A 72,089-nucleotide genomic window follows, 5' to 3' on the forward strand; every position below is an offset into this window, starting at 1 on the left:
GTGGTCAATAGTGATGTTACCAACTAATATAGGAAAACCACAAGAATGGACCAGTTTTGGGGTGGAAGGAAGATAAAAAAAATCCATTTCAGAAAATTCATTTGGAGAACCCAACTGTCAAGAGTGAAGACATTGTAAATCATTGATATTAGGATAAAGACACTGGAAGGACTGAAATCACTAAGCAGAGATTATTGGAAGAAATGAGAGGAAGGAAAATACCAAGAAAGATTAATGCGTGTGATGTTAGCAAAGGAAAACGGTTCAAGAAGAAAGGATGTTCAACAGCACCACATGATACTAAGAAATGACATGAGATGACATTTGAGAGGCAGTTAGATTTTCCAGTTTGGCAGTTATTGGCAGTAACTTCAAAAAAAGAAAAGAGAAGAAAAGAGAAAGAAAGAAAGGAAAGAAAGAAAGAAAAGAGAAAGAAAGAAAGAAAGAAAGAAAGAAAGAAAGAAAGAAAGAAAGAAAGAAAGAAAGAAAGAGAGAAAGATGTTCATTTGGTTGTGGGGACTGTTCGTTATTGTAAATCAAGAAGCAAATTGGTGGTTAAAGACTTGAGACAGATTTTGTAAACTGCTCCTGCAAGATACCAGAAGAAGATGAGAAGGAAAAAAGTAAAGCTTTTGGGGTGGACAGAACCAACGTAGGAGTCTGTTTTTCTTTGTTTGTTTATTTCCTTCTACTTTTCTTGCTTAGGTATAGTTTGAGGTTTTGTAAAAAATAAGAAACTACCAAAGAGAAAATTACAAATTTAACAAAGAAATGGGATCATAATGTTGGGAGAGAAAAAAAACAAAAAACAAAAACAACAAAAAAAGCGTATGATTTTAGAAAAAATAATATTCTTTTGTTTTCTGGAAAGGGAAAGGATAGGAAAGACTTGGTGGATAAGTTTTAGAAGGCGTCTCAGCTTTGGTTACCCCCAAAGGAGGCCTTAAGGAAGAATTTAGCTGAAGAAAACATAAGTGAGGCATGGGGAGGTAAACCCAGAATGGGAAAAGAGACAATAAAGGATGTATTTACAATCATGCTACAGGGTTCAACCCTCAGAGCACACTAAGAAATCATATAAATCACCCTCAGAATTGCTTCATCACAGGTGGAATATGGGGCGGTTAGCCATCAAATTCTGTCTTGCATTGGCTGAGAGTTGACCTCAAAATTAAATACCTCCCTCCCCCGGCTAGTTTCTGGCTGTCTGAAGCTGGGCTGAGGAAGCTTCCCTGGCTTCTGAGAAAGCCTCCAGGCAGAGAGTGCCTGGAATGGAAGCTGTCACTTCCTTTCAGAATGGTCTTCTGCAGCAGCAGGTAAGCTGAGAGTTGGATGGAGCAGATTTGGTGCCGGACATCAAGGCTTCTACTGCAGATGGAGAGGGAGATGCTTTTCTTTCCGACAACTCAAGTGCATTACTACATGTACCCTAGATTCCAGTAGAATGATAGTGCCCTTCAGCAAATACGCCCCATGTGCAATAAGTTCCCAAGAATCTCTTCCCTTCTACTCTGCCAAGGAATCCTCTACCACTGCTCATTCATTCAAGGGGATCAGGAAGCATGTCCTCCCCCTGCCTCCCACTGTCCATGTCATACACACTTCCCAAGGCCTTTTATTTCTTCCCTTCCAGTGGAGAGATCTTACTAACCTAAGTAAAATAATAACAAAGACTTTATTCCCATAATAGCACACTTGAGTTATGCTTTGAAAGGTGATCAGTAATAGGCAAGAGAAAATTTTATTGACCTTTTGGGATGTTCCATCCTGGAGAACTGGAAAAATTTAAGGCCCCCTTAGGATAAAGGCTGGGCACAAGTATGTGATGTCCCTGTCCTTCCATTATAGAGGAGGGTACTGGAGAGAGAAGAGACCAGGGGATCTGATAGAAAAGGAGGAAGGGATTCTGGAGTGTGAAGGAATCTCCTGGATGCTTATCTGAGATGGACTCTATATGACTACTGGGCACTTGGCATGGGAGTGAAGGTTCCATTTTGCAGCTCACTGGATACTGTGTGCATGAATTACTGACTAGAAGATCATCCCTCCTCACTTTCCTAGACATTATGGGCACAAGAATGGGTTAAAATCAGTTATTAGTACTAATTTTATATAGTGCATGTCCTATGTGCCAGGTGCTACATTGTACGCTAGGACACCCCGCCCTCGTGTCATTTATAGTCAAAAACATTTAGGGGACACCCAGTCTGTGATTCTTTTTCCTGCTTGTCATAGTTCACATCAGTCTTGTTTGCCTCTTAAATCATCTTTTACATCTTGCCTTATAACTACTCGTGAGCACACCTGGCCTCACTTCAGAGATTAAGAGCTCCCTGAGGGCAGAGACTGTTTCTTCTCATACATAACTACTCGCTGACTGACGGCCTAAAGGCATCAGAGATGACTGAATGGGGATCTCATTTGAAGTGTGCAGTAGAAGTCTAGATCTACAGTGTGTCAGACCAATCTGCTCAGCTACATCCAGAACTGTGGGAGAAGTTCTTTGCCCAAAAGAGTTATCCTTCTTCTTCATATCTTCAAAGCAACATATTTAATGATCAAAGCCTTATCTGTTCCACTTTCTCTGGGAACAACACTAAAGGATGAGCTTTAAAAATGATGGGGGAAGTTAATCTTTACATAACTGCCTCTAAGTTTGTGGGATGAATATTCAAAGGGACATTCTTAGCAGAGCATTTCTAACTTTCTGAAACTGTATGATTCCACAAACAGTTATAATATTAAGGAGTAACTTAGGGACTAAAGCAGAGTAGAATGGTGAAAAACACAAGGCTTTGAGCTCAGAACACTATTATGTATTAACTGTATGAATTTGAACAAGTTAATCTATCTGGGCCTCAGTTTCATCTTTAAATTGGGGACTATAATACCTCTTTCAAAAATCTCTAAGGATGGAGATAATTCATGTAGAATACTTCATATACTCTAACAACTGTTGTCATAAATAATCCCTACAATTTATCTTGATCGGAGATACGACAAATATTTGCCAAATGTCCCTGCTTAAACTTATGACCAATTAGGTAATGGAACTTCTCTGAAAAACTAACCTTTTAGAGGAATTGCAAAACTAAATAATTATAGACATAGCAAAGAAACATACATGATAATAGAGAAAAGGACAAAACACAGTTAAAATATTGTTTTACCTGAGGAATAAAGAGGTCAATATGTTTATGAGAAAATGCCAAATTTTAATTAAGATCAATGGAAAAGGCTTAAAAATAAAAACTTAAAACTTTCAAAATGTCTTTGAGGAAGAAAAAGAGTTAACCAAATGAGAGAAATTAATCCATGGAGAATTCCTATAAAATAGTAAGCATATAACTTCTTCCAAGCTCCTCTTGAAAGAAACCAGAAAAAGCAGCATACTAATTTTTCCTCCCTCTGATTCATCATAAAATCAATCAAACCATATTTCTTACTAGATGCATGGGTTTTCAGAGCAAGCAGAAACAAATCAATTCCAGTGTAGTGTTGGGAAGTATCAAGCATACCTTAGAAAAGTTACAGAATTGGTACCTGTAAGTCCAGACATGCATGCATCTACTCAAAAATTACAAAATGAATATGTCAGGATGCTACCAAATGGAAACACACACACATGCTTTTAAGCTTTCATAGTACTTTGCAACCCTCTGATGACACTCATTACAGAAAACATTATATTTCAATCAAGCATGCAATTTTTTGTCTCCCTTTAGACTACACGCTACTTGAAAAACAAGACTGTGCTTTGCTCATTTTTTCACTGTTGTATTTCTTGATATGCTAACACCAGTACCCAGTACCTTGCACAACTCAAGAAAATGTTTAAAAAAATCAGTTTTGTCCCAGACACTAAGCTTGGAGTTTCTTAGAGAATGTCTACTTAAGTACGTTTATTGAATTCAATGTTTCGAAGTGATATACATATCTTTGGCTTCTTACAAAAGTTAAGACGATGCCCTTTCAGCTTTACCTGTGCCAAAGCAAAAGCTTCTTCATAGGCTACAGTTATTGCAGAGCACTAGTTTCAATATACGGCGGGTGGTGGCATAATTCCATGTTCTCCCAAGTCAAGTCTGAACTACAGACCAACTCAGGAGTGAAAATATTCCTTCCAATTAAAGAAGCTTCTTTCCTAAGTTACAAAGCAGAACATTTAACATAAAGGAAATGTCTATGAAATCAATCTCATTAAAATAATGAGTCTATAAGTGTCATCATGTGTCAGCTACCAAATATTGTTTTCCTTTCTAACTCACATGTTATGCGTGATTCTGAAAAAGTAACTGGTGCAATCCTTCGAAATAGTAAGAAAATAAAATTGAAATTAAAGCCTTATAAATGTGCAAAAGTGTCATATAATCCACAAATAAAATGCGGACTCCTCTCTGTTCTTCCCCTTCCAAAGATAATAACAATTAATCAAAAAAATATTCCATTTGTATAAGCCTCACTGAAGTACCTGCCTCATATATTTGCAAATGTATGAGAAACAGTGTTTTTTTATGTTTTTTTTAAAGATTTTTTAAATTTATTTATTTGATAGAGGCACAGCTAGAGAGGGAACACAAGCAGGGGGAGTGGGAGAGGGAGAAGCAGGCTTCCTGCATAGCAGGGAGCCTGATGTGGGGCTTGATCCCAGGACCCTGGGATCATGGCCTGAGCCGAAGGCAGGCACTTAACGACTGAGCCACCCAGGTGCCCTGAGAAATGGTTTTTATTTATTTATTTTTTTAAAGATTTTATTTATTTATTTGACAGAGAGAGACACAGCAAGAGAGGGAATACAAGCAGGGGGAATAGGAGAGGGAGAAGCAGGCTTCCCGCGGAGCAGGGAGCCCGATGCGGGGCTCGATCCCAGGACCCTGGGATCATGACCTGAGCCAAAGGCAGACGCTTAATGACTGAGCCACCCAGGCGCCCCCTGAGAAATGGTTTTTAAAGGAGTCAGAAAATCTCTTTTGTAATCTTACCCATGGTCTCAAAAGGTGAAAAAGTGGTTTCACTTCTATTCAGAGTTGACTCACATGTGATAAACGGAAATTGGAAGGACAAAATCGACACTGGGAAAGGAAAAGTTAAATGCAGGATTCTGAGTTCTGTTCAAATTGGAGAACACGAATGGGGAGACTAAAGCTCTCTCTTTACTGAAGCAGCAGTTTGAAGTACTCTTGTGTAGTATAATAGAATAATTGACCCAATTAGGGTCCTATTCATCAGAAATTAGATTTCTGCAGGTGCCAAGCACAAAGGCTTTTAAGGGCCTTCTCAGCTTCTCACTAGCAACATTGGGAAATTGCAGGCACAACAAAACTGCAAAATCTGCAATTTAATATGTTTCCTCAAGGTATCTGCTGAACCTCACTTTAATTTTAAAGACAGATGAAAAGGACACAGCTTAGGATCTGTTCCCTTGCCAAGACAGCCCCTTTCCTGTAAGCCTATGGCAACTCATCCTCTAACCCAGCTTTAAAGAAACACATTCAAAAGCAACAACTGTAACCTCTGATTGAATATTCACTTTTCACCCAGCATCTCATTCCAAAGTCTGTCCAATTCAGGTCATCTTTTTGGAGACTAATACTGTATTCACCATTTAAGGTTGAAGGACCCAGAATGGCCTCAACCAATTCCTTTATATTTTATTCCTTCAGATGCAATTCATATTACATAAAGATTTTTTTTTAAAAATTGGGCCTGAGATTTGTAAAAGAAGCACTGATAGTACTTTACGTTTTCCTGTGAGTATCGGATAGGAAAGAGGGAAGGAAAAAAAAACCTTCCCTGAAGATCAAGGGATTATTGAATGAATTTCAACCCTTTAGTTTTTTCGAAAATAATATTCCCTTTCACTGACATGATATGAAGGAATTCACTCCCCTGACCTCCCTATCTTTTCCACTTCGAATAGGAACACAAAATCACTCTACTTTTTTATTCTTCCCAATTTTCTTCCTAGCAGTATTATCTGAATTATATGTAGATGTATGTATTTACTTACACTGATTTCTGTATCTCCCATTCAATGCATGTTCTAAGGGAATAAAGATATTGTCTTGCTTATTTAGTGCTGTATTCCCCATTTCTAGTGCCTAGAAAAGTACACAGCATGGCATGGAATCTCAATATATGTTTCTTGAATGAATGAATAAAAGAAATATAAAATCAGCACATTGAAGGTGCACTGATACTAAAGGAACCAACACCCTGGCCTGCTTCACGGGTTTATAAGAAATATTTCAGATCCCATAACTGAACAGTATAGGGTTGGGTTTAGTTTCAAGCAAGATTGTGGCTTCTCCCTATTTCTCAAGTCACTTCCTCAGCACTGTTCCATTTCCAGGATGAACATGGTCACAATATGGCAGAAGCAGCTTCAGTCTACTCTGATTCACACTGACCTAGAAGGTGAAATATGTTTTAATCTTATAGTAAAAACAAAAACAAAGGCCAGGAAATTTTATCCTATTGGCTCTGTTTAGCCTAACTTGTGTTATATGCCTTCCCTAAACTGATCTCAATGACTAGGAGGCTAGAATGTGTTGTTGGCTTCGTTTCGGTCGCGTGTTTCACCTCCACTGCTAGGGTAGAGACAGCTTTACCCAACGCACATGAACTGTAGTGGAGAAGTCAAGGTCCAGTTTCCCTGAAACAAAATCTGAGTACTAATGCTGCAAAGGAGAAGTGAGGCCAGAAGGAAAACTTAAAATGCCAATTACTACCCCTGAACTCAAAATCAGTGGGCATCTTTTAGTTACCTTAATCAAACTCTCTGAAGCATATGCAAAAGTTTATCATTTCTCCCATTTTGCAACTCTTTTTTTGGCTTTCACCTGACTCTTACAACTACTCCATATTTCTGATGGTTGATATTTGGTTTACATATTCAGCTATTTTTACACCACCTTCCCTTTAAATGCTGACATGCTCCAGGGTTTGTTCCTCACACCTTTCTGTCCTTATTCTATACACTAACTCACAGTGATTTAATCTACACACAGAACATTAACTAGGGATGGAAATGCTGATGACCTCTAACTCTTCATCTCCACGTCCAACCCTTCTCTAATGCTACAGGGGCTATAGACCAAAATGTCTACTAGACCTCACCACAACTGAAAGGAAGTATATCCTAAAATAAATATCATATCCTCCCCCCTCCTCCAGGTATACTCTAGTTACAATCCAATTTCTCCCTCTATGTTGGGTACACTTAAATGGACCCAGCAGAGCCAAAAACCTACCTCAACTTCAAACTCTCCATCTGACATACAGACACCAAACCCTACCAGTTCCATTTCTTAAATATCTCCACAATAAATCTATCATTTCTTCTCCATCCACACCATTATTACTACTGTCTTAGAGCAAATCTTTTTTTTTTTTTTTCTTTTTTTTGCTTACTTAGGCAATGGGGAGAATCTAATAACTGGTCTCCTTCACTCTTCCTTTTTCCCTCCCAACCATCTTCCACATTTTTATTCAGAATATTTTTTAAAGGTATAAATTTTATCACATGCCTTCAGTAATTCCTATTGCCTATGCAATACGGTATAAAATTCTTGGTAGAGCATAAAGAACTGTTTGTTCCATTACCTTGCCTGTTTTTCAGCCTCATCTCTTGCTGCTCCCTGTAGACATTCTGTTACCTTCCATTTACCTCTGCTTTTTGGCTATTCATTTAACTCTAATAGTAATGCCCTTCCCTCTCCCGGCTCCTCATCCACGAGGCAAGTCCTGCTTATCCTTAGGACTCAGCTTAAGAGGCAGCTGACTTCTCTTGGGACAGATTTTGGTACGTGGGGAGAAGAAAGTACTCCATGTGCTCTGGTTCAATATCATCTTCTGCCAACTTCTCAAATGCCATTTATCTACTATTGCAAGTGTTTGTGCATTTTCTCTCTCACACTAAGGTGAGACCTCTCTAAAAGCAAATGCTATGTCTTACTCATTTTTGTGTCCTACAACCCGGGAGAGGGCATTGTACAGAGCATAGGCATGGTTATAGAATGAATAATAGAAAGACATCTTCTTACCACATGTCAGTTTCCTTTTCATGATCAGCAAAAGAATCTCTCTGAACTCAAGGAAGGTTCTAGACCCTCTCTTAAAGGACTCATCTAGTTAGGTCAGGCTCACCCAGTATAATAATCTCTCTTTTGATTCACTCAAAATCCACTGATTATGAACCTTAATTATATCTGCAAAAATCCTGTCACATTTGCTATGTAATATAACATAATCGTGAGAGTAGAACCTCATTATATTCACAGATTCCATGAACACTCAAGGAGAGTGGATTATTCAAGGGCATGGGTTATTAGGGGTCATTTTAGAATTCTGTCTACCACAGTTGGGCACTTCTAGACTAACTAATGCTTCTCAGTTCTCAACTCACCTCACTGGGGTAATATCAGAAATTTCAAAACCAAGCTGAAATTGGAGGGAGCAAGTCAAACGAACTCAAGAATCTAGGGTTTTACTAGGCTTATTAGCTGACAAATAGTTTATTATGTTAATTATTTTTTATTTTTTAAAGATTTTTATTCTCTAACTCCTGACTTTTTGTCAAGCCTGTACAAGATGGCTTGAAAACTAGAGATACAAGTTATCTTGTATTTTAAAACCTAACTAACTATGCCTTAAACAAATTGGAGTTTACTTATGTCACATAAATCTTGAGCAAAAATTCTCAAAGTATGCTCCCCAGAACCTCAGCAGTTAGAGATACTCTTTATCTGAAAATATTTTTCTCTTTTTCACAGCTTTGTTAAGATGAACTGACAAATAAAAACTATATATATTTTATATATATATGTATATATATATACATGCACACACATTGTGAAATTATTATCCCAATAAAGTTACCATTACCTCAAAAAATATATTTTTATTTATTTATTTGAGAGGGAGAGAGAGGAAGAGCATGAGCAGGGAGGAGGGGCAAGGAGAGAGGGAGAAGCAGATTCCCTGCTGAGCAGGGAGCCTGACATGGGACTCGATCCCAGGACTCTGGGATCATGACCTGAGCCGAAGGCAAACACTTAACTGACTGAGCCACCCAGGCACCCCTGCTAATTATTTTTTACTTATACTTATATAAAATACTTTTTAAGTCCATGTATGCATGGTCAGGTAAATTATACATGTGCAAGGAAATGTCATTTTTTAAATAAGTAACATATTTTTTTTTTTCCATTTTCAACATGCTTATATCTTTGTACCTATAGTCCTAGCTACAATGCAAACCCTGTGAGGACAGTAAGAATAGCATATTCACTTTTATATTCCAAGTACCTAGATCTCAATATTTAACTAAAACTGACACAAGTAAACAGTTCTTTCCAATTCTGCTTAACTTAAGTCCTTTGCCTTGTTTGACCTTTGGATTGTCTGTCCCTTAAGAGAGAGAAAAATGAGAAGGGCTTTTGATGTATGCCGAAGATATTGTCCAGATGTCTACATATTCCGATCCCTACTCCTTTCTGGCAAGAATGTTCTAGCTCTCTGGGCAACAAAAAGGAAAACATATGTAGGCTTCAGTTCTGACGAACTCAAAAATGTCTTGGAAGCCACTGTTCCTTCAAAACCAGTTGAAGTCAGGGATATCACAGTTATTCCTGAGGATTTCTTTTTCTTCAGCAAAATCAGGCAGGTCAAGGCCTAAGAATTAACACTGGCCTTCGACCATGGAGAAAGCGGGACTGATTCCTGTGTGTGCCGGGGCTTTGCATTCCTTTGGGCAGTAGAGGCAGCCTAACTTTCAAACCTCCCACAGAACATCCCCTGCTGGCGCAGGTACCATGTCAAAGGGAACAGAAAAGTGAAAGCAGAGAACGGACATGACACTGAAGACACACCAGTGCCCTGAGTCTCCATACGCAGTGGCTTCAATAATGAACTCGTGCAGTCTTCAGTGACGCACGAAGGAAAAACAGGGACGTACAAAAGAAACTCACAGATATCCCCAGATTCCTGTACAGTAGAAAGGCAGCTGGTGATGATTGGGGTCACATTTTTGTCATTTGAAGCCAGCTTCATATTAGAGAAGCACTTTTTGCAGTTCAAGGACTAAAGCATGTGGAGTGCTTCAGAGAGTCCGAGAAGCCCTAGACGTTACAGGGGAAAAGTCTCGCCAGTACATGCATGTAGCATCAGTGTTAGTGCGGACCTGCCCTGCCCTTAGAGGCTAGGAAACTTATACCCAAGCTCCAAATTCAGGGCTTGGGGCACTGATAAGTCCCCTCACCCTGTGTGTTGCCTTACTTGTGCTTCTTTCTATTTGATCTGGAATCCTTTGGATCAGGGGTAAAGCTCTGCCCCTCTCACTTGCCTCCATGAGACACACCTACCAGTGACATCAAATGTATCATGAGTGTTATGGACGTAGTATAATTTGTGAAGCCACAAACCAGCAGCTCATAAGATTTCCTGGATTTGATTTGCATCCTTCTTTGCTCTCACAGTTAATATCCATACATTTTGACTTCTCCATAGCTGTGTTTATCACACAGGTCTCTCCTTGTCCTATAAAGATCCCTGGGAAATAGGATCCAGGCCCTACTTCCCTATAGGGCCCTTCCAAAATCATATGCCTTCCTCAGTTCTGCACTTTTGGAAAATAAATATTTTCTATCTGTATTTTTGTCTATGAGTCCTTTCTCCCTCCAAGGAAAGTGAAAAGCTTTCATCCTTTTCAACAAGAGTCCATGATCCAAAATGAGTAAGAACTACTGCTTAGAGCTTATTGCCATAGAGGAAATGTTTAGAAGTCACATTTCATTGTCAAGAAAGATGAATAATATAACACACAAGAGCCCCTGGTAAAAACAGTGTTCTCTCTGTACCCTATAAGCAGTAAGCTCTGACTACAGGTTCTCTTCTCTCCAAAGCAAGGTGACTCTGCACTTTATATCACTAATCAGCATCTTACTCATCTGCCACTTCCTTGCCTTTTCCCATTGCTCCTTGACCCTGTTCAGCATGCCCTCTGGACTCTCCAAATCCATGCTCTATTATTTACTAGTTCCATGAATTTGGGCAACTTCATTTATCATCCATAAATTAGGGTAACAATAGTATTCACTCACAGGGTATTGTGGAGGTTAAATAAGTAAATATATGTAGGGAACTTAGAACACAGCAAGTCTTCAGTGTTCACTCTCCTCTTTATCATTATTACATGTCATTCATCATCATCAACCAGTTCTACCTGAAGGATCTACCATGGAGAAACCACTTCTCATGCAGGCCTCTCTAGGGAAGTCTCTCATCTCCCACAACCAAAAGTGTGGGCAAAAAAAATAGCAGAATGCCAACTCATCAGCACATTTCTACATTCATGTAAATGGCCAATCCAAACCACAATATGGGAAATGGTTAGGATTTATTCTTTGCAATCTTAAAGAGAAAGATGAAGTTTAATAGGTTGATCTTATAGGAATGAGGGTTTAACTGACATTGAAAAGTACTTTATATTATTAAGAACTGCCCAGGAATGAAATGTTATTTGAGGAGTTATCAGGATCCCTGTCCTGGACACATTAATATGAATTGTGTGTCTCCTTTTCCTGGTATTATAAGGATTCCTGCCAGACAAGAGACCTTGGACTTAATTTCAAAAATCCTTTTCTGATCTAAAATCCTTGTATCCTGAGATTCCATGGAATTTGTTCATATTCCAGGGAAAACACATGAAAAACTAGTAATTTTATATACATAACACAGTTGTCATTAATTGGGGTAGAAGAGCACAGCATTATTTGTTAGCAGACATATCCTCTATGCTTGGCTCTGTAACTCATTTGTGTGAAGAGGTCCCTTAATCTCTAACAGTGAAGGGGAAGTAAGAGGTTGCATCCATGGCTTTCAAACACTTTTAAACTGTAAAATTCTTTCTGCTAATGAAAGCCAGTGGATACGTTCAATATGTAACAAATAAATTTCCAGCTGGAAAGATTTCAACAGGAAAGAGAGACCTAACCAATTCCTTGTCTTGGCTCCCCACAACCCCATGTTTCCAGGGTCAGCCCTTTATGTGGCTTCATGGAACTTCAAAGGTTGTTCTGAGTCACCTTGTCAAAACCAACCAGCCTGTACGAATGGCTTCTAGGCTCTTTTCACCTTTACCTGAGATTTGTATGCTATAACAATATCAGTATCAGTATCTATCTATATATATACATATATATATATCTGAAATATATATTTGAAATTAACCATGTTTTATCCCTGTTCAAAAATTTTGTTTGATATTAACAGTCACTTCAGATCAAAGGATTTTAGCATTGAAATGGCATTGTTTTGTGCCTTATTTTTATATTATTCAGGAAGACATGATGAAATAAATTGCTCTCTTGGTCTTTTGCTTCCCTATTTACATTTTAATTAAGTGGATATAAGATATTTTTTGTTATAGTTTTGAAATGTAGCTACTATGCTCTTTGCCATATGAATGTCTGCATTTTCAGATATAGTGTACATTTCATACATAATTGACAGAATGTTATATGTAAGTAGTAGTATATATAGAGAGAGACCATGTCTAAAAAGAATTTAATAGGTGAAATTTGGCTGATTTCAACCTCATTTAAAGATAACATCAGTTTTCAAGTAGTAATATAAGGTGAATATGCAAATAATACTGTGAAAAGGGAAAAGCATATTTTGACTGTGATGAACTTCTAGCATTTAAAGAGACTCCAATATGGGTATCACATATCTCAAAATACAGTTGAGTTGGGAAGAGTTAGGTTCATGAACAAGGATAAAATCTCCAGGTGAAATATTTAAGGGGCTCTGTTAGAAGAAAAGATTTTCCATTTTTTTTTTCTTAGCTGGAAATAAAATTGTAAAACTTAACTTATAACTCAGTAAAAGAAAAGTTAAACTAAAAGAGTCACTAATATAAGTAGAAATAATAAGATGCAGATGAAAACAAGCAATAACAAGAAATAATACGATACTGATGAAAACAAGTAATTACACAATGCTCATCATTTTCCATGCAAAATTGATATTTCTTAAATGTTATCATCATATGTCCATCGACAGAGGAATGGATAAAGAAGATGTGGTATATATATACAATGGAATATTATGCAGCCATCAAAAGGAATGAGATCTTGCCATTTGCAATGACATGGATGGAACTGGAGGGTATTATGCTGAGCGAAATAAGTCAAACAGAGAAAGACATGTATCATATGACCTCACTGATATGAGGAAATCTTAATCTCAGGAAACAAACTGAGGGTTGCTGGAGTGGGGGGTGGGGTGGGAGGGATAGGGTGACTGGGTGATAGACACGTGCTCTGGTAAGCGTTGTGAATTGTGCAAGACTGTTGAATCTCAGATCTGTACCTCTGAAACAAATAATGCAGTATATGTTAAAAAAAAAAAAAGAAGAAGAAGAGATGAGAGACGATGGACTCTGAAAAACAAACAGGGTTCTAGAGGGGAGGGGGGTGGAAAGATGGGTTAGCCTGGTGATGGGTATTAAAGAGGGCACGTTCTGCATGGAGCACTGGGTGTTATGCACAAACAATGAATCATGGAACACTACATCTAAAACTAATGATGTAATGTATGGGGATTAACATAACAATAAAAAAATTTTTTAAATAAATAAAAAATAAAAAACAAAACAAAAAACAAAAAACAAAAAAAAATGTTATTATCATAATGTACTTACCACTAGTCAAGAGTTTATTAAAGTACTCAATCTTGTTTAGGGTGAACAAATCAAGTTATCTACGGGACTATAAAGAAAGCCCTGAAGAAAGTTAGAAATATCTACTACTAGCAAACTAGAATATATCTTAAGACATAGCAGCTACAGGATCTTCCCTCATTTGACCAGATGACCATTATGGTGTTAACATCTGTAAAGCCATAGCATTAAATTCTTGAAAGATCAATCCTAAGAGGAAGTGTAAATATGCAGTATCACTGATGCCGATATTGAGGCATGTGCTACTTTAATAGAAAAGAGTAAACATGGGCTTTCACAGTTATCAAAATCTCCCCTAAAAAATAACCTCAGGCAAGAAGAAAGTAACTCCTCTTCTGTTCCTGTGTCCTTCATTTACCAATGTTTTACAAGAGTGGTTTGCACTCTGCCTGCACTTCCTTAACACCCGTGAATGCCTTAGGTTTCTGTAAACTGGAGTTTTCCTTCATCATTCAACTAAAAAGTCTTCACTTCAAATTACAAATGGTCTTCCAGTGGCAAATTCAATGGGCACTTTTAAATCATAACTTGATCTTGTTCCAGCATTTGGACATAATTTGATTAGATGCATTTTTTTTATGATTTTATTCTCTTCTGGTTCAATTTTTAACCTTCTGGGTATTATTTTTACCATTTTGACTGATTTCCCTTTTGCTATTTGCCTCTTAAGATTAGTGTGCCTGCCCCAAAGTTCCATACTAGGCCCTTATCTTCTCTCTGTGTGTCTATTCTTACCAGGCAAACTTCTCTAGTCTTGTGCTTTCAGCTATCATCCTTATCACAAATACCTCAGACAGCCCTGTGTCCAGCCTTGGTTGTCCATCTTCCTTCCCATCGTGCTTTTCCAACTACCTAAATGATATTTCTCCACTTGGATATTCCAAAGGCAGCCAAAATTCAGAATGTCTAAAATGTAACTCACATTTCAAAATCCTCTTAGTTATTTTTATCCAAGCTTTCACTAGATGCCTCAGGAACTTTAAATCTTTCTCAAGTCTTCCAGCTACCTTGCCCTTTATTTCCCACACTCAGTGGATTACTACACTCTCCTGATCTTCCCAAATTAATGTTTCTACAATTATTCCCTCTGCCCATCTCCCTTACTTTCTTCAGTTGTTTTTGCTCTAAGTCTTACTTTCTCTAATTCATTCTCCCACTGTTAGCTAAAATGATCTTTTAAAAATATAAATAAAATATCTTTGATCTTTTAACTAAAAATACTAATGATCTCCCTATGGCATGCAGGATATAATTCAACTTCTTAACTATGGAATACCAGGGCACTCCAAATTCTTACTACAGTCCTTTCCCCATCCTACCTATATATAGCACACATAACCTGTTTTGCTTCTTCAGGTATTTCCCATTCTCTTTTGCATTTTCAATGTCTCTTTAACAGCTCTTCTCATCAGCATAGATACATGTTTATCATAATGCTTTAAAATTAAAAATGCATATATTTCCTCCATCTCTGTGCCTCTCTCTAGCTATTAGTTCTTCTACATTTTCTCTTCTATTTAATTCTGCAACCAGCTATGTTAAACAATGTTCTTCTAATGAAGAAATTCAGTTGGCATTATTTAGTCTTTATCTTTTATGAATATTAAGCAGGATTTGATACTGCTGGCCACCTTCTCTTTAAACAACTCCATCCCAAAGAGAACCTTTATACATTATTGGTGGGAATGTAAATCGGTCCAACCAGCATGAAAAACAATATGAATGTACCTAAAAAAATTAAAAATAGATCTACTATGCAATCCAATAATTCCATTTCTGGGTATATGCCCAAAATAACTAAAAACAGGATTTTGATGAGATATATGCACTCTCATGTTTATTGCAGCATTATTCACAATAGCCAAAACATGGAAATAACCCAAATGCCCATCAGTGGATGAAAAGATGAAAAAGATGTGGCACACATACACAATGGAATATTATTCAGCCACGAGAAAGGAAGGTATCTTCCCGTTTGTGACAACATGGATGCCCTTGAACACATTGTGCTAAGAGAGATGTCAGACAGAAAAAGGCAAGTACTGCATGATATTACTTATATGTGGAATCTAAAAATGTTAAACCTATAAAAAACAGAATAGAATGGTGGTTACCAGGGGATGGGATGAGGAGTGGGAAAGTGATGGTGTTTAAGGGCAAAAACTTATAAGGAGTAGTAAATAATCTATAGAGATCTAATACACATTATCATAAATATAGATAATAATATGTACTATTAAAAAAAAAAAACAAACTCCACCCCCTTGACTTTCATTCTATGACTCTCCTTGCTCTCTTATTTTGGGAGGAGGAGGGTTCCTTTCTGCATCTGCCTTTTATTTTTTTTATTATTATTTTTTTTCTGGTGAAGGAAAGACTCCATTTTTATTTTATTTTTTAAAGACTTGAACATATGTTTCTTATTTCTTGGTTCCTTCATTTTCTTTCTTTTTTTTTTTAATTTTATTATGTTATGTTAATCACCATACATTACATCATTAGTTTTTGATGTAGTGAATGGAGCACTGGATGTTACATGCAAACAATGAATCATGGAACACTGAATCTGCCTTTTAAATGATCAAATTACTTGGGATTCTTAATAAGCACAAATCTACATACTAGTTCTGGGTGAATTCAATCACCTTTTTGGCTCTAATTCTCAAATTGAGAATTAGTTTAGTTTTTTTCTTTCTAAATTACTAACTTAAATCCATATAAATTACTTGCTGGACATCTCTACCTGATAAATACTCTACCTCACAAATACCTCAAATTTAGTATGTCCACAAATTTACTCATTAACCCAAATTAACTCAAATCTAGATAAGGTAATGCCAAAAACTGAAGGTAGACAAAACTGAAGGTAGGCAAAACTGAAACCCGGGAACCATCCTAAATTAATCCCACTCTCTCTCCATCACCACCACCACAGAAAATACATTACCAAGGTCTGTCAATGTTGTCTCCCAAATATCATCACATTTCCCATCTGCACCATCTCCTCTGTCTTTATCCAAATCTCATGATTCTTTTACCTAGATCAATGTACAGTCTAATTCTAAATTCTAAATTTAATTTCTAAATACTAAATTCTCAGCCACAGTTCTCATGAACTACATAAGATAGAAAATGAGAACAGAGTGTAAATGAACAATTAAGTTTGTAAAATAAAGGGTACATCTATTTATTTATGTATATCATAATTTTAGAGCTGAAAAGAAATTTAGATATAAATCAAAGTTCTCAAACAAATGGAAATGGAGAAAGAACTAAAAGAATGTTCTGGCAAGAAAAAACAATAAATAAAAATTAAAGTATATTCTTTGCTTTCTGTTTACAAATTCTTTTTTTTTTTTTTTTTTTTTGGTATGGATAAAGGAAATTCTGAGCCAGAGAAAGTTCTATTGAAAATACTATTACCCATGTAGCCAAAATTGAAAATAGAGAGGGAAAATGCACGATGCACGATGGAGCATCATTAATCTTAGGCCTCAAATGAAAATCCACTCTTGTGGATTGGGCTTGTTCCAAGATGAGTTGAGCTGAGAACCTCTGTTAACGTTTTGTGTACCGGAAGATTGTGCTACGGACTAAACATTTGTGTCCTCCCAAAATTCGTATTTTGAGACTCTAATCTCTATGATGACATTTGGATGTGAGGGCTTTGGGAATAATGATGTCATATGGGTGGAGCCCTTATGCTGAGATTGATGCCCTTATAAAAAGATAAAGAAACACCAGAACTAACTCTAACTCTCCCTCCCTCCCTCTCTCTCTCCCTCTCTGCCATGTGAGGATATAGCAAGAAGGATATAGCAAATGCAAGCCTCTCAACAGAAACTGAATTGGCCAGCACTTCAATCTTGGTCAGTCTCCAGAATTGTAAAAAGTAAATTTCTCTTGTTAAGGCATCTAGTTTGTGGTATGTTGTTATAGCAGCCTGAACTGACTAAGACAACCATTTTATCCAACTTTGGACAGCCAAGAGCTGGTAAGATGTTACAAAGTCAATCCAGCTTTTGTTAATACCTTGTTTGTTTTGTCTCTAGAAGAAAAATCCTGGCAAATAAAACAAACATTTGGCAGTGGGCATTATTTGCAATTCTTTTGTGGCTATCTAAATTCAATATGCAATTTATTTACTTTTCAGATCCAAAAAAGCTTACATGAATTTTTATTTCTCTATACTGAGCCAATACACACAATATTTTTGTTCATTTTTTTTAAAAACAATCTGCTAATTTGCGTGTCCTTTTATTGAAAGGCAATGACTAATTATATTAGTTAAAATTAATTTCAGGTGAAATAAAAGATGACAACAGAGAGTAGATAAAGAAAATAAGAAATCTATAAGTAGGCATTGATTCAGCAACTCAGTAACATCAAAGCCAGTATCTCTGAATATCTCTGGTTGAAAAATAACTGCTAGAGCTCATGGTTGGGTCTAAATCCATGCAGGAAGGAACATGCTGTATCTGTCCCCTTTACCAGGAAAGGGAAAATTTTCCCATAAACTTCCTGAAGAGACTTTTCTTATATACCATTAATCAGAACTATTATCACTTCACCATTCACAGTGTGGAGACTGTAAGAGCAAGTATGTAGCTTTTCCAGCCCTTATAGTAGAAGGAAGAAAAAAAAGAAGGGGATTGAAAAGAGGTTTGGGAATAATCTACTAACACCATCTGCTACTCCAATTATCTACCAATTTATCCAGATTTTTTTTTTTAACAAAGAAGCTAAGCAGATTTATAAAATGCAATTATCAGAACCATAATATTTAAAATTTCCCTTCATAGAGAGAGGTTCTTTTTAACTTTAAATGTTTTTCCCAGTATTAGACCAAATCCTTAATAAATCAAGAAACAGCAAAGCAAGCAGATTCATAAGTCTTTGCAGACATCTCAGACCTATGAATTTTTTAAAAGATGACTATATTTGTACATCAACCCAGGTTTCCTGTATGTCTTTCAGAGGAATTAATTCATCTTTGGAATCCAGTGCTGGTTTCCTGATATAAAGCCAACAAGAGACCTGGAGCACCATCTCAGGAACTATGAGGTATAGTGGTTAAGACAGCAGCTGGGTAAAGGAGAAGTTCAATTCCTAGTTCTACACCATGCTGCCTGTGTGACTGCAGGCAAGTTATTTAGCCCATCTAAACCTCTGTTTCCTCATCTGCAAGATGAGAATTTTAACATCTACCTGGTATGACAGGAATAGAAAATGCATGCAAATTTAGCCCTGAGATAAGTGGTCAGAGTGTTAAGTAGACTATCAGTTGTCTATCCAATAGCCATTTCCCCATAGAAGTAGTTATGTATATGGTTAAAGACCCTTGCATATAAGGGTAACCAAATGACTGGATTCTGATCAGTGATATATAAGCATTGAGGTTTCTCAGAAAACTGCCTGTGATTTTTTTAAATATGTTTAGTGTGTTGCTCTACTTTGGAGTACAATAGAAAATTATATACTCATTTTTGGGGTTGTGAGTTTAGTGTCACATAGATTGTCAACAAAGAATAAATTCAAATATGGAGGAGCATGGCAAATCTTTAAAAGGAGCTCACTATATTTATTATCCAAAGAAGGAACAACAACAAAAACAAAACACCTCACTGTCCACTTAAATGATACCAAAAAAGAAGGGAGAGTCACATCAATTTCTTTTGTTCTAATGAGAATTTGTCTTATAACTATGTAATTAGTCAGGAACGGCATGAAGACTATATTACCTCCTCATACCTGCTATTGTTACGGAACCCGGACTGGATCGCCCAGTGGAAGGATCAAGTGGCACTCGGAGATCTTGGAGGATTGGAGGTTTATTTAATGCTGGCGGGCTCAGAGAAGCTTGACCTCCAAAGGTCTGAGCCCGGAGCACAGAAGGGGTAATTTATACACTTCTACTTCCGCATACTTGGCACATTGGCGCATGCGGGAATCCTTTTCGCGCGAGGGAAGCAGACCAGGGAGAAGAACCCGGAAGAGCCCCGGGGCAGGGACTGGGACTCCCTTGCTGGCTCGGTTGGCCATCTTAGAACACAGATTTTTCCCTATCACTATAATTATTTTTTTCACTGAAAATTGCATGACTCATGTTCTTAGGGCGTAACACCACCTACAAAATGGACAATATTAAAGAAATCAGCTTTGCTCAAAGCTTTCCAGACAACATATTAATGATTTGCCATCCTTAAAAATGGAAAGTAAATCCTGGGCCAAAATCCACTAATAATATGCAAATTTATGCCTAAAGAGGTTGCTTAAAAAAACTATAAATGGAATACTTTGACTTTAAGTGAAAAAGTCCCTTCAAAAATCCCCTTGTGAGTGACATTTCAAATGATATTTAGGATTTTACCAACACACTTCTCCACTTAAACTTCTTTCATTCCACTTCCTTCAGTACTATGATATTAATCTATTTCCTATGTTTATGGCAAGCTACTTAAAAAGGCAGATAGCTTTTCTTTAAGGAAAAACAAAACAAAAGAAAACAATGCAAACAAACAAAAAACATAATAGCTTAATACTCATTCTACACCAAGCTCAACAGCAGAATAAATCAAATACTGGCTGCTTGATTTATTTCAATGAAAACCTTCAGATTTGTGTCCATTCATTCCTCTTCAATCACTACATTTCCTATTTAGGAATTACCATTAATATGGTAATCACTGAAGCCAGAAAAATGGGTAAAATTCCTGAGAGAAGAAACAAAGAGGATAAACAATAGGAAGAGACAGATCTATGCTGTAAGCAATAGCTATAGAATAGTAGGAGGATGGCTGTGGGAGAGAAAAAAAGAGAGAGAGAGATTGTTGATACCAAAAAAAGAGAAAAGTGAGATACTTCAGAGCACCAGGATTTTGAAATGCTGCAGAAGTCAAGGGAAGACAGAAGTGACCTTCTGTTTGAAATGCATCTGAGGTACTGAAGATAATAGAATTGGAAAAAAATGTCATTGAATCTAGCAACAACCTGGATATTCTTGACCTCAGAAAAACAAATCTCAATGAATAGTTAAGATAGTATGAGGGTAGGTAGGTGTTATATCAGTAAATATATCAGTAAGAGAGGGAAAAATAAGATCCAGGTTAAGGGGATAGTTCAAGATGGTAGGGTAGAAAGAGCCTGAACTCACCTCTACCACAGACACACAAAATCTATAGCTACATATAGAACAATTCTCTCAAAAAGACCTGAAAACTAGCTGAACAGTTCCTCTACAACAAAGGATAGAAAGACCACATTGAGACTGGTAGGAGAGACAGACACATAGTCTTGTCAAAAACCCCACTGCCCCATGCAGCAACCCACAGGTAGGAGAAATGTCAGGAATACAGAGTATATCCCTAAGGGATGAGGGGTTTGAGCCTTACATCAGGCACCCCAACCCTTGGTACCTGCATCAGAGAAGAGCCCCCAAAATGTCTGGCTTTGAAAACCAATTGTGCTTATGCCCAGGAGACCCAAAGGGCTGTAGGAAACTCAGACTTGTCTGTTAAAGGGCTCACACATAGACTCAGTTGCCCCAAGTCCCAGAGCAAAAGCAGCAAATTGAAAACACCTAGACCATATGTGAAAGTGATTCATTGGCTAATGTTAAAGCATCTGTCAGAGGGTCAGGGCTCTGTTAGAACTTTCTCCAAGGACATAAGTGCTAGAAGGCACCATTTTTGCACTTTCCTTCTACTTTGCTTGTGCTAGCCCTGGCAGGAGCCATTTTTGCACTGTCCCTTTCCCCTGCTAGTACAGCTTGCCCTGCCTCTGCACTCTCCTATGGCCCCACCCTGCCAAACCCAGCAGCTACTCAGCAAGGTTATCATTCAGAATTGAAGGGGAGATAAAGTTTTCCAGACACGCAAAAACTAAAGGAGTTGACCACTACTAAACTGTCCTTACAAGAAATATTAAAGGGACTGCTTTAAGCTAAAAAGAAAGGGCAAGAAAACATATGAAAGTAAAAATCTCACAGGTACAGAAGAAAAATACATAGTAAAGGTAGAGGACTAATCACTTATAAAGCTAGCATGAAGGTAAAAGTAGTAAAAATAACTATAAAATAATTAGATAAAGAACACACAAAATTAAAAAATATAAAATTTGACATCAAAAACATAAAATGGGGGCACATGGGTGGTTCATTCAGTTGAGCATCCAACTCTTGGTTTCAGCTCAGGTCGTGATTTTGGGGTCCTGAGATGGAAACCCACATTTGGCTCTGCGCTCAGCATGGAATCTGCTTGGCATTCTCTCTCTCCCTCTTCCTCTGCCCCTCCCCTCACTCCCTCTCTCTCTAAAATAAATAAATAAATCTTTTAAAAAAAACATAAAATATGGGAGGGGGGAGTAAAAATGTAGATTTTTAGAGTGCACTGAAATTCAAATTGCTATAAAAGTAAAATAGACTGGTATTATATATATATATATATATATATATATATACACACACACATATATAGGCTGACATATGGAAGCCTCATGGCAATCAAAAACCAAAAGCCTATAGTAGACACTCAGAAGATAATGATAATGGAATCTATGTACAACACTAAAGAAAGACCAAATCACAAGAGAGCTAGAGAAGAAGAAAGGAACAGAGAGAAAATAGGCATAAAACAATTAACAAAATGGCAATAAATTCATACATATCTATAATTTCTTTAAATGTAAATGAAATTTACATTTAAATTCTCTAACCAAAAGACATAGCGTGGCTGAATGGATTAAAAACAACAACAAGAACCATCTCTATGCTCCTACAAGATATCTATCTCAAATCTAAATACACACACAGACTGAAAGTGAAAGGATGGAAAAAAGTGTTTCATGCAAATGGAAACCAAAAAAAAGCTGAGGTAGCTATAACTGTACCTAAGAAAACAGAATTTAAATGGGCTGTAATAGAAGACAAAGATGGCCATTACATAATGATAGAAAGGTCAATCCAACAAAAAGATATAACATTTATACATATGTATACACCCAACATAGGAGCACCTAAATATGTAAAGCAAATAGTAACAGACCTAAAGGAAGAAATTGACAGCAATAAAATAATATTAGGGGACTTTAATATCCCACTTAACCAATGGATAGATCATCCAGGCAGAAAATCTATAAGGAAACATTGGTTTTAAATGACATATTAAACCAGATGGACTTAATAGATACATTAAGAGGTACAAACTTTCAGTCATAAAATAAATAAGTTACGAGGATGTAATGTACACCTGGTGACTATAGTCAATAACATTGTATTGCATATTATGTAACTTTACATGGTGATGGGGGAACTAGATTTATTGTGGTGATCATTTTGCAGTGTACACAAATATCAAATCATTATGTTATACATCTGAAACTAACATAATGTTATATGCCAATTATACGTCAAAACAACAACAACAACAATAACAAGTTAAAATAGCCAAGAGGGTCAAGAAAAAAGGATGATGTTGTTGTTGTTACAATATGGCACTACCCTCTCTGTTCTTTAACACTTTTGTCTTGCTTCACTTTCAGATATCTCTTCTTGTTATTGCTGATATCCCTGCCTCTAAGAATATCCTCTCTGTAGACACCTTCTAAAGTTTTATTAAGAACATACAGGAGATGGTATACCATATATTCAAGCTGGATAGAATTGTTCAGAAACATTAAGTAACTTCTAATTGATGGACAAATGACTCTGGCCCAATAATAAAGTACACATTGACGTTTGGTGTGTGTGTGTGTGTGTGTGTTTTATTTAAAAATAATTGTCTCCTTATTACTTGGCTGTGTTCTTTATCTCCAGGGTTATCAGATAAGCAATATTTGAATGACTGAATCATTCCTCTACATAAGACTTCTGTCTTTTCTTAAAAATCTATGATATAGATTCTTGAGATACAGCCCTGGGTAAAAGCTGAAAAGTAAAAGCCACTGAGGATTTCTCCTAAAAGTTTATCATCATGGAGTACTGAGAAGCTCTGAAATAATTCTTTAGGATTTTTCTCTTTTTATCTATTGACAAGAAACAGAATATTTTGAGAACTTTCCCATTAGAAATTTGAGAGTAGCTAATTTCTTACTACCTAATGAAATCTATAGGTGGAGTGGCATGTGTCATTTAAAATAAATCTCACATTTATACATACAGTGTATAAAATATCTTCTTTTTTTAAGACTGTATTTATTTATATGAGAGAGAGAGAGCACACAAGCTGGGGGAGAGGCACAGGGAGAGGGAGAAGCAGGGTCCCTACTGAGCATGGAGCCTGGTGTGGGGCTTGATCCCAAAACCCCAGAATCATGACCTGAGCTGAAGGCAGATGCTTAACTTACTGAGCTGCCCAGGCGCCCCTATAAAATATCTTCTATTTCAAATAATAAATATGGTTTAAATACTGGCTCAAGATTCAAGTTAAGTATTAGTTTATAGAACCTGGAACCTGGATGCTCATTGCTTAAATATATTTATATATTTTTTTTATTTTTTTGTAAATATAAATTATTTAGTATGTAAATATTAAGCAACACACTACTGCACAAGCAGTGGGTCAAATAAGAAATCAGATGGCAAATCAAAATATGTCTCAAAACAAGAGAAAAAGAAAACACAATATTCCAAAACCAATGGGATATAGCAAAAGCAGATGCTAGAGTGAAATTTATGCTATAAATGCTTGTATTGAGAAAAAAAGTTCTAATAAACAACTTAATGTTACACCACAAGTAATTAGAAAAGGAAGAAACTTAGCTGAAATTTGGTAGAGAAAGGAAGTAACAAAGAAAAATCAGAAATAAATAAGAGACCAGAATAAACAAAAACATAACATTCAAAGGAATGACCAGTTTTTCAAAAAAAAAAAAAAGAGAGAGAAGACTCAAAAACCAAAGTAAGAAGTGGAAAAGAAAATAGTACAACAGATAAACACAAAAATACATAGTATGATTACTATAAACAAATATATACTAAAAAATCAGATAACTTGGAAAAAAACATATAATTCCTAAAAGCACACAAGTTACCACAATTGGGTCATGAATCTTAAATCCAAGAAATAGGAAATCTTCTTAGACCAATAACAAGAATGAAAACTGAATTAGAAATCAAAAATCTCCCAGCACAGAAAGGCCCAAAACCACACGATTTCACTGGTGAATTCTACCAAACATTTAATAAAAATAATTAATGGCAATCTTTATCAACTATTACAAATAATGGAGAATAGAGGGAACACATTCAAAACCATTCCATGAGGCCAGCACTACCCTGATACCATTGCAGGATAAAAACATTACAAGAACAAAAAAGTCTATGTGGAAGGAGCCAGAATGTCCTTCAACAGATGAATGGATAAAGAAGATATGGTTCATAAATACAATGGAATATTACTCAGCCATCAGAAAGGACGAATACCTATTTACATTGACATGGATGGAACTGGAGGGTATTATGCTAAGTGAAATAACTCAATCAGAGAAAGACAATTATCATATGGTTTCACTCATACGTGGAATATAAGGAATAACTCAGAGGATCAGAGGGGCAGGGAGGGAAAACTGAATGGGAAGAAATCAGAGAGGGAGACAAACCATGAAAGACTCTTGACATCAGGAAACAAACTGAGGGTTTCGGAAACGGAGGTGGGTGGGGAGATAGGGTAACTGGGTGATGGGCATTAAGGAGGGCACATGATGGAATGAGCACTGGGTGTTATATGCAATAAATGAATCCTTGAACTTTACATTAAAAACTAATGATGTATTATATGTTGGCAAATTGAATTTAAATAAAAACTAAAAAAAAAATAGGCTTCACACCAAAAAAAAAAAATAAGAACAAAAAAAGTCTAATTTATCCAATATAAGTAGTGCTACTCTGACTATCTTTTGACATCCATTTGCATGATAACTGTTTCTCCATCGCGCACTTTAAATCTGCAGGTGTCTTTAGGTCTAAAATGAGTCTCCTGTAGGCAGCATATAAATGGGTCTTGCTTTCATATCCATTCTGACACCCTATGTCTTTTGATTGGAGCATTTAATCCATTTATATTTAAAGTAATTATTGATAGATATGTATTTATTGCCATTTTATTATTTGTTTTGTCACTGTTTCTGGAGATTTTCTCTGATCTTTTCTTGTCTTTGTCACTTTTGTCTCTCCTTTGCACTCAGAGTCCCCTTTAATATTTCTTGCATAGCTGGTTTAGTGGCCATGAACTCCTTTAGTTTTTCTTTGTCTGGGAAACTCTTTCTTTATCTCTCCTTCTATTCTGAAGGATAGCCTTGCAGGATAGAGTATTCTTGGCTACAGATTTTTCCCATTCAGCATTTTGATTATATCATGCCACTCTCTTCTGGCTTGCCAAGCTTCAGTTGAAAAATCTCCAGGTAGCCTTATGAGTTTTCCCTTGTAAGTTAAGGACTTCTTTTGTCTTGCTGCTTTTAAGATTTTTTTTTTCTTTATCACTATGTTTTGCAAATTTAATTACAGTATATCTTGGTGTTAGCCTGCTTTTGTTGATTTTGATGGGAGTTCTCTGTGCCTCTTGGATCTGTTTCCTTCCCCAGATTAGGAAAGGGTTCTGCTATTATTTTTGAAATAAATTTTCTGCCCCTTTTCTTCCTCTTCTTCTGGGACTCCTATAATTCAAATGTTATAACATTTGATGGAGTCATTGAATTCCCTATGTCTATTCTCATGTTGTACAATGCTTTTTTTCTTTTGTTCAGATTCTTTATTTTCCATTATTTTGTCTTCTAGATCACTAATTCATGCCTCTGCTTTTTCCAGCCTGCTGTTCATTGCATTTAGCTTACCTCCAATCTTGCTTATTACATTCTTCATCTCTGATTGATTCTTTTTTAACTCTTTTATCTCTTTTGTAAGGGTCTCACTGATGTCCTCTATTCTTTTCTCAAGTCCAGTGAGTATCCTTGTGATTGTTGCTTTAAATTCTCCCTCAGGCATGTTACTTGTATCTGTTTCACTTAGGTCTCTGGCAGTGGCCTTATCTTGTTCTTTCATTTGGGATAAATTCCTCCATCTTGGCATTTTAAGTCTCTGTCTTCTGTGTGTTAGAAAAGCCAGTTTTAAAATGTACACTCTAAATACTAAAAAGGCTAGCAGTTTTCTTGTAAGACACACTACTATTTCATCAATCATATTTTTTAATGCTGCTGCTGAATTCACATATACTCTATCAGTAAGCTTTAATTGTACATCTATTTGGAATATGCATCCAAAGCCTTTATAGCACCATAAGAGAGCAATACTTTTTTATGTGAATCTGGTAGCATCTGTTGCATCATTCGCTATTTAAAAATTAAATAAACATTGATTCATTCCTTAATGCAACAAAAAAACATATTTAAGATTTTGGCTTTGCAAGGACAAAAATCGATTTCTTATTAATTGCTTTAAATCCATTCTGAGTTTAACAGATAGAATGGAACAAGAAAAGTGCCATTTCCAATATGCTTATAAACATTTTCTAAGGATCAAAAAATAACTATTGATAATGATGATAGCTAAAAGGTATTTCCCTATTTATTTTAGTATAATGCTCTGTCTTTGGTGATGGGCACCACCTAAATGTCTATTTTTTTTGTTTGTTTAGATAAGTCTTACAGAGTTTGAAGTTTTATCTGAAGTTTTTCTAAGCCAATTCTTCTGCAAAGTTGACTGAGCATTTCACAAACTCAGCTCTTCTTTTGCTTTCTCTGTGATTTGTTTCAGGTTATACTAAGATAAAGTTTCTGTCCTGTGGCATTCAAAGATTTATAAGAAGAAAAGAAGAACACTAAGAGAAAAACTTAGAATATTTTGATCTTCATTCACTTTTTTTAGGTGTTACATAAAAATGTAAAGAATATTAGGTTAGAACCACACCACAATGTGTACATAAACCATTCTTAAGACTACAGCTTATTGGTCAGATAAAAATTAGAGTGATCAGAAAGTCATCATCTCTATCTAGCCACTTTCACGGGAAAGGGGCAGCATAATTATTTTGTTGGAATCCCAGGTATAGATAAACAAGTCAGTTACAAACAAACTAAAACCTAGAACAGACATATGGTCATCTGAGTTACAATTTAAGATAATTCAAGATAAGTTTTGGGCTTCTTGACAGAAACATGTAAATGAGAATCTAAGATAATAAGAACGTAGGGATGGAAAGTAGTGCTGGAGAAAGGAGATATATAACTTTCATTCAGAGAATGCAATTCCCAAAGTAGAATATGCAGGGGAATCCATGGTGGTGGTTCATTGGGAAATAAAGTATCCTCAAATAAATATTTTATTTAGAAAACATAGTACGCTCAAGTAAAACACAGTATTTGAAAAAGTGAAAAGAAATCCCTGGAGGCAGTGAATTACAGAATTTGAGTTTTTCATATAATACCTGTATTAAAATGAAAGAGAACCGGGGCACCTGGGTGGCTCAGTTGGTTAAGTGTCCGAATCTTGACTTCATGAGCTCAGGTCATGATCTCAGGGTCCTGGGATAGAGCCCAAAGTTGGGCTCTATGCTCAGCAGGGAGTCTGCTTGAGGATTTTCTCCCTCTGCCTGTCCCCCCACTTTCTCTCTCAAATAAATACATAAATCTTATAAATCAATCAATTAATCAAATGAAAGAGAACCAGACTCTCTAGTTAGTTGATGCTATTCCAAGAGCAGAGCAGAGACTAAATGAGTATATGCTGAGCCACTGATGATCTCCTGCCAGACACTGGGCATTAGAATGTGTGTGGTGGGCACCAAACTGACTTCAATCTATGCAACTGCGAATGTATTTGGCAAGTATCCAATTGAACAAAGTGTGAAACCAAGGGTTATATAGCCTTTTATTATATGTTGGTCAAGAGTTTATGTGTAAGAAGGAAAAATGAGAAAGTTAAATACAAAGCTTATGAAATAAGGGAATTGGCCCTCTTTAGTGAAACTTCAGAGAAATAACATCTCTAAATAGAAGTTGCAAAAACATAAATATTTAGAAAATTGTAATCACAAGAATTGACAAGAAGACATGGCTATTTGTTTTTTGTTTGTTTTGTTTTTAAGATTTTATTTATTTATTTGAGAGAAAGAGAACAAGCACAGAGGGAGAGTGAGAGGGAGAAGCAGATTCCCGCTAAGCAGAGAGCCAGATGTGGGGTTCAATCCCAGGGCCCTGGGATCATGACTGAGCTGAAGGCAGACACTTAACCAACTGAGCCACCCAAGCGCCCCAAAGATATAGCTATTTGAAACAGATATCCAAAGAGGAGAACAGATAAAATTTAAAAAACAAAAACAAACAGACAAAAAAACACTAGTATAAATGTAAAGACAATGAAAAAAACAAGGTTACAAATGACAAAGAAGATTAAAATTTGAAAAAAAATAATAAATTAGTATCCTCAACTACTGTCAATAGAAATAAAAATCAGCTTAGTGAAGTAGAAAGAAAAATTAGAAATTTTCACACGATTCAGGAAAAAGTCAAAGAAATTAAAAAGATGCAAGAAGAGAGCAAAGACATGAGAATAAACAACAAAGCTCCAAGGTAAGGAATACACTTTTTTAAAAAGTGAAATACAAGCACTAGTAAAAGACAATATTTTTTTTTTCTGATTAAAAGTAGAATATGGCTTCCAAATGGCAGACTAGCTTGTTTCAGAGCAACCATATCACAAAGAACAACTAGAAAGATTATATATTATATTTGTATATATTTGAACCTGCTTGAAAGAATGGGGGAGTTAAGAAAGAGAAGGCTTGTATGGCAATGCTTTAGAGAAAAGAGCAGCTCAGAGAAATGTCTCTGCAGATTTAGATTAAGCTGATTGGTTGAGTTACATAAGCCTTGATATCTAGAACTGGCAATAAAGTTCATTTCTGAAGAAAGGATCGTTAGGTACAATTGTCCAGGTTATAATGGTTACTAAAATATCTTGAGCAGAATGAACACAAGTTATATCATAAAAAATTTTGGTTGATTATAGATTGATTATGAATCCTGGGAGAAGCAGGGGTACTTCATAATAATAAAAGGATATTGAAGAAAAAGAACATATGAACATTGAAGCTTTACTTTAATCAAGTAAAATAGTAATCAATAAAAATATAGGATAATAGAATTTATACATATTAAAAGAAAGATAAATGTATTAATGTATTTTTCAAAATATTGCAATGGATGTCAAGAAATGAAATACTATCATACAGAGTATAATTGCCATATTCTTCACAAATAAAAGGTTATATTTGCATCCAACAGTTGAAAGACTATATTTACTTTTTATTTTATTGGCTTTATTTTATTTAAGTGCCAAAAACAAAAGGGGTCAGTGAGTTTTATAAATGTAAAAAGGTAATCATATTGATCAATACTCACAAAAACATTTCCTCTCAAGGTCAGAGGATAACCTCAGAATACGTAAAGTAACGAACAGCCAGCAGTTGCTATTTCTAAAATTGACTTTTATTTTACCACAGCTCTGGCATTGTTTCATATTCTAATGGTGACATTGCAATTTTAGCTACCATAATTGCATAGCAATGACAGATGCTCATATAGGCCTATTCTTCTTCAAACGACTTATTTAAAGCTTTGAAATCTGCATACAGATGCACACTGTACAAGTACTATCACTATCCTATCTGCTTTCAAAAATTCATGAAAAAAATGACATGTTAATTTATGTTGTAAATGAATGAAGAAAACATTTCAAATAGCAGTGAGAGAGGCAATAATCTATTAAAATCAAGTAGAAGAAAAAATTTAAAAGGTGCCATCAACTAAGCTATTTATTTATTCAAAGACAATGTCTAAATGAGCCAGAACTGACACCAGAGGCATTCAGCTACATATTTTAATGTCATATCAAATTTACTGGCATTCTAAGTGTATAAACAATATATTTGCATCATATTAGTGACAAATGTCATGCTAATACCATAGCAAAATGACTACAAGGGGATTTCATAACTTATTTACAGAATGTGTTTCTAGGTACAAGAACTCATTTAGAATTGTCAAACAACCAGAGAATTACAGGAATTTCCAACCTTTGGTTAGGGAAATCTTATTTCATAGCACATATGCCATTATATTATTTACTGTAATGAATTCTTAATGTCCTTCCTGTGTTTTGTAGAGTCAACCATTTTTATTAGGTTCCCTTCAGCATTCCTAGACAAGAGCTATTGGCTTTTGACCCTATTTTTCTGAATACCGTGTATCAGTGCTCCAAAACTGTCCCTAAATGGTTAATGGTTTCTTCTTACTAAAGTATCCTTTAAAAAAAAAAAAAAAAAGAAGGCAGGTCACCAGAAATACTTTGGTTCTTCCTCTTCTGTCCACTCGGGGCAGTTATCTTTCAAACTTGAAGGATAAATCTGTTCTTTTTTCTTCTGACCTTGCCAAATATCCCTTTATCTACTGGAGCCATTGAAACCTGGAAATCATCGGGCAGCCATGCACCATAAACCTACATGGTCTTGTTCCCTGAGAAATTGTTTTGTAATTAATGTCTCCTATACCAAACTGTTCCCCAACTCTTTAAAAGTTGCATGTCCTCTGGACCAACACAAGTACCCCAGGATGAATGTATTTTAAAATATTTTATGTGATATTAAAAACCATTAAGCTGTTTCCAAAATAGGTTCAAAAGAAGTTTTTACCTTTATAGACAATTAAAGCAATCATTTGGTCAGTTGACTTCACTGACAGCTATAGCAGTGTAGTTTTTCTGATAGAACAAATCCACAGAGAAATATCTTTATCAGACTATTATTAAGTGCCTCTTCTCTGTAAAAATAATTCTGGAAATATGAGGCTGCAGGATCACCATGCACTTCTCTTCAAATTTACTTCAGGGGCGTCTGGGTGGCTCACTTGGTTAAGCGTCTGCCTTTGGATCAGGTCATGATCTCAGGGTCCTGACCGGAATCATGACCTGAGCCAAAGGCAGATACTTAACTGACTAAGCCAACTAGGTGCCCCAGGCATTTGCATTTCTGACAACTCTATATTTCAAATGTGAACTTGTTCACTGACTTCATCTTCATCACTGACTGCCACTGAAACTTGAGAACAGATGAGCTTGCCACAGTAAACCTGAGTTTTCGATGTCATAACTCCCCAAAACCAAGCTTTTCCATTTAAAAACACTGCCACATTCTACAATAACAGGGTGAGAGCAAGTTACAGTATCTGTCCCCTTTGTCCCTTTTGATCAAGGCTACCCTACTGTTAATTGTAGATGAAAGATCGTATTGCCTTCCCTATCCCAGGGCCTTGGCTGGGGCCATTTAGTCCCCCAAAACTGTAACTGGTGGGAGGACTGGCTGAGGGATCATCACAGCCTTCACTTCCAGGAGACCTCCAACTTTATTATAAATTAGAGCTCTGAAACCCCTGAGGAGGAGCTAGTCTTGTTAAGTTGAAGAAAAAGTCCTCCTACATTTTCCCCCCCTTAGGACAAAGGCTTTTCTGTTTTACTTTTGCATTATAAAAAAAAAAAAGGGCACACAAAATTTGTTCCAGGTGGTTTTCCACCTCAGCATATGTGGAGTACAACTACCAACTTTCTGTGAGAGGGAAAAACAAGAAATGTAATCCCTTTTAGAGGACTTTTGATCACTGGTAGCTTTGCCCAATAAAGAAGTGATTTGCACAAACACTTCTCTAAGACCCTTGAGATTCAGAACTTAGAGAAACTTTCATTAATGAAATCATCGCCACTGAAAAAAATCCAAAAATAACAGGACTGAGTTATACTGTTCTCAAGCTAATGCCAAATTCAAAAGTTATCTTTTGCAGCACAAAAAGAGAATTCAAACTCTTCTACAAGCATACAGGTTTTCAAGATTTATTTTTTCTTAGAGACACAGAAAGGGGATTACATCACATTATATAGGATGATTTTCTACAGATCCTCTTTAAACATCTCTTTTCCCAAATTCCCATTGCTTTAAACATCTCTTTTCCCAAATTCCCATCTCTCTTTTTTAACCCTTTCTCCCTGACCCACTAGGTACAGGAACTATCTCCCTTCTCCTACACTCCTGGTAGGGACTGCAAGTAAAGTCTCTTCTCCACATTCCATTTTCCTGAATTCTATCAGGGCAGGAGGATTGCAGAAAATTTATGATTTGTTTTTTTCTGCTCTCACCATCAATAAAGATAACAGAGACAGCTAATAAAAACTAACGTAATTTTCCAGTAATCTCTGTGATAGTATACCTCCTCAAACTCTATACATGAAAACTACTGGCATTTAAGGAAAAAATAGTGCTTTCACTTTTGACTTTTAGAAATGCACTGTGGGCATATCATACAAAGATACAAGGCCCTGAATAACCAGTAACTAAGCCTAGTAAATGTTACCCAAACATCTCATGCAGTGGGTCTTGGTCTTGTTAAATAACTTTCCTTCTCAGTACATAATATAGTTAGGGAAAATCATATGAAAAAAAAAATGCCCTAAGAGATTGCACACAAATTCTTTAAAAACTGTAAAATGATGTTTCGTACTTTCCTGAGTCTTAGACAAATAGTGTTACAAATTTACCTCACCAAAGAGAGATTCCAACGAAATCTACTTTATTGTTCTTATTTTTAAATGAGGTTAGATGGGAGAAATTCTGATCATTTTATATGGAAAAGAAAATCTGACCTTAAAAACAAAAAGGAAAAAAGAAACTTTCCCCAAATCAAACTCAACACTAGAAAAAGCTATTTTTCCTTTGGCCTTTTTCCTATAAACCTTCTGCCCTCTATTATGGAGTTGGCAAACTACATCCTGAAAGTTAAATCCAGCCACTACCTATTTTTGTAAAGTTTTATTGGCACCATTTACATAACATCAATAGTTGCTTCATAGTTTATTATCTGCAATGGAGACCATGTGGTCTGCAAAGCATAAAGTATTTACTATCTGGCCCTTTATAGGAATAGTTTAGCAAACTCTGCTCTATCATACCTCATTAATGTAAAAATTAGATTTTAAATCTATTTACCATAAGAATTGATTTCTTTTCACTTTTTCTCATGGGTAAATTTAATTGTAGTTACCTATGTAAAGATAGTATGCTACAAAATCCTTCAAAGCTTAATCAATGATTCTCACATATATTAAAATGCCAATTGAAACTAAGTGGCAACACTTTACTCATTTAAGAGTTCTCTTTTATTCAGTGTTGTGAATTAGCAACTGAAGAGAGGAGTTTGAGTATCTAACTAGAATCTCATAATTCAAAGGTACTAAAAAGAACAATGTGTGGATTTTTAACATTTTTAATTGTCATAAACTTAACTATACCAAGAATATTCTTCATATCACAACTAACTATTTTCTATGGTTAATACTGTTTGCATATATCTTCCAAGTATTATGGTTGGGAACATAGTTTTCTCTAAAAAGTCAATTCAACCTGGATATTTTCCTTCTTCAGTATAAAATTCTCCACAAAGCTTTATACTGTAGCTAATGCTACAGCATTATCTTAGCGAGAGCTGACATGACAAAGTACCGCAGACTGGGTGGCTTAAACAACAGATATTTATTTTTTCACAGTTCTGGAGGCTAGAAGTCCAAGATCAAGGTGTTGGCAGTGTTGGTCCTCCTGAGGGCCATGAGAGAAAGCTTACGTTCCAGGCCTCTCCATTTTGCTTGTAGTTGACTATCTTCTTCCTATGTCTTTATATCATCTTCCCTCTGTGTTTGTGTCCAAATTTCTTCTTCTTGTAAGGATACCATTCATATTGGATACCATCATGACATCATTTTAACTTAATTACCTCTTTAAAAACTCTCTCTTTCAAATACAATTACATTCTGAGGTATTAGGGGTTAGGACTTCAACATATGAATTTTTGTAGGTACATAATTCAGTCTATAACAAGCATCAGTGCTAAATATTTAGGATATAATGAGTTTCATATAAAATGTGCACCCACCAGGGGTGCCTGGGTAGCTCAGTTGGTTAAGTGTCCGACTCCTGATTTCGGCTCAGGTCATGATCTCAGGGTTGTAAGATTGAGCCCTGCGTCAGGCTCTGTGCTGGATGTGGAGCCTGATTAAGATTCTAAGATACTCTCTCCTTCTCCCTCTGCCCAGTCCCCCAGCACTGGTGGTGCTCTCTCTCTCTTAAAAAAAGAAAAAAAGAAAAAAAAAAAGCACACCTGCCAATCCTTACTTTATAAGCCCAATAATACTATTCTTGAATTTTAGATATGAATAAATGTTACAAAACTCACTTTACTCTTACTTCATAGTGTCATAATTTTCATAATTCTCTGATTATATCATTCTATCTCTTTTTAGAATTGTTCATTTTGACACATTCTATTATGTAGAACTCAAATAATCTTTGCTTAGTGAAAGGGTATAGCCATAGAAAGAAATACTTTATCCAATTAGCTAAGCTTCTTAGAGAAACATTGTCTATGGACTTGAAAAAAATAAGAAATGAAATTAATCTAGTTTTATTGGAGTTTTTTTGGAGTAATTATTTTCCAAGATTAACACACTATATAAAAATTGTATAGAGATTATATAAGTTAGGGATGTTAGCTATGTGTTTGATAAATCTGTGTAAATTTTCTATTACACTCTCTGATATAGAACTAGATTGAATCAGAGGTCTTTACTTCATGAGAAAAATCCAAAATTGTTTTTCCTTTTTTTGTTGTTTTTGTTATGTACTTGATTAATTGCCATTTAAGAAAAATAGCAGGTCTAGACATGTGAAGATATAACCTGAAAATGTCGACATTTAAATACCTTTTTGAGAGTTTTGTTGTGTCAACAGACCTAGTTACAAGTAATACCACCTTGAATTTCAGGTTTTGTTATTTGTTTAGCTGCATTTTGTTGTTAATAATTTTCTCCCTGTGTCAGCTTCCTTGGGGCTTTAAAAGGAGGAGACTTTTACAATTTACTCTGGTAATGAAGATTTCTTGGGAGGATACACTGAATGCATACAGGAAGTCATCCATCAGTCACGCTAGCTCCTAGCTCTTCCAACATGAGGCTATGCAGCTGGCTTCATAGAGAATTGAAAAAGTAACTCTCTGGGTGAACCAACAACTTGAGCTCAGTGGCCTGTTCCCTTACCTTCACTGGCAAATAACTGGTTTTGGACCAGTAGCCTGCTATCTGGCATGGAAGCATGGAACACCCCTATCAGCAGATTTGATGCCAATCCGTGCTGAGGTCCTAGACAATCCACACACTTATCCTATTGGCATTTCTGCCCAGGTGTGCATCAGTGTCCTCTTTCAAACAACTACCGTTAGAGTTGCAGCATGCTTTTCTCCAGCTGCCAAATTTACAGTAGTTTGAGAAGGAAAGAAAGTGTGAGGGCCACTTTCCTGAAGAGTTGCAGTGTATGTGGCATCTCTTGCAACTTTGTGACCTCTTCCTTCAGCCTCCTAAATATGCTCAGAAATAGGAGATACCCAGAAATGCAGTAGTGCAATAAAATGCACCACTCTGCACACTAAGCACAAGTAGTATATTTCAGAAGTAAAAGAAGCCCTCAGTATGATTTTCTAGGAAGACTGCTAACACTTCTTGGTATAATCAGGTAATACATACTTATATTTAGGATACTAGAGAAAATGAATTATTCTGATAAAAAACAAAGTAGACTCTTCAATTTCTTGCTTTTAATAGATTTAGAGAATCAAAACAGAAAATGAATACAAAAAATGCAGAGTTGTTAGCCTCCCTATAAAAGAGGTAAATAAATAAATAAATAAAATGACATTTGGAAAAAATTTAGTCAACATTTGGTATGTTTTATCTTTGGTATTTGCCTGGCATCTTTAGGACAACAGGCTATAAAAAATAATGAATGAGGAGTAGCCAAACTTTGATAATTATAATAAGCCTCAGAAAGCAAAAGAGCTCTACTATCTGTTTGATATTTATCCTTAATTATTTTATCTGCTCTGGAACTTTTGTCCTCATTCTTAAAGATAACTGCTATACTTTCAAGGTAGTTATCTATGCCCTTTAGCATAAATTCCTAAATGCATTTATAGCCATAGGTCAATGCACATTCCACCAATTTTAGCATTTTTTTTAAAGATTTTATTTGATAGAGAGAGACACAGCGAGAGAGGGAACACAAGCAGGGGGAGTGGGAGAGGGAGAAGCAGGCCCCCCACTGAGCAGGGAGCCCGATGCGGGGCTCGATCCCAGGACCCTGGGATCATGACCTGAACCGAAGGCAGACGCTCAACCGACTGAGCCACCCAGGCGCCCCACCACCAATTTTAGCATTTTGACAAAGGGAAATAATCAGTAACCTCCCTAAAATTGCTAATTTGATTAGACTGACTTGGTAGTAATCAGCTCTAACCATTCAGTTCAGTCAAATTAGGTGATGATCCATTCCTCAATGTAAATATTATACCAGGTCCTATCCTTTGACTTTTTATCTTTTCATTTTAAATACTCTCCATCATGTGACCCCTGGCCACCTTCATTATTTATAGACTGATGACTCGCAGATCAGGAACTTCAGTTTGGAGGTTTCTCCTATGTCTAGTTTCATACTAAACAACTTCACATGGATGTCTGACAGATACCTCAAATTCAACTGGGCCAAAGACAAAATTTATTTTCTTTGGTGGAGGTGTCAACTTTATTGAGGTATAATTTTTATACAATAAAGTATTATCAATTTTATGTGTACAATTTAACAAGCTTTGAAAATGTATCCAATAAATATATAGAACATACCTATCACACCAAAATGTTGCCTCCTGCCCTTTGCAGTTAATACCCTCTTTCTATCCCCTAACCCTTGGCAACTATGGATCTGCTTATTATCAATGAAGTTTTGCCTTTTGTGAAATTTCATATAAATGAAATTATACAGTGTGTAGTCTTTTTTTGTATGGCTCCTTGCAGTAACAGAATGTTTCTGATATTCAGTCATGCTGCATGTATCCATAATCCATTCCATTATACTGCAAAATTGAATTGCATTGTATGGATGTACCACAACTTGTCCATTCATCAATTGATGGGCATTTGGGTTTCTTTCCAAATTCTGACTAGCAATTATGAATATACTCTTTAGGAACATTCACATGCAAGTCTTCATTTATCTTGGGTAAAGATCCGGTATTGGAATTGTTGAGTAATATGGTAAGTATATGTTTAACTTCATAAGAAATCATCCATTTGTTTTCCAAAGCGTCTGTAGCATTTTGCATTCCCAACAGCAATTCATGAGAGTTCCAGCAGCTGCACATCCTTGTTGACACTGGGTATAGTCAGATTTTTTTCATTTTAGCTATTCTAGTGGGTGTGGTTTGGTATCATAATGTAAGTTGAATTTGCATTTCCATAATGACAAATGCATTCATTTGCCAGCCATAGATCTTCTATAGTAAGGAGTCTGTTCAAATATTTTGCCCAATTCTTATGTGTTGTTTGTCTTCTAATTATTGAGTTGTGTTTTTTGAATGTTCTGGATATAGGTTTTGCAAATATTTTCACCATTCTGTGGTCTGACACTTCATTTTCTTAGGTGTCTTTTAAAGAAGAAAATATTTTAATTTGATGAATTTTTACATAGATTTTGTTCTTATGTGAGTGTTCTTTGAAAGAAATGTTGGCCTAACTCGGGGTCACAAAGATTGTCTCCTGTATTTGCTTCTAGAAGATTTTTAGGTTTTACTCTCATTTTAGATTAATGATTCAAATTAATTTTTATGCATGGTATGATGCAAGTGTTAGAGTGTGTGTGTGTGTGTGTGTGTGTGTGCATGTATGGATATCCAATTACCCAGCACCATTGGTTGAAAAGATTATTCCATTTTTAATGGTGTTGGAATTTTTGTCAAAAATCAATCAGTCATTCACTTACAGGTTTATTTCTGAATGCTATATATTTTTATCTATATGTCTCTCCTTACACCAAGAGCAAATTGTCTTGATTACTGTAGCTTTATAAGTCTTGAAATCTGACAGAATAATTCCTCCAATTCTGTTTTTCTTTTGTAAAATGGTGTTGGCTATTTCAGTATCTTTGCATTTCCATATAGATTTTAGAATAAGCTTTTTCAATTCTATTTAAAAACGAAAAGCTTTCTGGAATTTGGTTGGGGTTGTTTTGAATCATAGATTAATTTAAGAAGAATCTACATCTTAACAATATTAAGTCTTCTGATTCATGAACATGTGATATTTCTCAAATTGTTAAGGTTCTCTTTAGTGTCATGTTGCAATGTTTTTAGTTTACTATGTAGGGAACTCTTGGTAAACTATACTCTAAATATTTTATATATTTTTTTGCTATAGAAATGGTATTTTTAAAATTTTGGTTTCCAATTGTTCATTGGTACTGTATTGGCATACAATTTATTTTTGTATATTAATATAGAATCCTACAACATTGGTAAACTTTCCTTTAGCTCTAGAAGCTTTAGTTTTTTCTACATAGACAATCACGATATCTGGGAATACAGTTTAAGTTAAGTCTTCCTTTGTAATCTGGATGTCATTTATTTCTTTCTCTTGCCTCAGTGCACATAATAAGAAATACAATATTATATTATATAGAAGTGGTATGAGTTAATATCTTTGCCTTGTTCCAGATACTAAGAAGAAAGCATTCAGACCTTTATTAAGTATCAATGATATAGGTTGTAAGTTTTTCATTGATACTATATATCAGATGGAGGAAGTTCCTCTCTATTTCTAGGCTGTATCATAATGGGTATTCAGTCTAGACAAATGAAAACTTAGCAAATGTTGAGGTTTAATTTTTATTATCCTATCTGTGTAATAGTTATCTCAGAGAGAAAGCACAGGAAAACCATTATAGACACTATCCACATCACAGTGGTCATCCACGCAATTACAAGCAGAATCACCAGAATAGTGAGAGTGGGTAAAAGAAGGAGGATCAGAGAGTTGTTCCCAAAGGCCAGGCCCCACAGTGCAGGCCCTACCTCAGGCGGCGGTTCCCACCTTACTACATGCGGAGACCCTATGGGCGTCCACCCCCTGTATTCTGACCCTCCTATGCAGAGAGAAGTGATGGAAGGTGCAGACAACCAGGGTGCAGGAGAACAGGTAGACCAGTAAGAGAGAATATGTATCAGGGTTATAGACCACAGTTCCATAAGGGATCTTTTCACTAAAGACAGCCTAGAGAGAATGGCAATGAAGAAGATAAGGAAAATCAAGGAGATGAGACCCAAGGTCAGCAGCCACCTCAGCGTCGGTACTGCCACAACAATTACCAACACAGACACCCAGAAAACCCTAAACCACAAGATGGCAAAGAAACAAAAGCAACCAACCCAGCAGCTGAGAATTATCAGCTCCGAGGCTGAGCAATGGGGGCTGAGTACATGCGGGCTTACCATCTTTACCATCATCTGGTTCAGTCAATCAACATGAAGGAATGATGATGAAAGTCCAGCAATAAGAAATGAACAAAAGATTGGAGCTGAAGACCTCAAGTGCTTCCTTTTTGTCCATTGACCAGATAAATAGAACTATCTGGATTATCTATGCAGCATGGGTTTTTTAAAATTATTTTTACCTAAAGATATCTTTTTTTGATAATGACAAATGTGTTTAAAAAAAAAAAGCCTGTTTATTCTCAATACATCTTTAAAGGTTTAAATTGTTTCATATCTGGTCATTTTGAGATTTTCAAGAACCTCATTTTTACTTTGTAATAAAAGTTTGCAACTTGTTTTTTCCAAAAAACATCAATAAATGGCAAGCATCTGTTAATAAAGAGCTAAATTTAAAAAAAAATAGTATAAAGTAAAATAAAGAGAATATCTCAAAAAACTTCTAAGTTTAGAAACAAGTTATGCAAAAGCAAATATGAATCAAATTTCTATTAGACTTCTTAGCAGCTATACTGAATGCAAGGACAAAATGGAGCAATATCTCCAAAGCTATAAAGTGATTTTGAAAACATATTTTAACAGAAAACTATGAATAAGTAGATAGAAAATAAAGTTAGTTTCAGGCATGAAGAGACTCAGTGAAGTTTATTTCCCTCATATCTTTTTTTTTTTAAGAAGAGAAAAAATACCTGATGATCTATTCCAGCAAAAACAAAAGAGCAAATAAAGTAACAAATACAATTGCCTTAAAAAAACAGTGATACTGAACCAGGATTTCAATTAAAGTGCGTTCCAAAAAGACAGCTGAACAAAAGTCTACAAAGCAGTTAATCTCAATGATGAACCATCAGTCAGTAGAACATCTATAAGAATAAAATGGATTCCACTCAATAAGAAGTGATGGTGATGAGGTAAGGGGTGATCTTCTCATCTATATTTTAAAAGCAAGTTAGAAACTCTAGGAATAACAAAAATGCATAAAAGGAAATTGTAGCCCACTTATGCAACCTCTTAAAATATAGCTTAATTTTGAGCCTGACAGGATGTAAGAAATGAGAATCTATTTGACTATATGGATTGAGGCATTATCTGTTGAATGGTGGAGGTCTCCTGGCATAAGATTGATGACATTTCTTCCACTAAAGATTCAGTTATACCGATTGGTTCTATAGTGAATAATATTTCCATACACTTAACACTGGCTATTATTTTTAAGCCTTTCAAATAAACCTATAAACAATGTATAAAAGAAAATCATAATTACACAAAAGACTATAGACGTTATCAATTCTAACATTGTAAAAACGATAATATACCTGGTCGCAGTTGGGGCATACAGGTGGGGGAAAAAGTGCTTGAGAATCAGCTCATATAGATAATTATCAAGAGATATCTGGAGTTGTTGGAAATAAATGGTTTAAATCTGTAATGATAGCCAGTAAAAGAACTAAAACTAATGTGCATTACACATTTTTTAAGTGGGATGAAGGTAGATGGAAATGGTATAAGAAAACTAAGTTCTTCTTTCACAATCAGGACTCAATATTATCTAAATTTGATAATTTTAAAATGGAGCTCTAGGCATATTATATACATTGGTGGTAGATACTAGGTGGACTAAAACCTGAAATGATTTGTTAATTTTTCAAGTGCCTTTTTCTGAGGCTGTGAATCTGAAATCCCTCAGGGAGTCAATAGGTATTTAAAAGAAAGAAGCCACCACTGAAGAGAAACTGTGGCAAATGGACTGTAGCTGCCATCTTAACTCCAAGCACTTGTTCTCAACCAGGAAGAAAGCCCTGTGTTTTCAGACATTCTAATTGTGCAAGAGAACTTACATATAAAGATTTTTGCATGATGCACCAATAATGAATCAGCAGAGAGAGAAATTAAGAAAATAAATCCATTTATAATTGCACCAAAAATAATAAGATATTTAGAAATAAATCTAATCAAGAGATAAGACCAGTACTCTGAAAACTATAAAACACTGATGAAAAAAATTGAAGATGACACAAAGAAATGGAAAGACATTCCACGCTCATGGATTGGAAGAACAAATATTGTTAAAATGTCTGTACTACCCAAGGTAATCTACACATTTAATGCAACTCTATCAAAATGTCAACAGCATTTTTCACAGAACTAGAACAAACAATTCTAAAATTTGTATGGAACCACAAAAGACCCTGAATAGCAAAAGCAGTCTTGAAGAAGAAAAAAACAAAGCCAGAGGCATTACAATTCCAGACTTCAAGTTATATTACAAAGCAGTATGGTACTGGCACCAAAATAGAAACACAGGTATAAAGAACAGAATAGAGAACCCATAAATGAACCCACAACTATGTGGTCAATTAATCTTAGACAAAGCAGGAAAGAATATCCAATGGAAGAAAGATGGTCTCTTCAACAAATGGTGTTGGAAAAACTGCACCGCAACATGCAAAACAATGATGAGATGGATCAATTTTTTACACCATACAGAAAAATAAATTCAAAATGGGTTAAAGACCTAAATGTGAGACATGAAACCATCAAAATCCTACAGGAGAACACAGGCAGTATATTTCTCGGACATTCAGCCATATCAACTTTTTTCTTGATATGTATCCTAAGGAAAGGGAAACAAAAGCAAAAATAAACTATTGGGACTTCATCAAGATAAAGAGCTTCTGCACAGCGAAGGAAACAATCAACAAAACTGAAAGACAACATACTGAATGGGAAAAGATATTTGCAAATGACATATCTGATAAAGGGTTAGTATCCAAAATATATAAAGAACTTATACAACTCAACATCCAAAAAACAAATAATCCAATTAAAAATGGACAGAAGACATGAACAGACATTTCTCCAAAGAAAACATTTAGATGGCTAACAGCCACATGAAAAGATGTTCATCATCACTGATCATCAGGGAAATGCAAATAAAAACTACAATGAGATGTCATTTCACACCTGTCAGAATGGCTAAAATCAACAACACAAGAACTACAGGTGTTGCCAAGAATGTAGAGAAAAAGGAAACCATGTGCACTGTTGGTGGGCATGAAAACTGGTGCAGCCACTGTGGAAAACAGTATGGAGTTTCCTCAAGAAGTTAAAAATAGAACTACCCTACAATCCAACAATCACACTACTGGGTATTTACCCAAAGAATACAAAACCATTAATCCAAAGGGATACATGCACCTCTATGTTTGTTGCAGCATTATTTACAATAGCCAAGATTTGGAAGCAACCCAAGAGGCCATCGACTGATGAATGGATAAAGAAGATGTAGTGTATATGTGGAATATTATTCAGCCATTAAAAAGAATGAAATATTGGGGCACCTGGGTGGCTCAGTCGTTAAGTGTCTGCCTTTGGCTCAGGTCATAGTCCCAAGGTCCTGGGATCGAGCCCCACATCAGGTTCCCTGCTCAGCGGGAAGCCTGCTTCTCCCTCTCCCACTCCCTCTGCTTGTGTTCCCTCTCTTGCTGTGTCTCTCTCTGTCAAATAAATAAATAAAATCTTTGAAAAAAAAAAGCATGAAATCTTGCCATTTGCAATGACATGGATGGAGCTGGGAATATTATGTTAAGTGGAATAAGTCAGTCAGAGAAAGACAAATACCATATGACTTCACTCATGTAGGATTTAAGAAGCAAAACAAATGAGTAAAGGGAAAAAGAGAGCAAGAGAGAGACAAACCAAGAAACACTCTTAAATATAGGGAACAAACTGATGGTTACCAGAGGGGAGAGGGATGAAGGGATAGGTGAAATAAATGATGGGGATTAAGAAGTTCATTTGTCGTGATGAGAGCCAGATGATTAAAACAAAAACTTTAAAAATAAATATTTTTGTATGATCTTCAAATTTTATGTATCCAGGCTATTTTAAGCAATGCTTCAAGAATCAACATTGTATGAGGCAAATAAAATGTGACTCTAGGCCACAGCTTGCTTATGGACCACTGGTTTTCCTTTCTGGTAACATAAATGGTCTTGTAATATAACCAAGGCCTGAACGTCTAAATGTATGTTGTGGTTCCCATTTACTCAGGATTTGGAACATGCTGCAGTTACCAATATAGTGATTTAAAGTAGCTAGACTGGAAAAGATACTTACTATATGCTAATCAGGCAAGTAATTACTTTTATTTATTTATTTATTTTTTTAAAGATTTTATTTATTTATTTGACACAGAGAGAGAGAGACAGTGAGAGAGGGAACACAAGCAGGGGGAGTGGGAGAGGGAGAAGCAGGCTTCCTGCCGAGCAGGGAACCCGATGCGGGGCTCGATCCCAGGACCCTGGGATCATGACCTGAGCTGAAGGCAGACGCTTAATGACTGAGCCACCCAGGCGCCCAAGTAATTACTTTTAAAATGTTTATCTGTACCTCAATTTTCTGATTTTAAGGTTGGTAATAATCACAGATTTGGTTATCTCTTGGAGTTTTTGTAGAGTCCAAGTAAAAGAATATATACACAGATTTATTTTAAACTACAAGAGCCATACAAATGTAAGACTGTATCATTGATGTAACTGCCTCCCCACACCCCCCAAAAATAACCTAAGTTCCTAGGAGGCTGTGATGGTTAATTTTATGTGTTGACTTCACTGGGCTAATGCCCATAAAGCTGGTAACATATTATTTTTCAATGTGTCTGTAAAGGTGTTTCCAGAAAAGATTAAAATGTGAATTGGTTGACTAAATGAAGATCCATCCTCACTAAAGTGGGTGGGCATTTTTCAACTCACTAATGGCATGAATAGAACAAAAAAGGCAGAGGAAGGCTGAATCTGCTCTCTTGCTTGAGCTCAGACAACCATCTTCTTCTGCCTTCTCCTGTCCTGGTTCTCAGGCCTTCAAATTCCCATTGGAATTGACACCCTATTCTCCCTTGACTTTCAGGCCTTCAAGTTTGGACTACTTCTATACCATTAGCTTCCCAGGACCTCCAGCTTACACATGGCAGACTGTGGGACTTCTCAGCCTCTCTAATTGTGTGAGCCAATCCCTCATAATAAATCTCTATCTATTAATTGATCCTCTTGGTTCTTTTTCTCTGGAGAACCCTAATTAATACAGAGGTAGAGACTACTTCTCATGTTTTTGCCTACCGAATGGAATTAAATGCCTTGAAATTAATAGATTATTAATAAGTGCATGGTTATGTGTTGCTTTCAATACAAAAAAAATGTGTTATTGCACTCTATACCTTTTAAAAAGAAATCATCCTGCTTAACTGCTTTCTGTCTTGTGATGCACTGCATCAATTATAACACTCTAGAGGAAGAACAATGAATGACTAGTTATCACTCTCTTCTTGGATGTAACATATATTTAAAGACAGCAGTGAAAACAGATCATAATATGTCCTCAGGATGAGTACCCCAGAAAAGGGAAAACACTGTCTGTGATTTCTAAAAGGCCATGGCTTACAGTGGAAAGAGCCCTCCACTGGTACTCAGAAAAGCATTCTTCCTGTTCCAGCTCTGTCACCCACCAGCTGCCTGACCTTAGTCAGGCCCCTCCCCACTGTGAGCCTGACTTAATTTTCCCTAACGTTAGATTAGATGATTCAGTTCTAAGATTCTACTACGGACTCTTAAATGTAACCCTAATGAAATGAACCAAGCTGCATAGAAAAAAGGGGAGGCATGGATTTAGAGAAAAGAAAAGAAAGAAAAAGAAAGAAAAGACAAAAAGAACTTTCACTGTGTTCCCAAATGTAAAAGGTCTGAGTCATGAGTGCAAGTCAATAAAACTGAAGTAAATTATCACTGTTCATATTCCTTCAGATTCAAACATAGCCTACAAGGCCCAATACAGGGTTACGTGACAAAAATACAGTTTACTATCTAGATATTTTTATATTGGAAAATGGAATTTTATTCCTTCCTCAAAGAAACTGAACATCAAAAATTACAGTGACCTAATTTAAAAACTATATGCCAAGAAGCTTAAAGCCACAAAGGGGAAGAGGGAGATAACATTGTAGAATACCAACAGAAACAGACTAGGTTTAGCATGGAATTGGTCATCTTTTTTTTTTAAGATTTTCTTTATTAGAGAGAGAGAGCATGAGAGAGGGGAGGAGCAGAGGGGGAGGCAGAGGGACAAGCAGACTCTGTGCAGAGAACAGAGCTCGGTAGGGGGCTAGATCCCAGGACTCTGAGATCATGACCTGAGCTGAAACCAAGAGCCAGGAGCTCAACCAACTGAGCCACCCAGGCCCCCTAGAATCAGTCATCTTTATGTTACTTGATAGCCCCTGATTCCTCAGGTGCCTAATATAACCAGGAGCCCAAGTATTAAGGAAGGGGAAGACAAAGTATTTACTAAGTTCCACAATCCTACCATCACTATCAAATGCATCTACATTCAGAGGCACTCTTTTTTTATATTAACTTTTTGCATCATTGTACTTAAGTAACCAAGAAAAGAAAGCTGTGTTTTAAATTATTAGACTCAATCTTGATTTCAAGAAGCAAGGTGGAAATGGTGATTTAAAATGGAATTTCCAAAAAAGTAGATCTCAAAAATCCTCAATACACACACACACACACACACACACACCATGACTATGTATGGAGAAGGATGTTAATTAGACTTTTTGTGGTTATCATTTATATATATATATATATTTACTATGTTGTACACCTGAAGCTAATATAACATTATATGTCAACTATTCCTCAATTAAAAAAACAATAATAAAAAAATGATATTTCCAGTAAGAGAATGTTCAGAATTCAAATCTAACTCCATCCCTTTCAAAATTACACTTAGAGTTGGGGCAAAATGATTTTTTTTCCTTGAGAAGAGACTCAAATTCCATGAAGCAGCAAATATCCTAGGATAAAGAATGGATAATATGCATGGCTCAAAATCTTTCTTCTCTCCTGATGAAGAACAAAAGGAAATAAACTGGGGTAGTGAGGAGTGATAGGAGATTATAGAATCTGTAGACACAGAGAGAACAAGGTGTGAAGGAAAGCATGGAGAAAAGACAGAGTAGATTTCAAAGCCTGCTCTGTTAGAACCATCTTTAAAAAAGAACTAAATTTCCCAAATCAACTTTCCTTACTTTGGTGGAAATTCATTCTCACTGTACCCTGGAATTGATCATTTGTTTAGCAATATGTGGAGAGAGGCTATCTTGGTCTTGAACAGCCCTAAATGTCTATAAGAGAAAAAAATATTAGCCATGACTTTCTTGTTAAGCTGCCAAGAGCACACCAAGGCTTTTAAAAATGTCATTGCCCAGCTTTCTACTTACCCCAGAGACTCTTTAGTACAGTGAGAAAGGAACACAGTGTATCACATTCATCATACCTGACGTTATTCAACCACAGTGAGGTCAAAAACACCTGAAAAGAAACGGTGGGTCCCATCTGAGCATTATAGCAACTTAAACATCACGGAGGAGCCAAAGGAATCACAGAAAGTTGAAAGGCAACATCCATTTTGTGCTTCCAGTGGATCTAATTAACTTCACTAGTTTGATAAATAGTTCTTTAATATTTTGATCTAATATTTGTATGTGGACCTGGCATCATGTAAAACAAAATTTAATTAAAATATCTTTATTAGGCACGATCTGTAAGTTTTAAATCAAACAAAATATAAATCATCGCTGCTACATGCTTGCATTCCTCTGGGTATGTGTGATAACATGAGTAGAGATGAAAGGTACTAGTTACAGGAACAGTGAAATAATAAATTTATTAACAAAAAGAGAAGTGATATATGAATGTGTCATATTACAAACAGAAAGAGTAAATAAATATTTTACTGTACACTGAGCACATCAGACCCATTATTAAGCTGTATTTAACCACATCCTCTTATGTTGTTATTTTCTAGGCACAGCAATTCTTTGAAATCCTATTTGATGTGCTGGCCTATAACATTTGACCACACTTACAGCACAAGTGTAAAATCAATTTTCTGTTCACCCATTTATCTCTGTACTGATGTTAGTTGGCTCTCTAATGGAATGACTCTTCTGGAGAGGTAGTTATTTTACTTCAGACTGGCATTTCAGAAGCCTTAAATGGGCTGAAGAGATGGCATGTGACCTTTAGGAATATTTTAGTTCTACATTTCTTTGAAAAAGAACTGTTTAACCCTGTGTATGTTATTACACTGCTGATGCTTCTTTTGTTCCCTTCGTATTCACTCTACTGTTAAGAAAGTTTGGTTTTCTTTTTGTGAGAACAAGATGGGGAATTTTAGTACCTGTTAAATTTGGTACTTAAATCTTTGTTGAAAGGGATAATCTCACAATTAGACTATGTATACAATGATCCAATTTCCTGATTAAAGTTCCTTTAAGCACAATATCATGTTCTTAACTTTGTTTATGATAACCTTGTAAATTGATGGATAGGCAAATGCCAAATAATCTGCATGAAAAGGAAATAATTTTTAAAATGCCTTATTATGGCTAATCTAACATCTTTTGAGGACATGTTCATTAATCATCTTACTCTAAAAAACAGGATTTTTAGTTTTCACTATACTGAAATATTTTCTGTGTATTTTCACCTCTTACATCATTCATATTTTCTTCCTTAAGCAAATAGCTATTTAATTTTATTTTCAATTGAATATTATTTATAAAATACTAATGTATACTGTCTCACTATAATTTACTTATCTAATTTTAGAAATCTTGAGATATTAAATACTGATTTTAGCATTCTTTTTCAGTCGATTTTCTTCTACAGTTATACTTTATATCTTTCTTTAAAAAAAATCACTGTATAAATTTTTTTAAAATTCTCTTCTAACAGATGGAACCTCTGGACATTTTTATCTTTAGTACATGTAACTATACCTCCTAAATCCCACTCTATTAACCCAAAAGGTGGCTTCACAAAAAACAAACTTCTTCATATGGGGCCCAGAGTCTTAGTATTAATCTTTAGAGTTAGACAACATATATTTTAGTATGTTCAATAGGATTATAATTGTTTACTTCCTTTTTCAAAATGTAAATAATTCGTAATGACAAAGGGCATGGAGAAGGTTTTTTGACAATAGAAAAACAAATATATCTATTAGATCTTCCTTTTGTGCTCTTCCAGGAAGATTGCATTTTCTTCTTCTGTTTTAAAGTCACATAAAGTGGCCACATTGGTATCTACCAAGCATACACCCAGCACTTTGAATACTCTTGTGTATATTTTTTACATATCTGTGGCCATAGACCTTTCTTTCTTTTTTTTTTTTTTAAGATTTTGTTTATTTATTTGTCAGAGACAGAGAAGGAGCACAAGCTGGGGGGAGGGGAACGGCAGGCAGAGGGAGAAGCAGGCTCCCCTCAGAGCAGGGATCCCAATGCGGGACTCTATCCCAGGACCCTGGGGATCATGACCTGAGCGAAAGGCAGATGCTTAACTAACTGAGCCACCCAGGTGCCCCTAGACTTACTTTCCTAATCAAGAGAAAGAGGTAAATCCTGTCCATGGGGAGTTAAAAAAGACGAAGTATATTGTGATTTGGACCCTCTGCCCCCATAACCACCTCACCTCCCAGTTGAGACATTTCATATAGGTAAAAGTTTACCAAAAAAACCTCAAGAGGAAAAGAAATGACCCAGGCAGAGAAATCTATTCCAGATGATGAAATGGAGGAAAATGGTTTACTTAGCCATAAGCAAATAAACTTTAGTCCAACGTCCTAAACTTCTTTCCCCCTACCTCATTCTGACCGGACCAAACCCTCTGTCTTAAACCTTGGAGAATTCTGCTTTGCTTTTAGTAAGAGAGGCAACCAAGTCTTTACAAGTGGTATGCAGGATCAGTCCGCTAGGCCTAGCCACTAGTGGGAGATCATCCCAATGGTGATGGGAATATTCAACAGTAGATTCTCAAGGGTGGCAAACCCTAGGAAACCAGATTTGGGACTTTGGGCTCATAATTAACACATGGAATAAAATACTTTATTGCAGGACATTCAACATTAAGATTATGGGAGAAAAAGAAGTGGCATGCTTTACTGAGATAGCCTATTAATGATTTGTTCTTTGGTTTTATTTTTTAATGTGCATTGTAAGACTTATTTTAGTTTTTCCAGCAGATGGAGGTTATACTTTGCTTCTCTTCCCACCTTGGTACTGGTTTCTAAAGTAAAGCAGATTTCCTCATTCCCATCTGCCATATGGGTGACGTGGGGTAATCTTTCATATGGTGTTTAAACAAGAGATTACTTGCACCACAGCTTTTACTTAAAAAGAACTCTATTGATAGCTTGAATTCTCTCCCTCCCCTTCCCATCTGGATCATGCTCAACTTATCTGAGTTTGTACTAACTTCTGAAGTTCATAGTTGCCTAATGTGCTGAATGGCAAAAAATGGAACTCCCTCAAGTATCTAAGCTCTCATTTCTCTAAGGTTATTTACAAATCAATGCTACATAAAACAGATTGGAAAGAAGTTGAGAAATTTCATTTATGAAAGAGTACTTTGAGTTATCCAGGCTTTTCTCTGTTCTTGGAAATTCCAGGTGTTAGGATTTTATAGTGTTTCTAAATTTTTATGTCCAATCATCAAGCAGATTAGTGCTCAATTCATATTATATATGAATATATTGAATATTACATATATATTGTTAGAAGAGAAGTACTTTGAAAATCATTATAATAATTATGGTGGCTTTACTAAAAGGCATCAGCATATTCATTCATGAGGAAATTATAGTATTAAAATAGGATTATTAAATATAAAATTTTAAAAACATTTTATGTCCAAGAAGTAAATATTTACAATATACTGTTTTGCTTTGTTTTGGTTTTTAGAGGGTGGGGGGACAGAGGGAAAAGGAGAGAGAGAATCTCAAGCAGACTCTATGCCCAGAGAGGAGCCAACCACAGGGCTCCATCTCATGACCCTGAGATCCTGACTTGAGCCAAAATCAAGAGTCAGATGTTTAACCAACTGAGCCACCCAGGCATTTCTACAATATACTGTTATTGCTGGTATTAGGATATTATTAGGATTTAAAACAGATTCTTAAAATATCATATTTTATTTTAATATTTCTAATTAGCACCAGTGTTTATAAAATTTTCCATCATTGTAACTGGTCCATAAAACTAAAAAGGGTAGAATACATGATGGGTCCCATCATTCTGATGGTCTCATTAGAAATGAGGGCAGGGACATTGACCATTGCATTGAAAGCTTAATTCCCAGCTCACAGAAGAGTACCTCACATATAGCAAATATTCAATAAACAGTCATTAAATAGATGAACATGCAATCTGTGATGATCAACTCACATTATGCTGCCTTATTAATAATAAGGACAAAAATTATTAAACAAATTAGGTTGTCTCTGATTTGACCTGATAGGAAAATCATGGCCTTCTACAAATACCCTATATATTTTCTTTATGCAAGCTTTATTATGAAAGACTTGAAACAGAATAAAGAACTGTTTTCAGTTATGGAAAGTACATGTGAAGAAAAATAAACCTTGTAAGGATGAACACCTTTTTCTTAGAATTATTATAATTTTTTTTTTTTTTTTTACTTTCTACCCAAAGCATTCCTCAAATACATGCAAATAGTTGCTGCTAACAATTTATGTCACACACTTTCATTTTGGTACAATGTATTTAAATATAAAAGCAACATAGTTATTGTCTGATTTTTCTTTCTTTTTTACAGTATCCTAAAATATGTGAAAATATCATTTGGCCAAAGTTGTATTTCCAATCTCATTTTTGTTCTTTACATACATAGCCATCATGAAGCAAATAAGCCCTGTACAGAAAATTGAAAAATGCTTATCAGTTTAACCAAAGCACAGGACTTGATTTACAAAGTCAGAGACACATTTCTTTTTATTATAAAACAGAGGAAGTCAAGCCTGTACATTATGGGGAAGTTGAGTTCCTGCTTATGTAGTTGCTAGAAATCTAAGGAGCTGAGTGACAATTCTCCCAGTTACACTCAGCTTTAGATCATTACACAAAACTTGTTTATTGTACCAGCATAATCCTCCCACTTCTTGTTTCCTTTTTTTTCTTTACTTTTTACAAAAAGCATTCAAATGAATCAGAAATGTGCTTATTAGATGACGCATTTGAACTTCTTACAAATCAAAGCAATAGCTCAAAATTTGAATATTTACATTTTGATACAATAATATGAAATTTCAAGCCAAGCCAGATTTTAAGATTCTGACAGTACATTTTTATAAGAAGAACATTATTTAGGTGTCTAACAGTAATCTTACAAAAGGTGTTGTGTTGTTTTCTATTTATTGAACCTATTGTTGTTCTAAATATCCTCTGTGTCTATGCAGTTATAAACCTCACAAAATACTTTTTACTAAAGTTTTCTAGAACATGGAAAGATTCCAGTATTTGGAATGTCTCCATATGGTATATACACACAAACACACACACACCCCAGTTATGTAAGGGCAAGTCAGACTGAAAGAGCAAAAGCCACTCCATGAAATTTCCCTATATCCCTTAATTCCCAAGGTGGAAAGCAGTTTTTGTAAGCCTGGGAGACAAGACAGACAGGGAAAAATGATTGTTTTATACTTATTCTCTGGAGTACAAATCAAGAATTCAAAAGCAACCAGACACATAGTAATATTTCAGTGGTATATTCAGCACAAAATTTGTTTAGCAAACATAGGTTTGATATGCTGAGTCTTTCAGTTTTGCTGAGTAGTTAATGAGGCTCTCTAAAGGGATTTCTTTTTCTTTTTTTTTTTTTTTTAAGATTTTATTTATTTATTTGACAGAGAGAGACACAGCAAGAGAGGGAACACAAGCAGGGGGAGTGGGAGAGGGAGAAGCAGGCTTTCCGTGGAGCAAGGAGCATGATGCGGGGCTTGATCCCAGGACCCTGGGATCATGACCTGAGCCGAAGGCAAACGCTTAACGACTGAGCCACCCAGGTGCCCCTCTAAAGGGATTTCTTGTACAAGGCTAAAAACATAAACTTACCCCTTAGGATTCCCTCACTATAGCACTTCACATTCATAATTTTCAGGAAAGAAAGCTTTTCACAATATGGTCTTTTGATACATCATAGGGTGGATAGATTTTTTTTTTCCTTAAAAAACCTACTATAGGAGCGCCTGGGTGGCTCAGTTGGTTGGGAGACTGCCTTCGGTTCAGGTCGTGATCCTGGAGTCCCGGGATCGAGTCCCACATCAGGCTCCCTGCTCGGCGGGGAGTCTGCTTTTCCCTCTGGCGCTCTTCCCTCTCGTGCTATCTCTCATTCTCTCTCTTTCAAATAAATGAATAAAATCTTCAAAAAAAAAAAAAACTACTATAACCATACTTTCACTTTTTAGGTTCTGCATCTGGACTCTAATTTGTTGGCCTTTCTATGCATGTATTCCTAAAATGTGGATGTAATTGAATTTTCTAGCTAACTATCTAATGAAGACTAGAGTTTTTCAACTTTGGCCTTACTGCCATTTTGGGAAGGATAATTCTTTTTGTGGGGACTAAGCTGTGCAGTCTACACTGTTTAGCAGCATAACTGCCCTCTACCCCTTAAATGACAAGAGTACCCCCCTTTCCAATTATGACAACCAAAAATGTCTCTAGATATTACCTAAAATGTCTGCTGAATCATGGATTGAAGCATGTATCAGAGGACTGTTCTTGGGGCGCCTGGGTGGCTCAGTCAGTTAAGCATCTGCCTTCAACTCAGGTCCTGATCTCAGGGTCCTGGGGTTGAGTCCCACATCAGGCTCCATGCTCAGCAGGGAGTCTGCTTCTCCCTCTCCCTCTTTCCCTACCCCCGGCTTGTGCTCTCTCTCTCTCTCTCAAATAAATAAACAAAATCTTAAAAAAAAAAAAAAAAAAGACCGTTCTTAACAGTGATTAAATGCATGACATTGGGTGGAGTTGGAGGTGTGTGATGTTGTTAGATGAGTAATTAGTCCCAATACACCAGCAAATGACTCTGATCTGTTTTATAACTTTTCTCTTAAATATATCAATTTGTTTTTATTGTTTTAATGTGTCCTTGTAATGAAAGATACATTAGAACAAAATCAACTAATCAATGAATATATGGTCATACATTTACAAGGTCACAATAAAGTACACAACAAGATACTCTCTTTAATAAAGGAGAACATGGGCAGAACTATAAAATGTGGTATTATCAATACATCTGATTCTGAATTTTACAAACTTCTGTAGTTGTGGTGTGCCCTATTTCTAAATAACAACTAAAATCCTGTCCTATCTTATAGCCAAATGGAATCTTTAAGAAATCAGTAGAGTCATTTCTTTAAAATATCCCCAGGGATAAAGAGAAGAGTTAATGTACTCAATGCATCATTACTTCCCAACCTCCTTCAACAGAAAGGAAATTAGTTATTGGTGTACTATAGATATTTCAACACAGTATAATAAATAAATGTACATTATACATATAATTCTAAATGTAATTGAATAAAGTAATTTTGTTTCTAAAGCAACAGAGTTGTCTATCAAACAATTTAAATACATTGTACTTTATACAGCCCTAGTAAAGAATAAAAGATAAGAGTTACAACTTGTAAGAGTTTAAGTGCTCTCCAGTGAGAACCTCCTGGGAAGTGCTGCCACCTGTTGGTCATAGATTGCAATACATAAGATCGCCTCTCCATCTGCTAGAGATTCTGTATAGGTATTCTGTATTAGGTATTCTACTGCGGCTATTTGCACTTATCAATATTTATGAATATAATTTTTTTATCATTTGCAGTCTAGTCACACTTTATTAACATAGTTAGGGTGTATATTATGGTAAAGTTGTCATATGATTAAACTTATAAAAAGTTGCTCCAAAAATGACTAGGCTTTTGAAAGAGTGAAACCTTGCTTGTGATTAGCTAGTATCGAAAAGCAGGTAGGTAAAAAGTGGTACGGTGGGTCACAGACTATTTCTATAACAGTCCCTTGGTATTCAATAGTGGCTTTTACAAAGCCGATCTTGTTAACCTGTACAAAGATGATAATAACTGTTCCGGTGTAGGAAATTGTTGTCAAACTAACAAGTTAGCTGTGGAAACAGATATAATGATGTAAACAAATTAGAAATACCAAAACTAATTTTATTTCTAAAACGAGTGGTTTGTTTTATTGCCAAAGACCCTTCGTATGTAAATAATAGAATAAACATTGTAGCAGGGTACTACAAAACTGACAAGATGCCAAAAGAAGAGCACAGAGAAAAACACTAAATGTCAAACATCCCTTTGGATCTGTTTCTATCTCTGAACTAAAATAAACATGATACATTTGCTGAAATTTAAGAAATCTCACCTGCAAAACGATCAACCACCATAACAACACTGCCTTTAAAGTTATACAATCATTTATCCAATAAGTATTTTAAAGCAAATACTATATGTGCTAGGTAGGTGCTTTGTTAGGTACCAGAACATTTCTGAAAGCATCAAATATGAAAAGGGCTCTTCTCTTGCTGAAAAATGTACTTATCTAAGTACTATTCCATTTTAATTACAGAGAGTTTTGATGAAACCACTCTGCCTTTATTCATAAAATCAGTAGCAACTGGAAGGATTCTGAAATCACTGGACCCTGTGAGTTGCCTCATTGTGGCTGAGGGCTGCAGAACGAAGTGCAAAAGAGTTTCTAAGATTAACATTGTCCAGACAGCCAGAGTAGCAAATGGTGCGAAAAAATCATGACAGACCCAGCTCTTAACAAGGACTTAAACACTTACGAGCTGAGCAACCTTGTTCAAGTCTCTTAACTTTTCAAGGACTGTTTTCTCTTCATTCAGTATCAAGAGGGATACTAGACTCAATGATATTTAAGTTCCTTTTTAACCATAAAGTTCCACTATTCCACATAAGTCTCAATAGTAACTTCGTGTTTAGAAATTATCATGATCATTAATCTTGTCATTTTCTTTAAAAATCTAAATCTTCCTTAACCTTCACAGCTCAGTGGATCCAATGGGGATCTGAGGGTCAGTGGCAGATCAGGTTGCTTTATGTTGCCCCTAACAAGTACTAACAGGAGGAATCACAATGGAGTTTCTGGGTTCCATGGGTGCACTCAGAATCCCTGCCCCTGCCACTCTGCTGCTCTTCAGCCAGCCCCTGTGGATTCATAGAGAGTTTATGAAGAGCTAAGTGAACATAAAAGAAGTTGAAGTAAGCTTACAAGTGATTCCACTGAATATGCTGGCAGGAACTTAAAGCTGAACTGTTGGGACTATCACAGTCCTCCTCAGAAGTGGCACTAAGTGAAAAAAATAATCTCCCTCAAGGATAGAATGTCAAGCAGTATATCTTAGGGTATGTTTTGTCTATAAAAAGATAAAACCAAAAGTCAAGATTTACAAGGTTTCAGGGGTTAATTATCTAACCAGTTGGTCAAAGACATTAAAGGAACAATATTAGAACACCACTGTTAAAGAATTTGGGGAAAGGGGATATGGATAGTGTCTTAGTTCAGTCCGCTATAACAAAGTGGCATAGACTGGGAACTTCAACAACAGACATTTATTTCTCACAGTTCTAGAGGCTGGAAATCTACAATCAAGGTGCCGGCAGATTCAGTTATTGGTGATGGCCCGCTTCCTGGCTTGCAGACAACAACCATTACACTGTGTGTTCATACAATCTCTTCTTTGTACAGGTGTAGAAAGAGAGAGATCTCTCTGTCTTCAGCTTCTTATAGGGGCACACATCTTATCATAAGGGTCCTACCTTTGTGACTTAATTTCAACCTAATCCCCTCCCAAAGGCTCCATGTGCATATACCATCACTTGGGAGTTAGCACATATGAATTTAGGGGAAGCACAAACATTCAGCTCTTAACAGACAGACCTCTCACATTCAGTACAGCCTCTTACCAAGAACTCACTTCAATGCAAAGGAAATAAGCCAACAGGTTGAAGCCTATGGGGTTACTGGTCTTACTACATAAGCCACCACCCTGTAGTAATCAGCTTTATATATGGTGAAATGGTCCACTGAGGACCTGAAAGATAACACCTGTTAGGGATGGGTTTCCATCCTGCATAATGGAATATATACTTTGGACCAGCAACCAGAATATAGTAATATTTTCCCATAAATTGGATTCATGGATCTAGAAGAAAAAGGAACAGCAGTACATATGTACTGGATATACCTAATGACCCTCATTAAACATTGTTCCTATTTGTTTGGCATCATTTTTCCAGTTGCCGGGATAAGGAAATCTCTCCTCTCTCCCGAGTATCTCAAACTACCTGCCTTTCAGCCCACCCCTTGACCCTCTTTGCTAAACCTGGGCACCATTGCTTATTGCACACACACAGTCATTTTCCTGGGTAATGCTGTTGGAGAGCTGACCTGAAGGGACTCCAGTACCATGTAAACACTATGCCCCTAACTACCCATTACCAGAACCTTAGAAAAGCATTGCTTTTCTCTTATCAAAATGATCAGTTTTATTCCCCATAAAGCTCTACACTGTAATCAGAGCTAAGACTTACTCCTAGAGATTCTAGAACTTCACCTCTGCTACCAGCTACAGCAGTTGAGAGGAAAAAAGGATAATGGAACTCGTGGAACACTGCTTGCACAGGATGGCTTCTAAGATGGACTGACTCTTAGCCTTAAGACCTCAGACAATTTACTTGATCCTTTGATTCTCAGTTCTGCCTCCATTCCCTAGATATTTCTCTGAAGTGTGTGGTCATCTTACACAACAAACTAAGGTCAAAGAGTAATTGTCTGTGAAAAAGTGATGAATAAGTATGGATTGGAGCCCAGGTCTTTAAATAATCCTGTCTGTCCACTGAAGACCAAACAGCATAGTTATGTGAGACTGACTTTAGAAAATAATGCTTGGGGCACCCTGGTGGCTCAGTTGGTTAAGCATCTGACTCTTGATTTCAGCTCAGGCCATGATTTCAGGGTCCTGGGATCCAGCCCCACATCAGGCTCTGTGCTCATCAGGGCTTCTGCTGGAGATTCTCTCCCTCTCTGTCTGCCCCTCTCCCCATGCGCTCTCTCTCTCGCTCTCTCTCTCACTCTCTCAAATAAATAAATAAATCTTTAAAAAAAAAAAAAGAACCCTCAAGAGGTCAAGGTGTCAAATGTAGATCTTCATGAAGAAGGTTGTATAGGCACAATTTTAGGCACTGGAATTGTAGCAGAGGCCCAAAAAAACCCAAGTCCAAGAATGTCTAGGTCCTTAATAAGCCTACATTCTAACCAACAAAGTAAGAAAATGGTAAACCAGTCATTTACCTCCTCATAGCAAGAAACGCCATAAAGAAAATAAACAGGGAGATGTGATTTGACCTGAGGTTCACTTAGCTAAGGTAGTTAGAAATGGAGACACTGAGACAATGAAAGTCAAAGCCTGAAATGTTGAAGAGCAGGCTTTCAAAAAGGTGAGGTAGGAGCCTCCCAAGCAGAGTAAACAGAAAATGCAAAGGCTCTCTGATGGGAGGAGGCTTAGAATGCAGTCACTGTGGCTGGGGCACAGTGGAGAAAGGTAGTAAGTGCACAGAAGACGAGATCATAGAATGAGGAAGGCCAGGTCCTGCAGAGTCAGCAAGGAAGGATGAAGAGGGGTCAGAGAGAGTGATCGATACCCTAACTGCAATGAAGCCATTGGAGTGTTTAATCCAGGAATTGGGTATGATCTGATTTAAGCTTATAAAAAATCACTGTGGCTGGTAAGGGGGAAATGAGAGGAAAGAGGGGGATCAGGGAGACTAGTTAGACTACAGCACTGATGGTGGCTAAGAATGAAGTGCTTCAGATGGAGATGGTGAGGAGCAATCAGATCCAAAATACTGGAGGTAGAGCCCATAGTAATTTTTGATGAAGCAGAATGTGGAGTGATTTGGGAAATGGATGATATCCACAAAGAAAGTTTTGACATTTGTATTTTTAAATGCTGGAGTATCCACATAGAAAAATAGTTCTAATATTTTTATCAACTTATCATGATTGAGACTACATCTATGTTAAAGTAGTAGTATATAAGGAGAAATATTTAACCACCATGAGTGATCTTTAAGATATAATTAACTCCAAGTCTTCAGGATGTTATTCTAATCACTTAACACCACTGGCATGAGTTCCAGTTAAAGTCTCTGCCTTGAAATACACAATGTTTTAGTCTATAAGCTCTGTAACACAGTCTATTATAATACAGTGCTGGTGCTAAGAAATTATTTATTTCTATGGAAATGTTTATAAAATCACACAGTAAAAGCAACGATTTCCTTTCATGCTGATATTTGTTTCTTCTCTTTTAGAGTTGTAATTTTATTTTTTATTTATTGATGCTTGCTTATTCATCCATTTATTGAACAAATATTTACTGAGCACCTCCAATGTGGCAGGGAAGGTACTAGTACTTAAGGATAAAATGGAACAAGATGGGTACACAGGGATAAAAGATATTGTCCCTACATCAAGAAGCTTATAATCTAGGGGAGGAAAATTACATGGGTGCACATGCACACATACACACCAAATAGTAATTATGAAGTCCTAATGGCTTTTAACTTTTCCAACAACTTTCAAAAGTTGCGTGTCAAAAAATCTTCTAGTACTAGTACATCCAAAAAATGGAGAAATATAAACTTTTAGGCTTTTGAATCCTGAAATGTTTAGAAATCCCTTTTAAGCTGCTATTTTATCACAGAGAACACTTCAATATATATGTATACCTTAACGGTTTTAAAATAAATTATTTAATTAATTTGGCCCTACTAGAAATACTTTTGGTGATTGCCTCATAGGGTCAAAATCATTCCTTATATGCTAAGCCAGCTAAGAGAGAGGAAACATTCATTACTAAACACAAATCTAAAATGCTTTGAGATGAAAACTACATTCCTTGAGCATTTAAAATACAAATGTCAAAACTGATTAGATTTTTGCTGATTTTATAATCTTTCAAAAATAAGCTCCTTTAGTTTTAATGGAAAGAATCTAACAAACCATGTATACGTTAACTGTTAGAGGCAAAAGACACCTTCGTCTTTGGCTGATTTTAAATTTACACACTGCCTGCTGTACTGAGCAGTTTCTTGAACACAAGAGCCCAGCAGAGAAAAAGGAGCCTTCAAAGTTCCTAACTCAAACTTCTTTTAAAAAATTAAATATGACCCATCCTCCCACGTCCCTCCCCTCTAGTTATACGCAAACAATGAATCATGGAACACTACATCAAAAACCAATGATGTAATGTATGGTGATTAACATAACATAATAAAAAAAATTAAATATGAGAGGAAAAAGAAATGGAAATTCAAGCAATCCCATGCCCCCAGAGTGAAAAAATGGATGCAATAGGGGAGTTTTAAAGAAACAGCTTTATACACACATCACCGATCATTATACAGCTTCCTTCTTGTATTTCAGCATTAAAATTTGAGTTTAAAGTGAGTCAGGAGGGTAAAAGTATTTATGAGGATAAATGCTTCACCCAGGAGGTAATTTAGATAAAGTACATATTTGCACTTACACTCCCAATCACTCCAAAAAGCAGCATCATTTCCCAATACGAGGACACTAGTACATGTCAGAGTGTATTTTGGAAGGAATTTCTCCCAGGACCTTGATAACACAAGTGCAGACAAAATAAATAAATCTGTCAGTGTGAACTAATTACCCACAAAACCTGTTCCCAGGGTCGGCTTTTGTCCTCTCACTCAGGCCCTTTGACACTGGGATTCTTCACCATGGACAGTGAGAAGAGGCTGGGCTCGGCAGAGCAGAGCAGGTCCTGACTGCGTGCAAGTCACAGCCAGGCATCTGCACACGAATGTTTTACCTGGGGTCTGCTGCCCAGGCCTCTCGCCCTCCCTCCCCATGACAGCCTGCTCCTCAAATCCTCCCCGATGGCACTCTGTGTTGATAAAGTCTTGACAAATATCTGTCTGAAATATCACAGAGCTGTTGAAAGCTCAATTAATTTCACTTAAAATAGAAACAATATCTGGATTTCATTCAAATCCCGTTTGATGTGTGTGTCAGCCCGGGATCTATCAAAAAGCTGGTGGGACTCTTTCAGTAGCATTTCACTAGATCCTACCCACATAAGAGGCTCAACTGAAAAGTTAGCACTTGTATGATGAAAAGTGCTGCCCCTTTCTTAATCCCTAAGCCTTAACACTTAGTTTCCCCCGATTTTCTCCATGTTCTGTTTCTTATTTCTCACGGCTCTCCACATATTTTAATGACATCAAAATATATCACATAGCACAGGAAATTGGAGTTTCCTACATTGTAGTGCATATTAGTGGATACTGGAAATGAGCAAGAGATTTGTCATCTTGGTGGTAATGAATTCTCATAGTCTCCAGTATTATGTCACTATTTCAGTAAGTTTACCTTTCCTTTTGACTCAAGATGGATTAAAGTAGTTATAACTCAAATGCTATCCATCTACAGGGTAAAGAGATCTGGTATTTCTCAGAGAAAGCCTATGGAGGTAAAGAGGAAAGTTTTCCACTTCCCTTTAACCTCTTTTGACGCCCTTTTATTCTTTCTAACACTTCCTCTCTAACATCTGAAATATGATCTCTGAACCATAGAATGTGAAGAAAAGAGCCCAGAACATTTTTTTATGAGACCAGATCTTTTTGCTAGACACTCCTGAGAAAAGAACAGAAAAAACACAATTAATAAAACCACTTGTACATGAAAGAATTATGATACATCATGCAGGTCATTAAATAGGGAAAATTCCCCCTTGCCACATCTTCAGGTTGGTTTGGGCAAACTCCTACATCAACACAGAGGGATGGGCTACAGGATCTCTATCAATTCTTCCCAGCTCCATGATTCTCTTTCTGAGAGAGATAAAAATGCAAACACAGAGATAGCAGCGTGTATTTAGGGAGAATAAAATTGCCTAATTTTTTAAAGGTGTCTGTTGCGGTATGTTTTTGAGTTAAAGTTATTGAAAATGTTTTACAGAAATAATTTTTCTCATTATACGTTAACTCCAAATTAGACATGCCATTAAGACAAACGATGCTAAATACACTCAAAACAATGAGAATACTTATTTAATTGTTTTAATCTCAGTGCACAGTATTTTGTGCATTGGGTAACGGTATGTTTTTACATACTAGGGAATAAAAGAGCCAGGTTCTACCCAATTCCAAATTAACTCTCCAGTTTTAAGGTGGGAACTTAATTGGCCCAAGGCTCTTTCTGAACATTAGGACAACATTTCACATAGTTTAAGGAATGAATTCAAATGAGAAAAGACCAAGATCTATGACTTTATAATCTTTACCTTATTTTATTAAAAAGCTGTTTATTTGGTATGTACTCTGTGCAAGGCAATGTGCTAGCAGTAATGAAACAAAATTTTAAAATTTACATGTTGCTTGAAAATGAATTTTGGAGGGTCCTTAACATGGATAGAGTACATTTGAGTAGCAGGCACTTTACCTATATCATCTCATTTAATAAACACAGAAATTCTGTGAGCTGGTTTTATAGGACATGGAAGAAAGCACACGTCTGAGAGATCCTGTCTCACATGGGTCTGCACATTTAGTAGGTGGCAGAGTTTAGATTTGATTCTGGGTATGAATGGCCCAAAGCCACTGAAAATTCTCTCATATAATTCTGCTAAATGGTTTGCAATGATGATCCAATGGCTAGAAATTATCAGAAGATTCCTTGATTATTTGCTCCCTTATCGTATTTAGGTTCACAGGAATGAATAAAGTCAAGTGTACTTAGAATCATAAAAGCAGGAAGAAATCTCATATATCCAGGTAAGATTAAGTGCAGCTGAAAATAAGAGAAAAAATCTCATAATAACAGTGGCTTAAACAAGGTAGAAATGTATTTCTTTCAAGTAAAGAAAATCTGCAAGAGGACAGCATAGCATTGGTGTGGATGCTGCATAAAGTGTTCAGTGTCATGGGTGCCTTCCATTATCACCAAATTGCCATCCTTAGGTATAGTTTTCTGTGCGATTCAATATTGCGGCCAGAGTTCCAGCCACCACATCTGCATTCCAGGCAGCAGGATGAAAGAAGAAAGGAATGAAGAAATGCTCAGCCTCTCTGTTTAATCCTTGAATTTACTCCTAAACCTACTGTTCACTGACTAAAATCATATGTCTACACCTTGTTAAAAATATTAAGGAAGGAGAATGGATATGAAGAGGCAATAAAAAATGTCACATTTGAGGGCGCCTGGGTGGCTCAGTTGGTTAAGCGACTGCCTTCGGCTCAGGTCATGATCCTGGAGTCCCTGGATCGAGTCCCGCATCGGGCTTCCTGCTCGGCAGGGAGTCTGCTTCTCCCTCTGACCCTCCCCTCTCTCATGTGCTCTTTCTCATTCTCTCTCTCTCAAATAAATAAATAAAATCTTTTAAAAAAAATGTCACATTTGAGAAAGTCTGTATCAAAGCTAACCATCTCATCATACCTAGAGTTTAGCTTTATTATTATTTTTTTTCAACCACTGATTTTCATGTGGGGAAGGGAAGCAGAGAGACTACAATGGACTCTCACCTTCTCCCTTCCTGGTGTCCTGCATCTCCCTTAGGTTGCCATGTGAGGATGTGCAGGATGGGCTGACATTCAGCCCAGACACCGGTTGCTGAGAAAGAGACCCCGCAGGACTACGTCCATTTATAAGCATACTTCTTTTTCAAAGACTCACCAGGGCCTGTCTGAGCCAGACACACCCTTGGCCTTGGAAGCTATTTGTCATCATCAAGGTGGCACTGGCCTTTCTGCTCCCATGTCAGATCTGGTGTAATAGATTTACAGGAATTTCCGAATTATTTCCAAGTTGCACTCTTATTGGTAAAATCATAAATAAAAATTTATAAGCACTCTAGATACATACAATGGCTTTTTTATAGGTTATATACATGTTCTAATAAACTAATCTATTATGTATAAATAAAACATAGGATAAAATGTCAGAATATCAATGCAATAATAATGTACTATGAAACACAAATTAGAAAACAAACAGTATGGGCGCCTGGGTGGCTCAGTTGGTTGGGCAACTGCCTTCGGCTCAGGTCATGATCCTGGAGTCCCGGGATCCAGTCCCCGCATCAGGCTCCCTGCTCAGTGGGGAGTCTGCTTCTCCCTCTGACCCTCCCCCCTCTCATGCTCTCTCTGTCTCATTCTCTCTCTCAAATAAATAAATAAAATCTTTTAAAAAAACCAAACAGTATGTGGTAGTTCTAATCTCTTTTTCCTGGATACCAATGGAACTTCTTGTCCAGTCCTTGGGAGAGGCACCCCCATTTTGAGAACTGCTGTTCTAGAATATGAATCTTGGTTCTAAAAATGTCTCCTTAACTCTATACCCACCCACCTCTAAACTCTTCTTCCTCTATGATGGCGTTCAGCTGAATCATCTCCATTGAATGCGCCCAGGCAGCTGCAGCTCTCCACAGAAGCCCTCGAGCAGCATTTCCAAATGAAGGGCTGTATCTTAGAACATGACAACATATTTTAAATGAAAAAAAGGTTTTTAAATGCACACTGATTTCCTTACACTGACCTAAATCCCTCCCGGTGGAGTTTAAGGCTTCCATATCCTGGTCTGTCAATAGTGGGAGTGGAGAACATCTGCTACCGTTCTATGTGTATAATTTCTTCAAATGACATGCCTATTGCTATTATATGAAATGGCCATTTGTCTGATTGTAAGGCATTTATTAATTAGCTGTTGGAGTCCTAGTGCATTTTTCTGATCAGAATGATAGAGTTACTGGGATGCAAATCTACCAAGGATATATAACCATCTAATGAGTGTTCTTAGACTGTTTTAGCAATTCAAGACGAAGTCTGTGAATTCAGCCCAAGCACCCAGCAGACTGCAAAGCTACAACTTAGGCAGGCATATAGGTTCATTCAACTCCGCTCCAGTCATAAAGACACAGGCACACAAGAGATCCCAGGGGACTAGAGAAAGTTTTACGATGCCAGCTGTCATTCGACTATTCCAATGTTACTTAGATCATCCTTGTAATTCTCCGGAGCCTGCGTTCTCCAGAAGAGTCTACGGACAGTGCAAATGATCCCCTGCAGGATTGGCAGGCTCAGTCCTCCTTGCCTTTGACATCAATCCAGAGCAAGACTGCTGTCTTTTCATACCTCAATTCCCTCTAGAGTGTGCCCTTGATGGGACCAGTGAAGCCCTCCCGTCATTAAGTTTGGCACCGTTAGGAGCATGTATAATTTTAAAAGTGCTTAGGTAAATCTGTATGTTATATAGGCAACATTCAGAAAGACTGAACTTCTAACAAGTACAATTCACCACAGTTTTCTTTGAAGAAGACCAAGAATCCTGCCAAATAAATTATGCATTATTTTTCTCTCTGTGGTTAAAAAAAATTATGAACCTGACTGATGTTAGCATCCTATAGCCTCAAAATGCAACTGTGATATCTGTTTTTAGAGATTCATTTTGGTAGGGTGGAGGTTGGAGGGAACTCTTTAGAGAAGTAGATTGAGGTGAAAGCAAATGTCCCAGAGAAAACCATGATTACCCAAGACTGAGGGGTATTATTTTGATGGGTCTTTCAAATGATGGGGAGCACTACCTTGTTCTCATGACATGCTCCTGGAAATTTATAGCATGCAAAGAAGAAAACATGCTAAACCCAGAAAGCCGGATAACAGGTCCTCAGCAAGACATAGTGAAAATAAGACAAATTCTCTTAAGATAGCAGGCCTCTAAAGCAATTCTTGTATGTGTCGCTTTGTCTCTATGTGTCATAATTTCTCTCAAATATACCTAGCAATAAAATTGCTGGTCCTGAAAGTATAAACATATTAGACATTGTGAAACTGCCCTCCAAAGATGTACTAATTTACCACCAATCGGCAGCATAGCACGACACTTTCCATTTTCCACATTCTTAATATATGACATTGTCAGACTTGTATGCATTTGCCATCCCGATAAGAACGCTGTGGTGCTTCGCTGGGGCTTATATTAGTTTCCTATTACTGCTGTAACAAATTACCACAAACAAAGTGGCTGACGACAACACAAGTATATTATTTTCCAGTTTTGAAAGACAAAAGTCTGAAATGGGTCTCAGATCAAGGGGTCAGTAGGGCTGCATTCCTTTGAGGGATTCTACAGGTGAATTTGTTTCCTTGCCTTTTCTAGCTTCCACAGGCTGCCTCGTTCTTTGCCTGGTGGTCCCTTCCTCCATCTTCAGAGCCAGCAGCATTCCAGAGCCAGCAGCATTCCAGAGCCAGCAGCAGATTGCTCTGCTCTGACTCTGCTGCTTGTTCTCTTCCACTTACAAGGATCCTTACAATTACCTAAAGCCCACTCCAGTAATCCAGGATAATCTCCCCATCTCAAGGTCTGTTGACGAGCAAACTTAATTGCTCCTTTGCACTGTAAATGAACATAATTGCAGTTTCTGAGGACATGTTTGGGGGCCATTATTTTGCCCAACAGAGGGCTTAATTTTGTATGATCTTGGTTACCAGTGAAATTGAATACTTTTACATGATTTTTGACTATTTGAGTTTCACCTCTGTGAATTTCCAATATTTTGCATTGAGCTCTTTCTTTTTTTATAAGATCTGCCAAATCTCTTTGTATTTTCAGGTTTCCAATCATTTGTAAATTATATGTATCAAATAACATCTCCACACCTCTGGTTTGTCATTTTCCTTTCTTTTGATGTCTGTAATTCAGAAGTGCTGTTGTTCTTAATGTTGTTGTTGCTTTAATGCAGTCAAATGTATCACCTTCTGGTTTATAGTTTTGGTGGCTCAAGAAATTTTTCCCTCCCCTGAAGATAGCTTTTCTATATATTGTTTCCTAATTGTTTTAAGCTGTTATATTGGATGCAAATACTTTTTGTATATTAATTTGATTTATTGGAACTTGTTCTCCCTTATTAGTTCTAATAGTTTATATGTAAATTTTGTTGAATTTTCAAGGTAAGTGATTATATTATCTTCAGATAAGGTGAGTTTTTGTTTCTTCCTTTCCAATTCTTGTACATTTTCTTTCTTTTACTTTTCTTACTGCTAACTTTAAAAACAATCTTGAATAAAAGTAATAATAGCAGGCACTTAAAATTGCTTGAGTTTGAAAAAATTATTTCTAAAATCTTCTTAAATATATTTCTTCCTCTAAGTTTGTGGTAGATATCTCTTACAAAGTTAAGTAAATTTCCTCTGGTTATATTTTGATAAGAGTTTTGTCATAAATAGTTGTTAAATTTTATTCAATAATTTTTCTATTGCTTGACTGATTTTTTCTGCTATAAAACAATTTTAAAGGCAAGTGTAGATTATTTTTATAATATCAGCATAATTATATTTTAGCTCACATCGGTTACATTTTTTCATGAATTGCATCAATATGTAAAATATGCTTTTAATTTAAAAAAAAATTTTTTTAGTAGAGTTGACATACAGCATTACATTAGTTTCAGGTGTACAATATAGTGATTCATATCTTAAGCTATGCTCACCACAAGTGTAGCTACCATCTGTCCCCATACAACACTATTACAATATCATTGACTATATTCCTTATGCTGTGACTTTTATTTCTGTGACTTATTCATTCCATAACTGGAAGCCTGTATCTCCTACTCCCCTTCACCCATTTTGCCCACTGACTCATGTCCCTTCCCTCTGGCACCGTCAGTTTGTTCTCTATATTTATAGGTCTGATTCTGCTTTTTGTTTGTTTATTCATTTGTTTTGTTTTTTAGATTCCAATATAGGTGAAATCATATGGTATTTGTCTTTCTCAGTCTGACTTATTTCACTTAGCATAATACCCTCTAGATATTATCCACGTTGTCACAAATGTCAAGATCTCATCCTTTTTATGGCTGCATAATATTCCATTGTGTGTGTGTATGTGTGTGTGTATATATATACATACTACATCTTCTTTATCCTTTTGTCTATCACTGGACACTTAGGTTGGTTCCATATCTTGGCTATTTTAATAATGCTGCATTAAACATGGAGGTACATGTATCTCTTCAAATTAGTGTTTTTGTCTTCTTCAGGTAAATACCCAGTAGTGGAATTATTGAATCATATAGTATTTCTATTTTTTAATTTTTTTGAGGAAACTCCATACCGTTTTCCACAGTGGCTGCACCAATTTGCACTCCTACTGACAGTGCATGAGGGTTCCTTTTTCTCCACATCCTCACCAACACTTGCTATTTCTTGTCTTTTTGATTTTAGCCATTCTGACAGGTGTGAGGTGATATCTCATTTTGGTTTTGATTTGCATTTCCCTGATGATTAGTGGTGTTGACCACCTGTATGTTTCTTTGGAAACATGTCTATTCAGGTCTTCTCACCATTTTTTAGTCAGGTTGTTTGTTTTCTTTGGTGTTGAGTTGTATAAGTCCTTTATATATTTTCGATATTAACCCTTTATCAGATATATCATTCACATATAACTTTCCCCACTCAGTAGGTTACCTTTTTTGTTTTGCTGATAGTTTCTTTCACTGTGCAGAAGATTTTTATTTTGATGTAGCCCCAATAGTTTATTTTTGTTTTTGCTTCCCTTGCCTCAGGGGACCTATCTAGAAAAATGTTGTTACAGCCAATGTCAAAGCAGTTACTGCCTGTGTTCTCTTCTAGAATTTTTATGGTTTCAGGTCTCACATTTAGGTCTTTAATCCATTTTGAGTTTATTTTTGTGTATGGTGAAAAAGAACGCTCCAGTTTCATTCTTTTGCCCATAGTTGTTCCAGTTTTCCAAGCACCATTTTTTGAAGAGACTATCTTTTCCCTATTGTATATTCTTACCTACTTTGTGATAGATTACTTGACCATAATGGTGGCTTTACTTCTGGTCTCCCTATTCTACTGATCTATGTGTCTATTTTTTTGTCCCAGTACCATACTGTTTTGATTACTAAACCTTGTATATCTCGAAATCTGGAATTGTGATAACTTCAGCTTTGTTGTTCTATCTCAGGATTGCTTTGGCTATTCAGGGTCTCACATGGTTCCATGCAAATTTTAGTATTATTTGTTCTAGTTTTATGAAAAATGCTTTTGGTATTTTAATAGAGATTACATTGAATTTGTAGATTGCTTTGGGGAGCATGAACATATTCCATACAATATAAATTCTTCCAATTCATGAGTATGAACTACCTTTCCAATTGTTTGTGTTATCTTTAATTTCTTTCATAAGTTTTTTATAGTTTTCAGGTCTTTCAGCTCCTTGATTAAGTTTATTCAGAAGTATTTTATTCTTTTTAGTGAAATTATAAGTGGAATAGTTTTCTTAATTTCTCTTTCTGCTACTTTATTAGTGTGTAGAAACACTACTGATTTCTGGATATTAATTTTGTATCCTGCAACTTTACTGAAATCATTTATTACTTCTAACAGTTTTTTGGTGGAGTCTTAAAAGTTTTATTAGTGTCATGCCATCTACAAATAGTGAGAGTTTAACTTCTTCCTTACCAATATGGATGTCTCCTTTTTTTTTTTTCTTGTCTAATTGCTGTGGCTAGGACGTCTAGTACTATGTTGAATAAAAGTGGTGAGAGTGGACTTCCTTGTCTTGTTCCTGCACATAAAGGAAAAGCTTTCAGTTTTCCACCTTTGAGTATGATGTTAGCTATGGGTATTTCTTATATGCCCTTTATTATGTTGAGGTATGCTACCTCTAAACCCATTTTATTAAGAGTTTTCATCAAGAATGGATATTGGGAGTGCCTCCATGGCTCAATCGGTTAAGTGTCTGGTGCTTGATTTCAGCTCAGGTCATGATCCCAGGATTGTGAGATTGAACCCCACATTGGGCTCCATCTCAGTGTGGTGTCTGCTTAAGATTCTCTCCCTCTACCCCTTCCCCCACTTGTTCTCTCTAAATTAATTAATTAATTAAAATCTTTAAAAAAGAAGAATGGATATTGCATTTTGTCAAATGTTTTTTCTGCATCTATTGAGATGACCATATGATTTTTATCCTTCATTTTGTTGATGTGGGGTATGATTTTGACTGACTTGTGAATACTGAAAACATCCTTTCATCCCTGCAATAAATCCCACTTGATCATGGTGTATCATTGAATGAAGTTTACTAATATCTTGTTGAGGATTTTTGCACCTATGTTCACCAGGGATATTGGCCCATAGTTTTCTTTTTTGTGGTGTTTTTGCCTGGTTTGGTATCAGGGTAATGCTGACCTCATAGAACATATTTGGAAGCTATCTTTCTTCTTCTATTTTTTGGAATAGCTTGAAGAGAATAGGTATTCTTTAAATGTTTGGTAAAATTCACTTGTGAATGCATCTGGTCATGGTCTTTTATCTTTTGGTAGTTTTTTTATTACAAATCACTTTTGTTTCTAGTAATTTGCCTGTTCAGATTTTTTATTTCTTCCTGATTCAGTTTTGGAAGATTATATGTTTCTAGGAATTTATCCAATTCTTCTAGGTTGTCCAGTTTTTTGTAGTATTCTCTTATAATCCTTTGTATTTCTGTGATGTCAGTTACAGCTCCTCTTTTGTTTCCGATTTTGGGTCCTTTCTCTTTTTTTCTTGATGAGTCCAGCTAAAGGCTCATCAATTTTGTTTATCTTTTCAAAGAACCAGTTCTTGGTTTCATTAATTTTCTCTATTGTTTTTTAGTCTCTATATCATTTATTTCTGCTTTGCTCTTTATTATTTCCTTCCTTCTACTCACATTCAGCTTTGCTTGCTCTTTTTCTAGTTTCTTTAGGTGTAAGGTTAAATTGTTTATTGAGCTTTTTGTTACTTCTTGAGGTAGGCTATATATTAAATTATCAATAATAAAAAAGTTAATTAACCATGCTACAGGAAAGATTAAGTTAACTTTCTATTCTCTCAAGAGAAACTACAAAATCATTGCCACATAAAGAGATGATCAGAAACCAAAGATGTAGGGGGAAAGTAGTACAAAGATATTATTTTCCTGGGATTTGTGATGTTTGTAGTATTTGTCAGCTTTTTAAATTTTTAATTTATTATAACATCTCCATCTAATTAAATATTTTATATCCACAGATTTGCATTCTTTGTCTTAAAAAAGAGTTCCAATATTATGTAAGCTTCAGACTTCATAAGACCTGAATCCACCTTGGCAAAGAATAAGGAAATATATCAGTTTGAAGGTCAATATTCAGAGCAGGGGATAGTACAACATGCTCTCAGAGTAGTATAACATGCTTCCTAAGACGCCAAAGTTCCTCTGGAGAAAACATTGCTATTCCAGATACCACTTGCCCAGAGACAGGATTCCACCAGACACGAAAAGCTCATCTTGACTGCCTTCATGGGAACAAGGCTAAACTTGTCCTGTCCTTCCCATAGACTTTACCTAACTTCTGGAGACAATGGCAATGGGCCTGTCTGCCCACCAGATCCTAATAACTGAAGCAAATCAACACACACAAACACACATGCCTTTATTTTTACTGCAAAACTTGGTAAATTAGAGCCTAGTTTTTAGCAGTAATTCTCAGCAGGCCCAAGCTTTAGGTCAGTCTGACGACCACACCTGTGTTCTCCCTCTAAATACTCCATAAATGTTCCATTTAAATGGTGAAAAGGATACCCTTCACAAAACAAAACTTACAAAAACATTGAATATCTTTAAGACACATATTTTCTGAATCCTATTTTTTATTCCACTTTCAACACAGAAATATAATGAACAAGAATGAGATTCGGCCTGGGTCTAGTAATTAGATTAAATCCGAAAGCAGACATTTTCTCAAAGTCAATTGCTACCTGCAAACCATATAGGAGATTACAGTACTGTGGCAACACCCATCTTTATTGTATGTTATTGTAGCCAGGTTTTTAGAATTAGTGTCTAACAACCACTGATGCCTATTTCACAGGCAAATGGGTGAGTTTCTGTGTCGCACAACTTGGACCACGAGAAGAAGTAAATAGAGAGATAAGGAGAATGGGAGCTTTTTTTTTTTTCTGT

At 36.2% G+C, this 72,089-nt stretch overlaps 1 pseudogene; it reads left to right on the plus strand.

Moving 5' to 3' along the window:
* Positions 1-19,469: 19,469 nt before the first annotated feature.
* Positions 19,470-40,172, plus strand: LOC118021283 (annotated as a pseudogene).
* Positions 40,173-72,089: the final 31,917 nt, after the last annotated feature.

This window comes from Mirounga leonina, unplaced genomic scaffold (genome assembly GCF_011800145.1).
Source record: "Mirounga leonina isolate KUSES-001 unplaced genomic scaffold, KU_Mleo_1.0 Mir_174, whole genome shotgun sequence".
NCBI classification, from domain to species: Eukaryota; Metazoa; Chordata; class Mammalia; order Carnivora; family Phocidae; genus Mirounga; species Mirounga leonina.